We start from the raw sequence: 72089 nt of genomic DNA on the forward strand, positions 1-72089 counted from the left end.
ATTTAGATTGCAGCCTCCCATTTTGTCAAATTGGCAGACTCTTCTGACACACCCTATCAAAGATTTAAAACAACTTTTGTTTTAATCCACTTTGTCTATTTGTGCCTTCATCACTTGGTCTTTTAATATCATTAAAATATTAATGTGCCATGTAGTTTTAACTGTTTCCAAGGGCCTTAAAAAATTTTGTGAATGGATTCTTTACTTGTGACCGATAAAACACAACTATATGCTCTTCTCTCATATGTTCACAGCTAATTAAACTTTCTTTCCTTAATACTGCAATATTTCTTAATCATCTTGCTCTACATTTTTCAGAATAATGACTTTGTTGTCACCACAGTAATCTTAGGCACAGTTTGCTCTGGTGTGCATCCCAAATGTGAACCATGATCTTTATGTTGTGGCTAGCATACAGCTTTTGAAGACTTAAAAAATCAATTATTAATCATGTCCTATATTTTAAAAGTCCTATCATGACATGGATCCTTTGGAAATTTTTCTTTCAGGCCCCCTGAATTCTAGGCCTTCTTTTCGCACTCACTGCTAATCTACATTCTATCCCTGTTACTATGAACTTACTTGCAAGACTTATAACTTTTTTTGTCTTTTTTAATATCCAGAAAAATGTCAATTATTTTTTGAAAAGTTTTATTATTTTGATATAAGAAATTATTCCCCAGGTCCCTAAATAATGACAGTTATAATTTAGCTTAATGCTTAATATACTTTTTAATAATCACTTGTTTTTACATGTTCTTCTCTCCATTACATTTTTAACTAACTCGAAGAAAGAGCCTCTCTATTTTTCATTTAAGCATCACCTGAGGCCAGAGCCCAGTAAGTTTTCAATAAGTGTTTCTGAAATTTAATTTGGGCTTTTCACTTTAACATATTACTTCATTGGATAAAGTCACAGAGTTCACAATTAAGCCATTCTTTTATAAAAATTGAAATTACCCTTTATTTTTGCTTCATTTGAACATTAACTTACAGAAAATAATTATATGCTCTTTAAAATAATAAGGTTTGTTATGAAACAGGTATAAGTCCCTTGATAGATAATCTTCTGACTTAAAATATTAATGATAAAATGAAATATTCATATTTTTGGTACACAACCATTTTTCTCTATATGTCACTGTATCTTCTTTAATAATCAAATATGTTTCAGCATTTAAAAATTATTTTAGAGGATTATATTCTTGACTTTTATGTAAAACTCTTGTACCTTTTATAATAAAGTTATATAAATCAGAAATTCTAAAGCACAGATGACATGAGGCTCACAGAAATAAATAGCTTTTCAGTTTTTTTCTTAAAAAATCCCTAAAATTTGTTAAGAAATTATTACTGTCATCTTTTGTAAGTTAATAGCAAAATATTTCTTATTTCTTTTTATTTTATTTTTTTATTATACTTTAAGTTTTAGGGTACATGTGCACAACGTGCAGGTTTGTTACATATGTATACATGTGCCATGTTGGTGTGCTGCACCCATTAACTCTTCATTTAACATTAGGTATATCTGCTAATGCTATCCCTCCCCCCTCCCCCCCACCCCACAATAGGCCCCGGTGTGTGATGTTCCCCTTCCCGTGTCCATGTGTTCTCATTGTTCCATTCCCACCTATGAGTGAGAACATGCAGTGCAGTCTATCATTGTTGGACATTTGGGTTGGTTCCAAGTCTTATTTCTTTTTTAGAAGACATATATTTGTTCTTGTGAGTAGAAGAGTTGAAGACTCTGCTTTTGATGTATGTAAAATAATGGTACAGACAGATTAATTGTTAATAATTGTTAATCAGATTAACAAATTGTTAATAATCAGAACAAATTACAACTATCGTGATTCTCATCCTCCAAATAATTATTTGAAAAATAATATTAAATATAAAACATGTAATATACTTTTTGTTTTGTAAATGCTAGTGATTTCTAAAATTAAAAATCACTTGTACATATATAATATATATGCACTATTATAAAATAGTAATACATATATATAATCTCCTTTTATTTTTCATTAAAACAGCGGTGATGTCAATATATTTAAATTTATTTAAGTGATCATCTAAATACTCATTTCTTCCATATTTCATCTTAAAAATTTGCAAATAGATTTCTATAAAATGAAAATGAGATATATACATAAAATATAGAGAGAGGGCTAGAAGATTAAAATAACTCCTAATTTAAAATTGATTATTTTACTGTATAGGAAGGAAAAATTATACTATGTAAAGACTACTGATTTATTTTCATTCTACTATAATTTGTTTACTGTCTTTTGTGAAATTTTCACCAAGTAACTCTGCTAATAATATCCATTACCGAGGCTATGTTCCAGTTAATACTGATACTTCCATCTATAATACAGAGACATATTATAGCAAACCAAAATCAATTCTGGTAAAATTACACTTATATTCATAATCATTTAGCTTATTGTTCCTCTAGAATTTGATTTTATTTTCTGAATACAATGTAAATCATAATACAGAATTTGAAAGAAAATACAAATGACAGATACTCTTGGTAAAAATGTGTTTGTATCCCATTAGATAAATTCAGGCGGTATTATTGACTCAACTATATCTACCTAAAGAAAATAAATCTTTTAGAGGTAAGTAACATTTTTCTATATACAAGTGTAGTTTCATAAGAGTTACTGTAGTTTTCCAGAACTTGTATGATCACACCATCGGAGGTCAGCCACACTAACTCTTCACTGTTCCTACAGGATGAATATAAACAATTTCGTGCAGTTGCTCTATTGTGACATTTTGTAAGCACATACGTGCACACACACAAGTCCATATACATATGTATTTATTTACTTATTTAGGGTAATACAACAAGTTGTTAAACATCTGAGCATAAAAGTCTATGTTTTTGTTTTTTTCTCAAGAAATCAAACCATGACTGTGAAAAACTATTCTTGGAATGCTCTATTTTTCTTTGGGGACAAAATCCATTTTCTGACAATCTTGATTCCTCATTATAATATTAAAAGGAAAAGATAATAATAGTGGTTAAAGATAACTCCTCACAAATGGAAATCAAGAAATAAGCTGTTTTATCCCCTGAATACTTTTTTCTTTAAGATTAACTCACATGGCAATTGCCAAAGTTGAAACCTAATCAGCCTGAATATTGCCTATAGTTACAATCTGCCAAATACTTTCAAAACAGTAGATTTTGTATGTAGATTAAATCTGAAACACTTGTGAGGCAAGAGAAGCTTGGCTATTTATAAAGAGTAAATATCTAATTTGGAAACAGAACACTTTTTCATTGTTCTCATTCATGTAGCAATAAACTTGCAGATAGTTGCAAGGAGTACAGTAGTTCAAGAAACACAACACATTCCCTAAAAAACTTAAATTATATTATGGTTCTAACATAGAGTGGTGAAGGGAAATCCTACCAGTGTATAACCTTGATCTGTGCACTTTATTTATTTTTAATATTTTTTAACATCTTTTACCTGAAATGAGAGATGACCTAATGGCAAATGGCTTGGCTGATCAGGGATTTGGATATCAATGGGGAAGAGTAAATATCACCCAGACACTCTGTATTATTTTCTTTATAAAAAAGGCTTTTTTACTTTATGCTAGATAGGTGTATCTTGTGGAGATATGACATAATTATTATTTATATTTGGAGATTAAGTACTATTTTAGCAGATGTGTATTTAAGGAGATGTGTATGGGTGCCAAATTGACAAGTGGTGAACTCTAATGACTTTATCAAATTGGCTAAGCTAAATTGTGTTCTTCAGAATTCATTTTCTAATGTGTCTAGATAGGATGGGTTACAAAAGATCTTCTCTTCTAAGCGTTGGTGGACAAACGGGATTCAACAGCCTAAATTCTCCCAGTTACTCAAACACACTAGTGTATCTGTTCTATAAAGGGATTTTTTTTATTTTTATTTTTTGTTGGTGGTGGTGGAAGTGAAATTAAAGTTCCCAATCAGTTATCTTTAAATTAGAGACACTCACCCTGGGTATACTTGATTTAATCAGTCGAAAATTCTTAAAAGTGAGTTTGGACTTTTTTTCGTGAGGAAGAGATTGATTTCCACTTGTTGCAGTAAGTTTGGTCCATGCTCATGTATACAGCCTAGCTATGATCTTTCAGACTTTAGACTTGTAAATAGCAAGTTCACATTTAGAATTACTGAGTAAACATCCACAGTTGCTTTAGCAGCAAATTGCTTTATATATGTAGTCTCCACTGTTTCTGTTATAGAATCCTAGTTGATAAAGATTTTGATACAAAAAGTGATTACAGAGCAACAGATTCTTTAAGGATGTATTATTTTAAATTTTCTGCGTTTTCTGGAAGTGTTTTTCTAACCTGTTTAGATTTAATGGCACTAATGAATGTTTCCAGTGGTAAAGACAGCATTGGTTCAACGAAGTTTTAAGAGGGCCTAGAACTCCAAGATGAAAGAAGTCAAGGAGATTTGAAGCAGTTTGAGGAAGTTACACTTCTGTTGGATTTGAAGAAAAAAAATTCTATATCTGGAGATGATCACATGGCAGGGAATAATTGGCAGCCTCTTAGATTTGAAGTCCTCAGTCCTCCAACCACAAAAAATGAAATTCTGCCAGAAATCTTCAGGTTTAGAGGAGAACTCCAAGCCCCAGATGAGACTGCAATTATTTCCAAAACCTTGATTTCATCCTGTTAAGATTTAGAGCAAAAGACTCACATAGTTTATGCTTCTACTCTTGACCCAAATAAATTGTGAAATTATACATCTGTATTGCTTTTGTTTTGAATTTATAAAGTTGTGTTAATTGTTATGAAACAATAGAAAACTAATACAAAAGATGATACATAAGGTTTCTGTTTGTTTGTTTGTTTGTTTTTTGAGACGGAGTTTTGCTCTTGTGTCTCCCAGGCTGGGGTGCAATGGCGCAATCTCAGCTCACTGCAACCTCCGCCTCCCATGTTGAAGGGATTCTCCTGCCTCAGCCTCCCGAGTAGCTGGGATTACAGGCGCCCGTCATCACACTTGGCTAATTTTTGTATTTTTAGTAGAAATGGGGTTTCACCATGTTGGCCAAGCTGGTCTCAAACTCCTAACCTCAGGTGATCCACCCACCTCAGCCTCCCAAAGTGCTGGGATTACATGCATGAGCCACCACGCCTGGCAAAAAGATGATATCTAGGTTTTATTAATCCAATATTATATGCATTATTAAGGCAATCATATGGTAAAATCAATATACCACATAATATGTATGTATATAATATGTGTATAGTAGCAGACAAATACTAAATATGCATTATTCACATTTTCTCCTGAACAAACAAGAAATTTTCATTCCCCAGTTTCTTGCCTTTATTCTGGGGCTGTATGACTGGGTTCTCTTCAGTATAATCTGAGCAGAAGTCATATATGCAATTTCTAGCTCTGGATACAAAAATCTCTTTGGAGTACACCAAGCTCTCGCTTGCCATGCAAAAATAGCAAATTGGAAGGACACAGGTCTCTAAGTTATCACTTCTCAGAGAACTCTCTGTGATACATTCTGTGCTTTAAAGGACTGGGTTTTAGGGCAAGGTATAGATTTTAGTCATGTTAAAGACTAATATTTGGGCTGTCTTTGTAACAGCTATTACTCATTTACCCAATCTACTACAGTGTATGTATGCTTCTCTGGAATGCAATATAGTACCTTGTAAAGAATCTGACTCTGACACTTGATTGTATAAAATTTGAGTTTGAAGTTTGAAAGCCTGAATGAAATACAGCTAGCCCATTTACTATACAGTGACTTTGGCAAAATATTAGGCAATTACAAAAATGTGCATGCTAGAAAACTTTGGATATTGTCTCACAACTGTTAAGTGTTCAATTTTTTCTCCTCCTCTTCTTATTCTTCTCCTTTTCCTTCTCTTCCTCCTTACCTTCCTCTTTTTCTTTTTCTTCTTTCTCCTCCTCCTCTTCTTCCTCCTACTCCTGAATCTCTGCTCCCCTTCCTCCCCCTTCTAGTCCTTCTCCTACTTTTTTTTATTTTGCTCTATTTGCATTTCAGACTGTGTATTTTTACTGATTTATCCTAAAGTTCACTGATTTCTTTATCAGCCATGTCATGTTACAGACGGGCCCATAAAGACATCCTTTATCTGTTATTGTTTTGCTGTTTGTGGTGGCATTATTTGTAAAATGAGCATTCAATTCACTCTTATAATTTACATCTCTCTGCTGATATTTGTCTTCTAATCATGCTTGTAATCTACCTTTTCCATCAGAGCTTTAAATGTGCTATTTATTGTTATTTCAATAACAAAAATATTCTAATTTCAAAATATTGTTATCATCCAATAATAAACATATTCTTTAGCAGTCACTTCCCATTTGCTCTTTTCCCCTACCCCTGAAAATTGCTATTCTACTTTTATCCTATTCATTTGCCTCTTCTGGAAATTCCATATAACTGGATTCATATAAGATGTATCCTTTTGTGTCTGGCTTCTTTCACTCATCATATGTTTTCAAGTCTCATCCTTGTTGAAGCACCAATGAATACTTTATTCCTGTTTATAGACAAATATTTCATTGTATAGATAGACCATATTTTGCTTATCTATGGATCTATTGATAAACAATTTTGTTTTTTTTCCACTGTATAGCTAATATGAATAATGCTTCCATGAACATTTATATAAATGATTATTTGTGGAAACATGTTTTCAATTACTTTGCCAAATTTCTGGGTCTTTTGGCAACTCTATGTTTGACTTTTGAGGAACTCTTTTCCAAAGCAATTATACCATTTTATATTCCCACCAGCAGTATATGAGTGTTCCAATTTTTCCATATTCTTGCTAATACTTGTAATTGGCTGTATTTTCTAATTTTATTTATTCTAGTAGATGTTATGTGGTATTTTGCTGTGATTTTAAATGATCTTTCCTGAATGACTAAAGATGTTGAGCATCTTTCCATGTGCTTATTGGTAATTTGTAAATCTTCTTTGGAAAAAATGTCTATTCAATTCCTATGGCTACCCTTCAAATCAGTGGCTTGTCTAATCCTTATTGAGTTTTAAAAATTTTAAACATATTCTGGATGATATAGCCTTACCTTTACCAGATTTATCATTTTCAAATATTTTCATGCATCCTGTGAGTCATCTTTTCACTGTCTTGATAGTGTCTTTTGAAGTTTTTTTTCATTTTGATAAGTCAACTTCATTTTATCTTAATTGCTGTGCCATATGTATCATAATCATATGTTAAAATGTTGCAATATCAACATCACAAAATTTGTAGTTATTTTTTCTTCTATTCATGAGTTTAGCTCTCATTTAGATAATTAATCTTCAATTAATTGTTATATATGGTGTGTAATAGGTGGCCCATTTAAGCGTCAGAATAATATTTGTTGAAAGACTATTTTTCTCCATTGGATAGTATAGGCACCTCTGTAGAGAAATAATTGACTCTCAATAAATGGGTTATTTTCTTGACTCTCAATTCTCAAGACATATACATTGATATATATTTCTAACCTTATTCCATTACTACATATTCTTGATTACTGTAACTTTTTAGTAAGTTTTGAAAACAAGTTATGTTTCCCAACTTTGTATTTTTTTCTCAAGATGTTTCGTACATTCTGTATCATTTGCATTTCCAAATGACGTTTAGAAACATTTTGTCAATTTATGCAAAAAAGACAGCTTGGATTTTGTTAGAAATTGTGCTGAATCTGTAGGTCAATTTAAAGTATATTGCCATCTTACAACATTACATTTAAAAATTCAGGAACATGTGATATCTTGCCATTCATTTAAGTTTATTTTCTTTCATCAATGTTGGTAGTTTTTAGTGTACAAGAGTTGTGTTTTTGGGGTGAATTTCTTCTTAGGTATTTTATTCTTTTTGAAGCCATTGAAAATGTAATTGTTTTCTTAATTTCATGTTCAGAGGTTCATTGTTAGTGCCTAGAAATACAATCAAGTTTTGTCCATTAATCTTACAACCTGCAACCTCATTGAACTTATTTGTTTGAATTTTTTAGTGTGTATGTGGATTTTTTACTATTTTCTCTATACAAAATTATGTTGTCTGCAAATGAAGATGCTTTTACTTATTCCTCTTTTACTGGATTATATTTGGTTTATTTGTTTTGTTCCATTGTCCTGGGTAAAACATCCATTAAAATATTAAAAATAAATTATAAGAGTGGACATTCTTGCCTTGTTTCTGATTTAGAGAGGAAAATTTAAGGCTTTCATCAATAAGTTAGTTAGCATTACATAGATGCCTTTTCAGTGGTTAGAACATTCTCTTCATTTCCTAGCTTCGTAGTTTCCTATTTTTTAATCATTAAAGGGTATTTGATTTGATCAAATTATCTGTATCTGAATCTATTAGGAGATCATGTCTATTTAATTCCTATGTCTGCCTTTTAATTCAGGGACTTATTTATTTCTTATTGAGTTTTAAAAAGTTAATATATTTTTAAATATTAAAAAATTAAATATATTTTTATTTACTGTGTTTTTCATTTTTTTCAACCTTTGTTTTCTGAACAAATCCATAGTACAAAAATATTTTTCAAGCTTACACGACAAATTTGTGTTTAAATTGCCAGCCATTTTGGAAATTTTATCTTGTACCTGTTTTGTGGCAGATGCTATGCATATGTTATCTACCTAGGTGATATTTAAGCATTTAAGCAATGTCTTATTAGTGCCTCAGTAGAATTACAGTTTATAGATCACTTTGCAAGTAGATGAGATACTAAAATCCAATGTTCTTCACATGTGAAAGTCCATACTTCCTGCTTTATCATGACTTTTCTTGATCACATATTATACACATAAACACACACACACAGAAAATTTAGTGTGTGGGCAGTAGTTTCTCTATTTTTCCATTAGATAAAATATCAGTGAGATTGGGAATCAGTGGACAGACAAGTAGCACAAAACAAAGGACGCCCTTCTGATAGAAATTTTCAACTTACAAATAAACACCTTTGACGTTTTATTTAGCACTTGTCATCTGAGTGGTCATTTATATAAGTTTTTTTCCTTGCTATATGAGGTTATCTTTATGCTCAGTAATTTTACATTAAGACAATTTTCTCGGTAAACCTGGAGATCTGATGCTATTTTGTTGAAGCAAAGCTCTGTTAGACAGAGCTTTAAGTACAAAGGGCTCATAACAAACTAGTTACTTAATTTTATTATGTACTCCGTTACATTAGCAATTACAAATAGCTTTTTCAGTGTATGTGAAATCATGATTTTCATCAAAGTTTATTTCAAACACTATCAATACATTTTATTAACTTATTATTTGAGTGTAATAACAAAAACATATGAAAGAAAAATAAGGTTGTAATCAATTTTTATCTTTCCACCAAAAGAAAATTTAACTCTTCACATTTATCATAATTTATCATTTTGAACACCACAAGTTAAAAGATTGAAAAATCCTTGTAGCTATATTCTGTAAATTGAGGATCTCCCAGGATAACACAGTAAGAAACATGAAATTCTGGAGACATTTTCCACTCCATTTTACTATTCCATCTTATATAAGAGACAATTTATGATTTTCTGAATGAGGTAATGAAAATAAGAAGCAATCACCCAGGCAGGTGTGTTTTAAAATTGCACATTTTTTTTTTCAAAAGGGATGTTCTAAAGACTTTCATTTGAAATAAGGTAAAATCACAAGATGATCAGAGACATAGAGGAGCTTAGCTAGAGAATACAGTTCAGAAAAATGTTGGCTCAGAAGCAATGAAACACATCTTGAGTTTTAATTTTGGATTGGGATTTAGACTTAGATCAGACTGCTACTGCAAAAATCACCCACTGAGTGAATACTACTTTGTGTGCTCCACAATCACCACCATCCCACAAAGTGCGGAAAGGCACTACTTTTTTTTAGATTATTGAACTTTCATTTTTTCACACCTCCTTCACATGCAGCTGGAGAGGCTTAAAGTCTCAGTAATAGGTTTGATTCATTGCTGCCTCTCTGAAGACTTGGTTTTCATATTTTTAGATTTTCACTAAGAGAGAAGAAACACATTAAGAGTTCATATATTTCAGAAGGCATTTTCTATTATTGAATCATTTAAATTTTTTTTAGTTAAAAATGTCCTTATCTCGAAAGTAATGACCAAATAATATAAACATCACACATGCACAATTAACATTTTCATAATAATCTCAATGGTACAAATTAATAATTCATACTATCCTGAAATAATAAATATTTTCTAGATGTCCTCAAATTAATACATAAAAAAGAATAAATTTATGTGCAAAACTAAGCATATATTGTACACATTATTTAACTATGCAGATATATATACACTCAGACAGATTGTATATATACACACAGATATACACACACACACACACACACACACACACACACACCAGTAACCATTCTAAACTTGATATGAAGCAAACACATATATAATTTGATGTTACATTGTATATATAATGCATATATACATACATATATTCAATAATGTCTTATTCATGTGTGTTAGAATAATTTAAATTTCCATGTTATGCAATAAATTTGAATTTAAATATAATTGCGAATAAATATTAATTCATTATATTAATTCCCACCCTAGTCAGCTACTAATCAACGTCTACATAGGCAGGTAGAAACATATGATTAACACAATGTTAAACAAAAATAATATACTTTCTTTTGTATTAACACTTATCAATCCTACAACCTGTAAATATTTGTCAAAATTAAGATTGAATAGTAATACCAAGGTAAAAAAATAGTGATTGAATTTCTCTTTTTCCCCAAATGTACTTATTCTTAATATGCAGATTTTGTGTCTTCAGGAGGCATTCATAATTTATCTTCCACAAATCATTGTGGCTGCAAACTTTGCTAGCTAAAAATTTCATTTAAACACTAAATTTTCATTCCTGTTTTAATATCTACTTACAAAATTGAAAATAAAACTACTGGGAGAGTGGTGCTTTTTACTATTTCATCTAGGGAAGGATTAACTTAATGGCATATTAAAACTAAAATAAAATGTTTTATTAGATTCACATGTGTGAGCTAAATTACACAAAAATATTTTCTACAATCTATATCTTCTACCATATAAATTTTATGTAAATTATCTTACACATATATTCATCTATTGAAGTGTGTTATTGTCACCCTGCAAAGGGGAGATGAACCCCTGTTCCACCTCCCAAAATTTGATTTAAATGTCACAACTGATGACATCACATGTGCATCAAGCGGGTGCGAGTAAATTTACTTCTCATAGATGAGGCTTTCTGGGGAGGGCAGGGTAGGTTCTCAAGCAGTCCAAAAAAAGGAAAGGCAACTGGATTTGGTTTTTATTATGGTCATAAAGCAGGGCTTACCTGAGGGTTGCCATGTGGGCAGGGTCTTACATGATTTTAATTGCTCACTAGTGCCCAAGGAGGGAACACCTGGGCTCTCTTACCAGTTTACCTAAATGTTGAGGAGAAGGGAAGGAGGAGTAGCAGGGCTTGCAATCTGTCAGAAATCAAATATCAAAAATAGAGTGAGACTACTACAACTTGACAGAAATAAACTACCTGTATTAAAGTACCATTTATGAAAAACAGAACGCTTATTTTTATTTAACTAGGAACAGTATTCTTTGAAATGATTATTGATTCAAAATATGTAGCTATACTCTTTATAATGAGTAATAAAGACTAATTTATGGATCTCATGCATCACATTTTAAGCAAATTTAGTTGAAGAACTCTGTTTATCACTGTAAGACTCTGTTTTTAACACAGACAATATGTCTGTCTTGTTTGCTGCCAGTCTGCTTGGCATTTTCCAATTTTCTTAAGCATCTCTGAGTTTTGTCTTTAAGAAATAAAATTTCATTATTCCAGTTTCTTACAGGGTATCGCCATCAAATGGATTTTCAGTCTTATCTATCTGGCTTTCTTTCAAAGCAGATGGTAACACCATGTACATTTTCTCCTCAACTTAAAATTATTTTTCCTGTCTTTTCATGTCTTTGATAGACCTCCTAATAGGATAAAAAATTGCTTTACCTGATGGATATTCAGTGATGTTTCTGCTTCTTCAAGATATGCCAAACATATCTTCTGGGCAGTGCAAGAAAAAAAAGAAACAAAAAGCATAAATGTTATATAGGATACTTGAGTTGTTTTTCCATGACTTAAATTTTCAAAATACACGTGATGTGATTTCTTAAAACCTCCCCCATTAATTAGGCTGTTGAAATATAGGTCACAGAATTGGTATTTTCATAAAACCATGAAAAAACTATAATACTTATAAATTTAATATATCTGAACAAATATTTCATAGTAGCATTAACTGTTAAATAAGTTAAATCTAGCAAAAGACATACTAAAAGATAATTATACTAAACTTTTATTTTTAGGATGTTACCATTTCTAAGACACTTCTTTCAAAGCTTATATACTCATACATTTCAGGAAAAAGCCAAGGAGCTATTAATATTTTTGGATCCTATATTATTCATAATAATAATTCTAAAATTTTCCTTATCGTGTCTCCCTCTGAATTGTCTTTAATCAGCATGAGAGAACTAATAGAAACAATTTTTGAAGTGGGAGAAGGTATCATTGAATGATCTTTTGTTCCTTATTTCAGGGAGTAAAATAACGTACTAGAAATAAAAGAGACTAACGTAAGCCAGTGAATGCTTATGATTTTGTAAACAGAATAACTCCAGGACAATATTCTACTCAAATCCCTGGGGAAGGATAACACTAGAGGAAGACTCCTAAAACAATTCAGATGTGGTGGAAGTGAAGTTCTTCCAAAACAAGGGCAGTTGTCTGTGGAAGATGTAACCACAATGGTGCTGTGTACACCCAAACTGTGTACCCTTAAAATCTCTGCCTCTGTAAAAACTAGAGAAAATGCATGAAGCAGCATGGGATACAATTTGCCAACAAGAAATGGCAGAAAAGGAATAATGGCAAATACCCCCACTGAATGATAACTTAGCACTTTAGGGAAACAACCTGACTACAACCTGAAGGTTTGTAGAGTGTGGTTCTTCAGTAGGTTGCATGCCTACTTGAGACTGCATAGAGAAAGGTCGCTGGTTCAGATTCTTAAGAAGATAGATCCTGCCAAACAACATATTATATCAACCTACTGCACATCAAATTTTAGTAATCAGAATCACATTAGGAAAACTCTTATTATCAAATATGACAAATTGAAGGATCCACAGTCATCTTTCTTATTTCACTCCAATCCTTAGAGTGCCTCTAACACGTAGAATGTGTGAAATTGATCTGGTATTGAATTAAACCTAAATCCTACTCTAATTTGGTAGATTCTATCACCATTGTGAGAGAGGATAATTTTAAAAGTGTAATAATTTAGTGGAAGAAATGAAGACAGTACACATCTTATTGTTCTCTCTCTCTCTCTCTTCATTAATAGAACAAAACTTTAAATAGGAAGGTTTGGAGAATTTTAATTTTAAAGCCATAGTGCCTTCTGCCTAAAAAGAGATCATTAAAAAATAGCAATTTTTTTCTTCAAGAACATTTTTTCTTCCTCTTCAACTTATCCTCTATATCTATGTATTTTTCAAGGAGCTATTGGCTTCATATATGCTACCCATTCTGAAGGTTAAGTTGATTGGTCAGTGTCAAGAGAGCTAGGATATTATTTCTTTTCACTGGAATTTTTGGGATAAGAGTTTGATAGTATCTTTTTCAGTGTCCTTCTGGGGTATAAAATTTATATAAAATAGTGGTTGCAAACTATTTTTTCTGATATGAGATTAAAGTCCAAGGTAAAATGAATAAAAGAAGGGATGAGTTCAGAAGTATGCAAATAATATAATAAGATAGAGATATGTGTTAAGAAGAGACAACTCTTTTTGGTGGGGTGGATGTCTCGTACATTATAGGATGTTTAGCGGCATTTCTGCCTTCAGCTCACTAAATGGCAATAGCACCCTCCCTTCCTGTTGTAACAACCAAAAATGTCTGCAGACATTTCCAAATGTCTCTTCAGTAGAGGAACGAAATCATCCCTGGTTGAGAACTACTGGGCTAGAGTAACAACATAATTCATGGGCATATGGAAAATTGCCATCCGTTGACTCTACAACAGGAAGAGAATAAAACAAAGAACGTAACTCTGAAAAGAATAATACTAAATGGTGAACAGAAAAAAAAGAATGTGAAAGGTGATTTGAAAAGAGCAAATAGACACTATAAAGAAGATTTAAGACTAAGTGAAAACACAAATACCAAAGGCAAAGGGAGTCTGACAGAGACCAAAAAGAGGATTATATAAGTGTTAAGTTAGACGAGACCTTTTAAAAAAGCCATTTTAACATAAGTGTAATTTAAAAGTGCTATGTTCATGACTCGCAGTCTCTAGACATGGTAACAGGACTTCATATGAGGAGGTAATCAGTGTTGCATGGGATCAAGTATTTTCAAGAGTACTATGATTGTTTTTGCAGCATTGTAATTCTTAATTTACAATGTTTAGCTACTCTTTGTGACATCAAGTCCTAAAATATGTCTTCCATATAAAAGAATAATGAAATTTAATATAATCAGACATAAGAGGAAAGAAATCACAAATATCTTCAGTGAATATTTAGGTTGTATATAAAAATGAATGAATTAAAATTTTTTATGTATTGAATTAATTTTTAAAGGAGAAGGTAATTACAATTGAATCATATAAGGTAGAAATATTTTATATATCGATCTTATATTTAAAGGTATGTCTTTAAACATTTATATTTCGTTTTGTAGAATTAATACAAGCAGGTCTTAGTAAAACAAGTAAGTCTCAGTGTAACAAAAGCATTAAGTGACACTTAAATGTGTGTTTTTATCCTATATTTCATCAGAATCTATTTGATTGTTATAATGACAGAAGAAAACATTTCTGCATGAGCAAACGGGAAAAAAAAGACAGCTATACATCTTTAGCATCTCTGTTTATAGCAGCCAGTGAAGCAAGGTGAAAACATGAGAACTTGTGTGAACATGAGAGCTTTCCATAAAACAATTTTGGCTGATTTTTAACAGGAATCACCAGCCGGGCGTGGTGGCTCATGCCTGTAATCCCAGCACCTTGGGAGGACTAGACAGGTGGATCATGAGGTCAGGAGATTGAGACCATCCTGGCTAACACCCTGAAACTTCATCTCTACTAAAAACACAAAAAATTAGCCGGGTGTGGTGGCGGGTGCCTGTAGTCCCAGCTATTAGGGAGGCTGAGGCATGAGAATGGCGTGAACCTGGGAGGTAGAGTTTGCAGTGAGCTGAGATGGCGCCACCGCACTCCAGCCTGGGCAATAGAGCGAGACTCCATCTCAAAAAAAAAAAAAAAAAAAAAAGGAATCGCCAATACCATTCAGGACATAGGTATTGGCAAAGACTTCATGACTAAAATACCGAAATCAATTGCAACTAAAGCCAAAATTGAGAAATAAGATCTAATCAAACTAAAGAGCTTCTGCACAGCAAAAGAAACTATCATCAGAGTGAACAGGCAACCTACAGAATGGGAGAAAATTTTTGCAAGATACCCATCTTCCAAGGTCTAATATCCAGAATCTACAAGGAACTTAAACAAATTTACAAGAAAAAAACAAACAATCCCATCCAAAAGTGAGTAAAGAATAGGAACAGACACTTCTCAGAAGAAGACATTTATGCAGCCCACTAACATATGGAAAAAAGCTCATCATCACTGGTCATTAGAGAAATGCAAATCAAAATCACAATGAGATACCATCTCACTCTAGTTAGAATAGCGATTATTAAAAAGTCAGGAAACAATAGATGCTGGCGAGGCTGTGGAGAAATAGGAATGCTTTTACATTGTGGGTGGCAATGTAAATTAGTTCAACCATTATGGAAGACAGTGTGGTGATTCCTCTAGGATCCAAAACCAGAAATGCCATTTGACCCAGCAATTCCATTACTGCAGATACACACAAAGGATTATAAATCATTCTGCTATAAGGACATATGCACACATATGTTTATTGCAGCATTATTTACAATAGCAAAGACTTGGAACCAACCCAAATGCCCATCAATTATAGACTGGATAAAGAAAAGGTGACACATATATACCATGGAATACTATGCAGCCATAAAAAAGAATGAGTTCTTGTCCTTTGCAGGGACATGAATGAAGCTGGAAGCCATCATTCTCTGCAAACTAACACAGGAACAGAAAACCAAATACCACATGTTCTCACTCACAAGTGGGAACTGAACAATGAAAGCACATGGACACAGGGAGTGGAACATCACACACTGGGGCCTGTCGGGGGGTGCGGGGCAAGGGGAGGGAGAGCATTAGGACAAATACTTAATGCATGCGGGGCTTAAAACCTAGATGACAGGTTAATAGGTGCAGCAAACCACCATGACACATGTATATCTATGTAACAAACCTGCATGTTCTGCACATGTATCCCAGAACTTAAAGTAAAATTTTTAAAAAAGAGAAAATATTAAAAATACTTTTTTAAAAAAGGAGTGGCCAATGAAGGGCTTGAAATCTGTCTGCTTATTTGGCATCATGCAGGGTATGAGTCAAAATTTTCTTCTTAGCCCCTTTAATCGTACTTAGAATTTTCACATATATATTAAAATGTATTTCTATTTCAAATAATCTAGTTTTCCTCAATAATTTCGACTTAACTATGCTGTTAGAAAAGAGATGAGTGGGAAAAATATATATCATGTACAACTGTGTATCTATGAATAAAATATGTGATTATCTCATATGAAAATACATTTGATTTCTTAAGTTTGTGGCAAGTAAACTATAATTTTAATTATACTTTGCTTTGGGAGGAAAGAAGTTTACCCTTTTAGTTTAATTTATAAGTATTACTTATTGAATATGCTTCTACCATTATTTAAATTCCATGTAGAAAAATTAATATAAAAGTTAGTTTCTGTAAGAAAGAAACTAAATTATGGTATAAAATGAAGGACTAAACATGGTACAGTATGAAATTTTTCCATATTTTGTTGGACATGTAATGGCCTTGAAGACCAAATGAGAATTACTGTCAAACAGTCAGTTTTCCTGTTCTAACATTATACAGATACTGCTTTATCTTAATAGCTGAAGGAATTTCTAGGATTGTACTAATTTATTACATCATGACAGGTATAAAAAGTTTAAATCATGAAAAAGCCCAAAGAAGTCAAAATCAGGGTATTAATTAACCTGGATAAGTACAATAAATTCAGGCACGAAAGAGATTATGACAACTTTTTAATTAGTAAAGTGATGTAATGGAGAAAATGAATGTTGATGTGTGGAAATGATTATTTCACTGCAACAAATGAAATCTTAGGTATATAAAGTGATTACAGAAATAGATTTTATATTCTTTTTAAATTTTCATATTGACTGTGGGTTATATGGAACAATTTTACATGTCAGTTAAGCATTTTATGAATTTTCTCACAACATTTTTGCCTATTTTTTTTCCTTTGGAAATGTGGATATTTCCATTAATTTTTCTGAAAGTAAGTAATTTAGATAGCCAAATCAAGGGAAAAATGTTTTTAAATGAGAATAATTTATGTAAGCAAAGAAACAGCATTAGGAATGGTCATTATATATTAATTGGATAGCGAAGACATTGTCTAATTAAAGAATGTGCATTGATGGAGAAAGAAATTGGTTGGATCAGGAGGGTGAAATCTAGAGTTTTAAAAACAGGAAAAAAAATTCAGATAGTCAGTGGATATTTGAGCTATAATATATTTGAGAATAGGCAATTAACCTAAGCAAGGCAGCCTTCTGATAAGCAAAGTGGTTTAAAAAAGAAGAAATTGTAGACAGCAACTTCAGTTAAATAACACTATTATAGTTCAAGTTCAAGGTGACTAAAAGATAGACTCGTGTGTAGGCTGAGTACCATAATTCCCCCTTATCTGAGAGGGATACATTTCAAAATCCCCAGTGGATGCTGGAAGCCATGGATAGTATGCAACTCTATATATACTATGTTTTTTTTCCTGTACATACATACTGATGATAGAGTTTAATTTATAAATTAGGCACAGTAAGAGATTATCAGCTACTCTTTGGCATATATTTTGATTCTCTTTGACGTAAATGAATTGCCAGCATCTCTAATCTTGTGCACTGGAACTACCATTAAGTACAATAAAGATTACTTAAACACAAGTGCTGTGATATTGCAACAGTCAATGTGATAATTTAGATGGCTACTCAGTGGCTAATGGGCAGATGGTGTCTACGGTCTCAATATGATGGACAAAGGGGTGAATAAAGTCCCAGGCTGGACTGAGCAGATGAAGTGAGATTATCACACTACTCAGAAGGATGCTCAATTTAAAATGTATGGATTATTTCTAAAATTTTTCATTTAATATTTTTGGACGACCATTACTTTCAGGTAACTGAAACCACGGAAAGCAAAAGCACAAATAAGGGAGTACTACTGTAATGGGCCACTCAAAATATATCCTCATCCTTATCCCTGGAAACAGTGAGTGAATTGTACCTTATTTTTTAAAAATAATAAAATTAAAAATAAAATAAAGACACCACAGATATTAAGAATCTTGAGATGGGAAGATAATTCTGGATTATCTGGCTGGACCCTAAATGCACTTACATACATTTTCCTGGGGAAAGTAGAGAAGTACTTGACATCTATAAGAGGAGAAAGCAATGTGACCACAGAGACAGAGATGGGAGTTATATGATCACAAACCAAGAAATGCCAGTAGCCACTGGAATCTAAAAGAAGCATGAAATAATTCTCCCTGAGAGCCCGTGGAGAGACGATGAAGACGATGACCCCATCATACCTTGATTCAGCCAGTTGAAACTATTTTTGCCTTCTGGCACCCACAACTGTGCAAATAAATACCTGATGTTGAAGCAACAGTGTGCATGGAAATTTATTAGGCATTGTTGAAAACCAGTGCAGAGGAAATGTTATTTAATTGCTTATGCAGACATAATATTCACAACATCTTATGGCATACATAGTATTAAGGTAATATTAAAACATGTAAGAGCAGACATTTTGATATAAGCCAGATATTGTCAAATCTCAACATACAACATATCTTTGAAATTTTGGTTGAGTTACTTAACTTTCTAAACATTAGTTTTCTCCCCAGTAAAATGAAAATGCTGATCCTTAGCTCATAAAATTATCATGAAAACTAAATAAGAAAGCATATGTAAAATACTTTGTAGAGAATAAAGTTCTCCAAATGTTAATATAATTATGATATTACTTTTATATCTATTTGTACTTCTAGACTCTAAATTTCATATACACAAACCTTTGTCATACTTACCCCTTTATTCCACGTACTTATCACATAGCTTATGTTCAATGGATTCTTTTTAAGTAAGCAGATGGCTGGATGGATGAATGAATAAGGAGAATGAATAATCATAAATTAAAAAAAATAATTTGGCTACTAAAATATCCAGTGGAAGGGGAATATTTAACTTTTCCCATTTGGTTTTACTTTGATATATCATTTTCTAATGGTAATTTTTTAAAAAGCTTTAAGTAACTACACATAAATAAACGTATAATTTAATTGTTGGGATTTACTTAGTTTTTGTGAATGGTGAAAATCTAAAGTGAGGATATAATAACACCAAAATAGGGGATCTGATACCAGATTTAAATAGACTGATTTTGTTATGTAGGAAATACAAGAAACAGTAGTAAAAACTGCATACCAAAATCATGCTGCCTTTAGTGCCACTTCAAATAATATTTTGCTGTGTTTATAAGGATGCGATTTGTTTCTGGAAAATTACCAGATGCTCACAACATTAAGGTCAGTTCAATATTTATTCTGTGTTGAAGAGGGCATGCATCAATTTCAATGTTCTGTATTCCTTCTTTAGGGTTTTGCTTGCACTTGATAAAATGTATATCTATGGTTAGATGTTTAACTAAGAAAAGTTTTGCCAACAGTGTACATAACATGGCTTTACACAGTTCAAATTTCTTGGTGGCTCTTTTAAACAACTCCCAACATGTAATGCTGCAGGCTGCTTCAGGCTTCAAACGTGTATATGTTCTCTGTTATCAGGTACTTGCTTGTTTAGGTTATTTTATCTTAGATTTTTGGTAATGTTATGAAGTACTGCTTTGTATTTTTCTATCATCTGTCCACATCATACTGTGAAGTAAGTGTTATTTTATCATCTGGGTGAAAATGTTGTTAAGATAGAATGCAACAGTTTCAAACTGTGTTATAAGCAACAACCAATATCTATCAGTAGCTGAAGTGAAGTGGACGAAGAAGGTGACAGCACAGCTATCTTTCAAACAATTCAGATAGTTATTTGATAACTACCTTCATTGTTACCATATTTATTTGCTTTATTTCCATACCTGATTTTTCACATGTATTCTAGCATGTGTCACTGCTTTGAAGGGGCCAAGCTGGATAGAAATAAATATCTAAAAACGGAATGCTATTTTTTAAGTTGTTGCATTACACTCAAATATAACAGATTAGAATTATTTCTAAATTAGACTAGCCTTTCCGAAAAAGGACAATTACATGCAGTCCTGTAACATATGTAAGTCTATACAAAAGAATATAGTCCATATATATATTTAATTCTAAATTCTAGATTATATAAAATTTATAATCAACAGTGTCCACAATAAGAACTCATTGCAGCCTTATTAAAACCTATTGAAATATTGTGAAAGAAACTGCAGCCAGGCATTAATACTAGGTGATTATCAGAAGAAAATAGTTTAGAGACTTGATTGCAGTTATAAACTGTTTAATTCACAAAGCATGCATTACATTCTATTATTTAGAGTGTTTGTAACCTATGTCTATTAGAGAAATTGCATACTAAACCATTTCTCTCAGCTAGTCAAAATAGGCACTTTCATAACACCAATGTAGATTTCTTTATGTGGCTTCAACTTCATTTTAAAATCTGCTTGAGTCATTTATTGGAACAGAAATAAAGTCATTTCAAAGGAATGTTGTCACAAGATCAATATCTTTGAAACTATGCTTTGGCTGTGACTGAGCATTTTTGTAGACTTAGAGCCTGTTATATAGTGATAGAATTCCAGATCAGCTGACATTAACTTTCACTTTTTAGCATCACCATAATATTGTCTGCTGTTGTTGCTCATTAAATAGTGCCTTAATACTTTTGACATGTGAAAAATTATATATCTTCATTCAATTATTTATAGAAATGTGCATCCTCAATATGATTTTCCTGTGCTATTTCATATCATTGAATGCATTAAAATTTTTGAGTCATAGAATGAAAGAATTATTAGTATCAAATATTTCTAAGCATCAATTAGGAGTTTATAAATTGAATGGGAAGAAAAAGTATGGGGCAGTTGATCCCTTGATATCACCACCTGGACACCAAAGTGATGAATCTGATGTGCCTCTTAACTAAATATCATGATCTTCAAATCTACTTTGTGAAAGCCTTTCTTTTTATTATTACTTGGCTCTCCTTAAAAGTGCTCAGTGGAGTGTCAATGGGGTGTGTCTCGACACCTGTATCTCCATACTATGTATGTGCCTGCAATCCTTAGCTTAACTCTGGTCTTAGACCAAAATAATATTGATACAGGGTTGGTGATTTTCATCGTTGAAGGAAATGGAGGCCCCTTAGGTCTTTCTTTTATTTACTTCTTGGTTTTTTTTTTTTTTCCTTTCCTTGGGCATATCCTTCCAAATCACATTTAGTCTTCTCACTTATACCCTCCTTCCCTCTGCATCATCTGAAACTTTTGCTCCTTAATAAACCAACATTCCACACTCATTTACTTCATAGAAAAGTTATTCTCCACTACAGCTAAATTAAAACCTAGGTATTTTCCACTGATGTTTTCCTGCAGACTTGTCAACTAGAAGCTGTGCCTACCCTGATACTCTACTCACTAAAGGGCTGAGAGGTAGAAGAATGATTTACAATAATTTCCAGACCACTACTTCTCAATTCACATAGAACAAAAACCCTCTGCTCCTTGTGAATTTTCTGCAGTCCCATTCCATCACTTTTCACTATGCATTGCACTTGACATCTTTTAACTTCCAAAGTCAGTTATCTATATTCAATGAGGAGATAGGTAAAAAAAAAAAAAAAAAAAAAAAAAAAAATTGGTTTTATTCCTTATCGCTGAATATGTAATTGCTCAGGTCTATTTTTAAATTCACATATAATAAGAATTAAAATATAAAGAGAGCTGCTCCTAGTCTTCATTAAATTTAGTCGTTTTACTATAGTCTACAGCCATGATCTTACTCTATACTTTTTCAACACAAACTGTGATACCACTCTGAGCACACTCAAATCTGTTATCTAAACATTTAGTATAATTTCTTATCTCTTAGTGGTTTTTTCTTCACTCCTGAAAACAACTATTTCTGTTCTTTATTTCTTTTATGTCAATATCTAACATCCTCTTCTTGTAGTTACATCAGCCTAAGTATCATAGACAGAATATTCAAACATATAGTTTTGCATAGGCATTACCAACACCATGGACTATTTGTATTTTTACTGTCATATCCCTAGCATATCATAATTGCTGACTTAGTTAACAATTCAGTATTTCAACATTTCTTTGAACAAGTGGGGTATCAGCCCCAGCTGGAGAAAATATACATTAAAAATTGGTACCATTAATAATAGAAAGGCATTGGGGTAGTTGCAACTTTAAAATTTTTCTTTTATCTTTTGCTGTATTAGTTCAGCATATCTTGTAATTTTTCCTGATACCTATCTGAAAGGTTCTTATTAACTCAAATTCCATCCCCCTTTCCTAAGCACATAGTTTTACTTCCAATTTGCCAAATGAGATAGGTGTTACCGGGAAGGGACTTTTCAAATCTCTAAATATAATGTTGATTATTTTTCAATTTGATCTTTATTCGTTTATTTTTCTTAATCAGTCAGGTAAGATTCTTTCACATCATTGCTCAATCCTATTCATTCTTAATAACTTGTGAAGCTTTCTCTATTTATAAATCCTTCTTTTCTACATTTTCGAGAATTTATCTTTCCTTGTTTCCTACTCAGCTTTTAAAATACATGCAAAACTTTGTCTCTCCCTATTTAACACACCATTCCTCAATTTGCCTTCAAAGCAAAATTAACTATTACCACTTCATCAAAATTCATTAACACTTCATCCTACTGCAAAATGGATACAGAAATGCCTCCTCAGTCAATCAAGAGGAACAAAGGTACCAAAATGCTTCGAATGATTTATATTCCTTAAAAGAGAATAAAACAACTCCTGAATATTCCTTCTTAGCTTAAATAATCCCTTTTCCTTTCTACTCTTTAGAGCCAACATTGAACAATGATGCAGTCTTTACTTAGTGAAAAATGAGACACTAGGATAAATACCATCATCCCTATTTAGAAGACAACAGGTGGTCATAAGTTCTCTCAAACTCTTTTTTTTCTTATTTGATGAACACCTTTTTTATTCTGTATGACTTCTTGAATTCTACTTGAACTGGTTGGGGATAAATAGTATTAATGGAGAAATCTATAGATTAAACACTACTTTGTACCAAATAATCAATACAGAAAAATAGACCAGGGCCCTGGAGAGAAAAAACAGCATATTGGTAATGAGAAAGTTAAATTGAGTGCGTTTTGAAGAATGGGATAATAAAATAAAGCAGCTGGTAGAAATCAACAACATTTTAGCAAGGAGGATGAGAGAAACAAAGTCAAGAAAAAAAGAAGACCCATAACATGGCCAGGAGATCATGTACAGTTTGGGGAAGAATAGTTTCTTGATAAGTAAATTGATAAAGTATGTGGATATCTGTGTTAGCCTGGGTAGAGTAACAAAACAGAAAAATACTTCAGAAATAAGAAAGGAAGTCAGTTGAGAAGTTTATGAAGGGCTAAAAGAGCAAAAATACTATGGTGGATGTCAAAGGAGCAGACAAGAGGAGTGAGGAGTAATGTTACCAAATTGAGGGTAGCTTGAACCTCTGGAGTCAATGTGCACTGCAGCCTACATTAACTACTTCACCAGGAACAACACTGACCGCTTAAGGAAATGTTGCTTGTTTTGGCCATTGATTTATGGCTTTTCCTTTATTCAGTTCCTTTTGTTTAAGTATAAAGACATAATTTATGATTCATACAGATGCCTAAAATATTTTGGCTTTGATTGTTTGTTTTATATACCTAAAAGTGGTTAGTGAGCCTCCTAGAACTTTGACATTCTACAGGGTTTCTTTCTGAGATCTTTAATGTCAACAACTTGGCTATCTCTATTAAAAAATAATTTCCTCATCTCTGAAATACGGAAAAAAGTCCTAATATACTCTCTATGTAATTATTTTAGTTATCAAGTTACTACCTCAACAATTGAAAACAAACTGAAGCAAATGATAATCTCGTACACTGGTTAATTATCTCACTTACCGTAAGCCTAGAAATATGAAGTATTTGTCCTACATCTTTTCATGACCTACATCATTCAAATATTTATGAATAATTCAAATAAAAAAATCAAATTCATAAACTTGAATGGTATAGATTTTTAGTGTACTCATCATATAAATCAATATAAACCAGAATATAAACACTTTTCAGAAATGTGGCACTAAGTTTAATATTCAAGTAAACTTCATAAACAGTGATGAGGGAGATTATATAGACTGCAACTACCAGTAATTTATTTAGGAAGTGGAACATCTATGAGATATTTTCATGTGAAGAAGAAGTAACAGGGCTATCTACATGTGTTGTATTGGAAGTAGAGTCAAAAATATGCATATTTTATTTTGAAGAGGAAAGGCTGGGTATCTTTCTATTAGGATGTTCCTTTCTGCATCATGTAGAAAGGAAATGAGTTGAGGTGCCCATGGGGAAATCTGCTTATTATTTTCCTTTTGTGTTATAAACAACGAGTTAGTGAAAATAAAACTTGGCTTCATCTATTCCTAGCTTCCCTCCCTGTCTGCTAGCAGAAATCAAGGGCAAACTTTTGAACTAACTATAAATGATAAATAAGGGTGCGGTAAGCATTCATTAGAAATACAAAAGAAGCAAATGGAAGAAGATGAATGGTTCTATGTTTGGGAGGCTCAGGTTCTTTCTGAGAAGTACCAGGAGGTAAAATTAGATGTCAAAATTGTTAGTTCCCATATCAATGACAATAGTTGCCTTAAAACCTGGAAAGTATATCTGTTGCTTTTTTATTCCTTGTTGCTTGATGACACTTTCTAGAATAATGAGAATGTCTGCTTTATTACAGAACAGTTTCTCTCATCACCAGTAAATATTTCAAACAGAATATTGAGTAGTTTTATCAAATATCTGATTGGTTGTAGATATTAGGTGCACTTAAATAAATTAAATATTTTTATTGTATATTTTGAGCATTTACCCAGTGTAAAAAGTTTCTAAGTTCTGGGTTATTGTCACAGATTAATCAGAACAAAATAATCAAAAAAATAAATAAGTATACTGTAATATAAAAACAAGTAATGATAAATGTTATAAAGACAACTAAAGTATATTAGGGAACAGCAAGTACTGTGAGTAGGTTACATATTAAGATCAAGTGATCAAGGAAATTTCTGAAAACATTAAATTTGTACATGAATTTAAATGAAAATAGTTGAATATCCTCAATGAGAAGATTAAATAAAGTTGCTCACTAAGTTTTTCCTGTCTTTATTAGTTTACAATAAGAAAAAACATATTGAAAATGACAAAAAGGACCAATTTCTTGTCGTGCTCCATGATGGTACTTAGCTAATCCAACTGCCAACCTCCCATTGATTTCAAAGAATTGCTATGCTCAAATCAGCTCTGCAAAGATGCAGAGCAAATGAGAAATCGACTTAGAGATACCCGACATCCAATATGCTTGCTTCAGCTTTTCTAACATAGATGAATACAACATTTTCTCAGGTTAAAAAAAAAAGCCCATTCTGCACGGCTTTATTGAAATTAAAAAGTTATTTTTTGCAAATATTTTTTCTAATAATTTTTTTAATAAATAATTAAGTCATTCTTATTTTTAGTCTAACAAAGTATTAGTGAAAACTTTCATGGAAAATATAAGACTCAACATTCCATACTTTGAGAAAAAATTTTCATCTACTAAGAAAATAAATTATTGACTTAACTGGTCTAAGGTATATAATTGTGGTAATTTTATATTAGTATGCAGTACAAGAAAACTATGTAGATACTTAGATATATTTTGGAAATTCTTTATTTTTTCTGTGTGCTTTTTAGGTAAGTCTACTGACAGTGACAGGTATCTGACTGAAGAAATATTATCTGCCAGATTACATAAATATTATAGAAAAACGCAACTTTAACCCAAACATTATCAAAATATCAGCATATGCCCTACATTAAAAGAAATTAAATTTTAGTCTTCATCTTTATTCTTTGCAACACTGCCGAGACCTTCCTTAAAAAAATGTAACAGTATTCATACATACATAAATATCATGTTTCAATGTCTTCTGTGAGAGGTATACAATCCTCATAGATGGAGAGATTCAAAAAATGACAAACCAGGTGCTGCTTTTTCTTTTTACTCATAATTATTGTCATATACTATATTTGTTTCCATAAATTATCCTGGTATTATTATAATTCAGAGTTTTAAAATGGATTTGTGACTCCATAGCCTCATTGCCTTATTCTGTTTGTAAATGGACCGTGATAAAACTTTTCACAATAAGGATTCTCACAGTTTTGGACATGGACTATCAGAAACATGTCATCAGCCACCATTTACTCACTACATTAATAGAGGAATAAATTTTAATTTTTAGTAATTCAGAGTTAAGTCCAAGATATATAATTGGTGATTAATAAAAAATACAAAAAGAATCAGTACCATATTTTACCATTATGAAAATATAAATATGATTTTATTGATATATAATTGTAGTATAATAGGCATACACACACTTAATGTATATTTATGTGATAGGTGTATTAGTTGTTAAGCATTCTTCCAATCACGTCTTTCATATGACTTATTACAACCTTTTCATTTCAAGTTAGGTAGACTCCCAATATAATAGTTCATATTTTAAAAAATTAGTAGATTGTTGTGTATCAGAAGAAAATTTATTCTTCTCAAAAATGAAGAAGATGTTTTCTGTCTTGATCTAACTTTTGAACATAGAAATCCTACTGGTTTTATGATGAGCTTCAAGGCACACAGAGCGAGATAAAACAAGCCTAGTGCTACTGAGATCCGCCAGTCAGCAGGCATGATTTTGTATATCACTGTGGTCTCTTAAAAGACAGCAAAAATATATAGTGTTTGGGAAACTAATACTAAGTGTTTCTCTCTGTTTATGGTCACTGTAATATATTTCATGAATTTTCATCAAGGAGAACTTTTTTTTCTGAAATAAAATTGATCATGGTTTGCAAAATTTTTAAAATAAAACTCCCTTTGTGAGTTAGTATAAGGAAGAAAACTAAAAGTTATCTGTTGATTAAAAATTCATTGAATTATGTAGGGTAATTATTTTTCTGGCATGGAATTGTGTTTTCATTCATTCACCCCAAAATCTATTCATTCAACAACGTTTTCTGTAAAATCTTATAGGTTTTCTATAATAGAATAAAAATTTATCATATGAAGATGATTAGGACAGATTTTATTCTCTATGGAAGTTCAAAACCTAACAGAAAACAAAAAGAAGAAATAGAGGAAATAAGGCTGGTTGATAGAACTTTCTCCAATAATGAAGTTATTCAATATTGGTGCTTTCCACTATGGTAGCCACTAGACCTGTGTGGCTATTGACCACTTGAAATGTGGCTAGTATAACCGAGAAACTGATATTTAAAGAATATTTACTATTAACTAATTTAAAATAAATTGTCACATATAGCTGGTGACTATTATTACACAGTGCAGATCTATAAGACACTGTGTTAGAATATACTTGGGAATAAATATACCTTTTTAGTTTAAAAAAAGCCTTCTAATTTTTGAACACCTTTCTTCTTTGGGCCTAGCACATTTTTAGAAGGTGGAGCTATATCTGAGAATAAGACAGAGAATACCTGTATTAAGAGAGTTTAAATCTAGAGGGGTGAAACAAAATAAATATCTCTAGCTAGTAATAATAACTACCACAAAAAAAAAGAAAAAAAGGCAGAAAGCAACGTAAGTTACCAAAAACTGCCTGCGGAGTACTCTTCATATGTAGGGATAAGTATGCCTTTTCTGATAAATTGACATTTGAATACAAACTTCGACAAAATGTGAGGAGAAAGCCTGGTTGATATCTGAAGAAACATCTTTCAGGGCAAATAGAAAACTAACAGGTGGAAAGACCGCATTACATACACACTCTAAAGAGGATCTCATGATACCCAGCTCCTGAAATTTATGTTCTCCTGTGATCTTGTGTGTGGGCAAAACAGTAACTTGCTTTATGAATAGAATAATGCAAAGATAATTGGATGTCACTTATCCAATTAGGCTGCAAAAAGTTCTAATACCTGTCCTCCTAGAAGACGCTCTCCCTGGCTGGCTTTGATGAAATAAGTAGCCATTTTGGAAAGGCCCATGTCACAAGAAACTGAGAACAGCCTCCAGGAAACAACCAGCTAGGAATTGAGGGAAACCTCTGGGTTGTAGCTGGGAAGAAACTTGTCCACTGGCCAACAGTATGCAAGGAGCTAATTTCTGCCAACAACAACTTGAGTTTAAAGGGGATCCTTTCAAAATCAAGCCTCAGAAAAAACTGCAATCCCAGCTGACGCCTTTTTGCAGCCTTGTGAGGCCCTAAAGAAGAGGACCCTGTAGATCAAGCTTGGGATCCTGAACTACAGAGACTGTGAAGTATTAGATGGGTGTGCTTTGAAATACTATCTGTGTTAAAATGCTGCAAAAGATAATTAATACGGTCCTTAGGGAGGAGCATATTTTGCATGTTCTAAAGCAAAATGATAGTGAATGGGTTCAGAGAGGAAGGGAAAACTCATTTAGAGAATAAGAATTAAATCAAAATTTGAAAAACTTTCATTAAGAGTAAGGCATAGACATTTGGAGTGTTTTATTTACAAGATAGTCATGCTGTGCATTTAGAAGTATCTGCATAGATACTGGATGAAGAAAGGACCACAGGGAGCCATACACAGTAGGAAGGAGGCCTGTTAGGTGGCTATTGGGATAAAATGAATACAAAATGAAGATGTCCTTGAACAGAGTGATAGCACTGAAAGATCTGGGAAAGGGTAGAGTTCTAGATATGTTTGGAAACTGGCACAAAGAATTTGTTGTCACTAATGAATTGGGATATGGATTATGAAAGAAAAAAAAGAGATCATAATAAGCATAACAGTTTTGGCATTCCAGATTCGTGTAATGATTTTCTCCCTTCCCTTCCCTTCCCTTTCCTTCCCCTTCCCCTCCCCTTCCCTTCCCCTCCCTTCCCTCTCCTTCCCTTCTCTTTTGACGGAGTCTTGCTCTTGTCGCCCAGGCTGGAGTGCAATGGTACGATATCAGCTCACTGCAACATCTGCCTCCCGGGTTCAAGCGATTCTCCTGCCTCGGCCTCCCGAGTAGCTGGGATTACAGGCATCCGCTCGACGTATTTTTAGCAGAGACGGGATTTCACCATGTCGGCCAGGCTGTTCTCCAACTACTGACCTCTGGTGATCCATCCGCCTCGGCGTCCCAAAGTGCTGGGATTACAGGCATGAGCCATTACGCGCGGCCCGTGTAATGATTTTCATTGAGCACATCTGTTTGTTTTTTTAATGGTATAATTAGCCAAAAGTATATTTTGATTCTTTTAATTCAATTGAATCAATATTTAACTGCCTGCTGTATGTCTGAGTAAGGTAAATGACTCCTGTATATAAAAATGAACACAGATTGGGCAGGTCTACTAAAATCTATTATCAACCTGCATGTTTATATGTTTTGCTTTTCATTGTTTTAATGAAGTTTACGACCATGAATTCAATGGATTTAAGCCATAAATAAAATAAATGTGAACATTCCATGTAGTTCATCACTGAGAAAGAAAAATACAACAATAACATTGGGTTTTATTTGGTTAATTCATTATATTTTCCAGAGAAATTACAAAATTTATTTAATTTATGTTAATATGTAAATTGCTCTTTACACTTTATATTTTAAAACCAAATAAATGCAAAATCTAAAATGAAATAATGGCCTCATGATTCTCTTTTTGGGGAAAAATAAAATACTGATTATGTACATACATATTCAAATATATGAGAACAAAAAAGTATTTTTAAAGTGCATACCACCAAAATATATAATGGATTGATATTTTTGGCTTGATTTACATGATCTTCTGTGTTATTATTTTTCATCTTTCCATTTTCTTCCAAACACAGAGCATGTACAAAATTTTCAGTAATACAAAATTAGATAACTAGAGAATTTAAAAAATACTTAAAATAGTTTTAACATAAATAAAATCATGTCCTCCTAAATAGGAATATTTGAAACCAATCTTCCAATTCTCATTTCAGTTCAATGACCTCAAAAGGATAAATTATAATGCTACCTTAATGATAACTTATAAATAGCATTGGCAAGGACTAGTCTTTTCATCATATAAGACACATATCTTTTATGAATTTCTACCTGGACCACTTTGCTTTAGTATTTCTTCTTGAGAAATTTTCAGTAAAATACAACTCTCCAATTACAGTATCTATAAATAATTATAGTTCTATATGGAATATGTTTTCATAAATTTTTTTCTTGAATTAATATATAATACCCTTCCATGTTAAATATCTTGAACACAATAAAGGCTTTAAATAAATCACAAATGAATGTCACAGAACTTTTTTTATTTATTTAGTAATTATTAAGTACATTGAAAACCAAACACAAAATTGTTTGTAGTACATACTTTTGAAGATTAGTTACTTTATTTTTTTTTGACACAGAATCTCCCTCTGTCTCCTGGCTGGAGTGCAGTGGTGCAATCTCAGCTCACTGAAACCTCCGCCTCCGTGTTACAAGAGATTCTCCTGCCTCAGCCTCCCAAGTGGCTGGGATTACAGGCTTGCGCCACCACACTCAGCTAACTTTTGTATTTTTAGTAGAGAGGGGGTTTGGCCATGTTGGCCAGGCTGGTCTTGAACTCCTGACCTCAGGGGATCTGCCCACCTCACCCTCTCAAAGTGCTGGGATTACAATTGTGAGCCATCGCACCCAGGCGAAGATTAGTTACTCTTAAATAAGCTAAGATATTGAGAAAATTGGAGTAACTTTTCTATCAATAGTATCTAAAGCTGAGTGTATTAATTTGTCTAGAAACGTTATGACTGTGTGTGGTGGCTCACGCCTGTAATCCCAGCACTTTGGGAGGCAGAGGTGGGCAGATCACTTGAGGTCAGGAGTTCAAGACCAGCCTGGCCAACATGGTGAAACCTCGTCTCTACTAAAAATAAAAAAAAAAAAAAAAAAAAAAAAATGCCAGTCATGATGGCAGGCGCCTGCAGTCCCAGCTACTTGGGAGGCTGAGTCAAGGGAATAGCTTGAACCTGGGAGGAGGTTGCAGTGAGCCGGATTATGCCACTGCACTCCAGCCTGAGTGACAGAAATAGATTCTGTCTCAAAATAAAAAAAGAAGAATAAAAAAAAAGAAATGTTATGTTCATAGATTTCTTCCTAAATCAGTTGACTATGGACATAAATATATTATTGATTATTCTGAAGGCTTTACACAATGAGAGGGAAGATATTAGTGTAATATGCTGTATGAGGCTGTGATGGGAGGGATGAATTAGCCAAGATCAGAAATGTGCATGTTTTCTTTTTGGATGGATTAAAAAAGTAATAGACTAAATAACTTTTGAAACATATTTTGTGGTAACATAAAGTCATTTCAAAAATAATTATTTTAGTTTCACAGAAATAATTCAAATGACATCCTTCTGGGTGGGGCAAGGTAGCTCACCCCTTGGCAACATACTGAGAACAAGTCTCTACAAAAAAAAAAAAAAAAATTAGTTGGGTATAGTATGATACACTCCTATAGTCTCAACTATTTAGGAAGCTCAGGTGGGAGCACTGACTGAGCCTTGGAGGTCAAGGCTACAGTGAACCATAATGGAGCCACTGCACTCCAGGCTGGGCAACAGAGCAAGACCTTGTCTTAAAAAATAATAATTTAAAAATTCCTTCTAAAATTAATTTTTAAAGGGTAACATGCTGTGCCTGTTTTTATATTTTGAGATCTCCTAAATAAATGTTCCAGTGTAAATTATTTATCATATTTCCTTTCTCTAGCAACATATGGAATAATTCCCAACTATTATTTGTACGTAGTGTTTTTTCTTTACATCTATTTTGTTTTTATTTTGAAATGTTATTGTACATGTTGCTAACAATAATCAGGAATTATAGATACTTAATCTAGAATACTAGCCCCATTACTATTTCTTCTTCCATCATGACCTGCAGGGAGACAACATAGGAACACCCACTGGGGATATGACTGCCACATGTTAGACTATAAATTCAGTACATTGCATTGTATTCTCACTTGAAGTTTATAAAATAAAGTGAAAGTGTGAGTTGGGAAAAAAAGACAGTTGACAGAAAAGAACGACAATGAAGAAATGATGATGACTTTAATCAGTCTTTCTCTAAATGTGTCTATGAAACTTCTAATGTAGAACCATCTGTGATGGTTGTTAAAAATGCAGATCCAGAGTACCTACGAAATTATTATTTCTGGGCATGAAGTTTGGGCATCTGCATTTTAAATAAAAATACACCCTTGTTATGCACAATTACATTGAAGATGCACTGAGCTGTGCTGTCTAGGAATAGAGAATATTTGTAAATCTGATTTTATAATCTTTTAATAGTACCTTCCTAGACTTTCTTGTTGCTTATTGTTTTATGATTAGCTTGAAATATGAAGTCTCATAAATGGGAAATGAGGGAACTAACGAGGATTTTAGAAATGTACTAGCTTCTACCAAAATCTCATGAATCTGAAATACTTTTAACAATCATCTTGTTTTGTTATGTAAATATCATGTAATTATAGACAGCATGCAAACAATTATCATCTTTATCTGTTAAAATCAAGAACAAGACAAAAAAAGTGTGCTATTTAGAGCAGCTGACTTCTTGGAAGAAAAGGTTGGCTCTGACTGTCTTTCTTTTCAAATAAGATTTGTCCCTATCAGATAGAAGGAAAAAAAAAAAAAAACCAAAGTGTTCTATGTAGAAAGAGGTTATCAAATATTTATTTAGCAGTTAAAATCAGGCCAGTCAAGGTGGCTCTTGCCTGTAATCCCAGCACTTTGGGAGTCCAAGGTGGGAGGATACCTTGAGGCCAGAAGTTTGAGACCAGCCTGGGAAATATAATGAGACCTTATCTCTACTAAAAACAGAAAAATTAGCTGGGCATGGTGGCATGCACCTGTAGTCCCAACTATTCAGGAGGTTGAGGGGGCAAGATCCCTTAAATTCATGAGTTTGAAGCTGCAGTGAGCTGACTGTGCTACTGCACTCTAAGCCTGGGTGACAGAGCAAGAAACTGTATCACATACACACACACAAAAGTTAAAATATTTCTTCAAGTAAACTTACACTTTTTTAAAGCCTAGTATAGAACGCAGATAAAACCAAGCAGCCATTCTCGCCTTTTCCTGTAGCCTCCCTTAAATCACTTTGTGGAATCCCCCAGGCCTTACAGAAAATAGTTATAAACCATTCCTCTAACCACGTAAGTAAATTAAAATTCCTTCAGTACACACACACACACACACACACACACACACGATTACTGAAAACATGTTATATGGCAAAGGTATAAGAAATGTAATGTTGTTTATACTGCCTTTAAACTACTGTACCAGAAGCCAAAAAGTATGCATCTCGGGGAATTCATGGCTTTTGCTACCAGTTTTTTCTATATTCCGGAGGGTGTATAATATCTGAAATTTCAATGTATTCAACTGTTATATAATAGTGATTGCTATTGGTAAATTTCTCACAAGTGTTTAATCTAAAACTTATATTAACTTTGCTTCTCCAAAATATTATGACCTGGAAATATTATTTGAAATATCATTTATTTATTCACACTCAATTACAAATAATTTTATTTATCTAAGAGTCTGCAGAAAAATTGTCCTCAGGGTGAAATTAAAGTATAAATATCAGCTAATTATGTGATTTCAAAACATTGTAAATATTTCCATGATGTCACTATTATGTAGTAACTAAACTATCATTATTCAATCTTTTCCATTTGCAGAAAATATCTCTCAATTCTGTTGGTTACACCCAAGGCAAGTTGAGACACCAATAGCACATTTATATATTTGCTTGGAAACTTTTTCAGAAAAACATATTCTCTTATGTATTCTAAGTGAAATTATACATCTCTTTGAGGAACGATTTTTCCTCAAAGCACAGCTTCAGGAGAAATTAAGGATGCAGGTATTTTTTAAAAAATATATCTTGAAAGGTTGTCAACTGGGTATACAGACACTGTAGCCTAATTAGTATCTTGCTGAAATATTTTTTTAAAACAAAGTTATAATCATCATAGGTAAAAACCTCCACATTATTGAATAAAAGAGTAATAATTAATATAACCTTTTAAAAATATACTTTCCAAACAAAATTGTGATCTATGTTATAGGTGAATGTACATAAGGATTTTTTAATATATCATAGAGTATCAAATATTGATTTTTTTAATATATGTGACTACATTTTTGCAGATTTGTAAACTTTATAAATAAAATTAACATAAAAGCTTAATTAGAAAATATTCTAATGTAACCTCTTAGACCAAGTAATTACTATGGGATGCAACATATTTTAAAGACAGAAGTATTGTTTAATAATCACAAGTGTACCTCATCTGATACCAAAAATGAAAACGGAATTACATACTCAGTAAGATGCCGTAAGACAGGATATGCATTTGCCAATTAGTATTATAATGGACTTAAATTATACTTACAATAGCCACTGAAAGAAGAAAGCATATGATTGCCACCTACCACTCTAACTCTGAAAAAATACAGACACTATGATTAACAGCTACCAATGTCCCCCCTGCAAAACAAGGGTGTTTAAAAAAAATCATCACTTACAGGACAATAGAGCTGACTTATTTGTAATGACTGTGATCGTCAGGTATTAAAAATATATAAAGAACAAACAACAAAAACAGCACTGTCTCTTTAGTGACTTTATGGCCATTTTCACTGTTTTTAAAAAACTGCCTTCTTAGCTGAGTCTAACCAGGGCAGTCATTTTCCAACTGGTGTATAAACTTCTTTCCCCAAATGTGATTATAAGGCTCCTCTCTGGGTAAAAGAGAGCTAATCTCACCATTTCTCTTGTTTGATTGTTGAAGCCTGCTTTAAAGCCCAAAATAGGAGACAAAAACTAAGTATTATTTGATAGTTCCATTTGTAGATGCAGGTATAGTAAGGGAATAAATTAGGATTTGGTCATTATCACAGAGAATAAGAGAGAGTCTCCACATTGGACTTAGAAGCTGAGAGTCACATTTTAATACAAAACAGTACAACATTTTGAACAACTGCACTATGGGACTTAGAATAGTATAGTTGCAGGATATTAATAATTGCAATTGTACTCACAAAAGAAAAGATGGTTTTATCACTGTGAGTTGAAAAATAAATTTATTCTAACTTGTTCAGCTAGCCATAAATAATCTCTTTAGATGATGGTGTGATATATTAAGGTGCTTCTCTTAGCATAATAAAGAAAATGGTGCAGAAAAGAAATTATCATAAAGAAACCATATTATCTATAAAGGAGGATCTACATTAGACATATTTTCCAGATCCCTGAATATGTCATGCTTTAAGGGTAACTCATTTTTAAAAATCTTGTTTCAGGAAATGAGGCTAGCTTGGGTTATTTTTTCCTTTATCCATACAATGTTTAATAATCTGAAAATTAGTTTCATACTACATATAATATCACATTTCATATAGTTATATGGTTGAAGACAGAGTATTCTTCTATCTTATATATTTTGTCTACAAAAGAAACAAGAGATGTATGAATAACAAGCTTGATGAATATGACCTTTTATAAAGACAGCTCTGATGGGTTTCCTGCATTTACCCGATTTCTATCTGAGGAATGAAGTTTATCATATTAGTTCCCTTTTCAATTTGAATTCATTTTTTCCCGTTAAAAGTAAATTAATCTTAAAAAACAACAAAAACTCTAGCATATTCTTTTGTTCTAAAGTATTTTACAGGATTTTACTCTACATAAAACATGTTTTAAAATAATAAAATTGTTTTGCTTCTCTCACTCTAGTTATTTTGAAACACTATATAATGTCAAATCTACTGACAGGCCAAAAACTATAAACATTGAATTTTATGAGATTTCATTTCTATCTGTTTCTCTGCTTGTTCTTTATTGTATTACATCATTTAATTCTGGAAAAGCAGATCATAGACCAATCCCGTGCACTAAACCAAATATCTGGGGTTTAGTCCTTAGTATACCCATGACTCTCTTCTGCAATATTCTAAAACGTATCACCTGCAGATATTTTTGTTTTCTTTGTTGCTGTTGTTATCTACTTTTTATTCAGAGATAATATTAGACTCACTGAAAGTTGCAAAGATAGTACGGAAGAGTCCCATGTACCCTTCACCCAGTTTTCCCCAATAGTTATATTTTATATAAATAGAATATAAAAATCAGGAAATTGACATCTGTAAAATATGCGTGCTGAATTCTATATAGCTAATGATGTGCACAGACTGTCATCAGCACTACCACGAGCAAGATGTGTAACTACTCCTTCACCACAAAGATTTCTCTCTTACTTCTACTTTATATACATCCCCTCTTACCATCCCCAATATCTCTTATTTATTATCCCCAACATATTAATTTATTCTCCTTCTCTATAATTGTGCCATTTTGAGAATGTCATATAAATGGAATCATACAGGGTGTGATCTTTTTAGATTGGCTTTTTGCACTCAGCATAATGCTCTTCAGATCCATCTAAGTTGCTATGTACAATAATAGTTCATTCCTATTTTGGGCTCATGGAATGAACATAGCACAGATTGTACAATCATTCACCTATTGCAGGGCATTTGGGTTGTTTCCTGTGTTCAGCTGTTATGAACAAGGCTGCTGTAAAGATAAGCGTATAGGATTTTGTGAGAATATAAGGTGTCTTTGCTTCAGGATAATTGTCAATAGTATAATTGTTGGGTTGAATGTAAATGTAACTTTTTCAGACTGCCAAACTGTTTTCCATAGTGCTGTACCTATTTTATGTTCCCATCAGTAATGTATGAAATGTATATAGTTACTCTGTTTCTTGACAGCATTTGGTGTTATATTTTTTTGGCGGTTCTAATCAGTGTGTAGTGATACCTCATTGTGGTCTTAGTTTGCATTTCTCTATTAGCAAATGACGTTCAACATCTCTTCATGCATGTTTCAACTTATCCTTTTAGTGAATTGGTGAATTGTTCCTTCTTTTGCCAGTTTTCTCCTTGGATTTTTTTTAAGAGTTCTTTATATTTACAGATATTAGTCGTCTGTCAGCTCTGTGGCTTAAAAATGTGTTTTGCTGTCTGTAGCTTGTATTTTTATCCTAACAGATAAAAACTTAGCAGAGATAAATGTTTTATTTTGATAAAACAGAATTTATCAATTTACTTTTTGTGATTATTCTTCTAGTGTCATGCCTAAGAATTCATCAGCCTCTGAATTCCACAGATTTTCTCCTATCCTGTTTTAAAGTTTTACTTCTTTCTTTTTATAGTAAATTCTGTGCTCTATTTAAATTTTTGTGTAAGATGTGAGGTTTAGGTTGAAGTTCACTTTGTCTACAAATATCCAATTTTTCTAGCTTTTTGCATTCAATTGCTTTTGAACCTTTTCAAAATCATCTTGGTGTACTGTGTATTCCCTTGATCTATGTGTTTATTTTTCTACCAATATCACATAGGCTTGATAATTGTAGCTATATAATAAGTCTTGAAGACTAAGGAAATGGTTCTTTCCACTGTATTCTTGTTTTATAGAATTGGTTTTGCTATCTTGTTTTCTTTGTCATTCATGTTAAATTTTAGAATGAATGTGTATCTACAAAAATATTGCAATTTGGTAAGGATTTTGATAAAACTGTATAACAGTTTGAGGACACTTGACATCTTTACTATGTTCAGATTTCCAATTTATAAGCTTGGTATATGTTACACATATTCAGATATTATTTTAAATATATTTCATTAGTATTTTATAGTTTTCAGTGTATATTTTTTATATATGTTGTATATATTTATTCTTAAATATTTTAATTATTGAGTGATCATAAATGGTATTGCTTTTAACTTCAGTTTCCTGTGTCTGTTGTTAATATACGGAAATTCAATTGATTTTTATTTGTTGACCTTATAGCATGTGAATTTGCTGAACTCACTTATTAGGTATATGAAATATTTTGGTAGAGTCCTTAGTATTTTCTATATAGACTACATGTTAACTATGAATATGGACATTTTATTTACTCCTTTACAATCTGTATGGTTTTTATCTTATTTTATTTTTCTAATAGTCTTCTGGCTAGAATTTCTAGAACTATGTTAAATAGTGGTGGAGCCATTGGATATATTTAACTTATTCTTTATTTTGTCTTAATCACTATATCAATGGCGAAAATAGCCATTTTAAAAATCATTAAATATGATTTTAATTGCAAGTTTTTGTAGATGGGTTCATCAGTTTGAATAACTTCCCCTCTATTCCTAATTTCCTAAAAGTTTTAACAAAACTGAGTTGTAAATTTTGTCAAATGCTTTTCTTCTCCATTTAAATGAAAGTATCATGTGATTTTTCTTTTTTTGTCTGTTAATATGGGAACACTAATAGACTTTCAAATGTTGAACCAGATTTGCATTTGTTGAATAGATCCCAATGGTAAAGGTATGCAATTCTTTTTATGTATGGCTAAACTTATTTGCTAATATTTTGTTAAGAATTTTTGTCTCTCTATGAGATAGATTTGTACACAGTTTTCTTTTTTGTACTTTTCTGTCTGATTTTATTATGAGGATAATTCTGGGCTCATAAACCACAGGATTTGTCAGAGCGTAACTTTTTGAATGAAATAGTTTACAAAATAACACACGATTTTCAGATATTATTATCTTTCCCTTTTATTTTTGCAAATTTGTGTAAATTAAATATTTTTTAAAATAATTTTATTGTAGCCATCCAAATTAGTAAAAAAAAACTTAGCAAACAAGAGTATGTAACATTTATAACTGAATATACAATATATTTTAAAATTTTAAGTAAAAATATATTTTAAAGTATGACATAAATTTATATATAGATAAGGAGTTCTCTCATATGTCACCCAGAGTATATAATCATATGGAAGAATAATTACTTATGCATGTATCCACATATAGCTGGAAATCATTTATTAAATACTTTAAGTTAAAATACTTATTGTGTTGTTTTAAATTACTGTCAGTGTAGAAAAATCCAATGCTATATGTAGATGCGGTAAACTTTTTGTGCTTATAGCAAAAAAAAAATTATATTTAGCATTGGCACACAATGATAGCTAAAATTAAAGCACTGTGTATACTTAAAGAACTTTGCTTCTAAAATTATTTCCACTCTCTGCTGTCACAAAATTGTTGAATGATGAATTATTACTATTAACATAAAGTTATACTCTAAAGTCCCCTATATTAATATGGAACAATCACCCATGAAGAAAATCTTATACCCACATTTCTTCTAAAACCTCATACCTCCTAAAACCTATGGACCTCATCCTTCATAGCAACAATTCTGGAGAGCTGTCCATAGTTTTTCTCTTTACTCTTCTGCCTTTATTTATTTATCTACTTTTTGTCAAATATTGCTATGATTTGAATATAGTTGAAAATTAATTACCAATTGGATAGTATTAAAGAGGTAGGGCCTTCAGAAGACTACTCATAAGTGGGATTAGCATCTTTATAAAAGGACTGGAAGGAATTTACCAGGTCCTTTTGCCCTTCCTTCATCCTTTATACCATGTGAGGACACTTAGATGGTAACAGCTATGAGGAAGGCACCTTCATCAGATAATGAATTTGCCAGTGCCTTGATCTTGGACTTTGCACCCTCCAGAATAATTTCTGTTGTTATAAATTATCCAGTCTCAAGTATTTTGTTATAGCATCACAAATGACCAAAAATAAATACTATAAAAGCACTCCAGTTCCCTCTCCTCCACTGAATTGTGTTTATCAGGTTGATTAACAGCCCGTTGCTCAGTCCAATGTCTATTCTTATTTTCTTCTTATATTTAATTTCTCATATGCCAAATTAGTTTGATACATTTGCCCAGCTATTCCTTCATGAAACATTATTTTTCTCTTGTCGTTCTTGATAATATGTTTTTCTTGCCTGCCTTCCTTTATTTTACTCACTGTATGTGCTTTAACAGTATTTGATAGCTCTTTTGCTAATATTCTAATAGTTGAAGGTCCAAGAATTTTTCTTTGGTCTATTTTACCTGCACATTAATGCTTATAGAAGTTTTATTCATAATTGCCACAAAACTGGAGGGAACCAAGATGTCCTTAGGCGGGTCAAGAGAAAAATAAATGGTGGTACATATGTACAATGAAATATTATTCAGCGACTTTTTAAAATGAGCTATTAAGCCACAAAAAAATAAACAGATGAATCTTAAATGCACATTGCTAAATGAAAGAAAGGAATCTGTATCACTCTATTGACCCAAATGGAAAGTCTTTATGAAGAAGATTAGTGATAAGGTTTGACTGTCTCCCCACCCAAATCTCATCTTGAAATATCACGTGTTGTGGGAAGTACCAAGTGAGAGGTAATTGAATCATGGGGATAGGTCTTTCCTGTGCTGTTCTTGTACTAGTGAATAAGTCTCACAAGATCTGATGGTTTTGTAAAGAGGAGTTGCCCTGCACATATTCTCTCTCTCTTTGCCTGCTGCAATCCATGTAAGATGTGACTTGCTCCTCCTTGCCTCCCTCCATGATAATGAGACCTCCCCAGCCACGTGGAACTGTAAGTCCATTTAACCACTTTCTTTTATAAATTTCCCAGTCTTGGGTATGTCTTTATCAGTAGCATAAAATACACTAATACAGTAAATTGGTACCAGTTGAGTGGGGCACTGCTGTAAAGATACCAGAAAATCTGGAAGCGACTTTGGAACTGGGTAACAGGCAGAGGTTAGAACAGTTTGGGGGGTTCAGAAGAAGATAAGAGAATGTGCAAAACTGTGGAACTTCCTAGAGACTTGTTGAATGGCTTTGCCAAAAATACCAGTAGTGACATGGACAATAAAGTCCAGGCTGAGGTGGTCTCAGATGGAAATGAGGAACTTTTTGTGGGAACTGGGGCAAAGGTGATTCTTATTATGTTTTAGTAGGAGACGGGCAGCATTTTGCCCTTGGCCTAGAGATTTGTGGAACTTGGAAATTGAGAGAGATGATTTAGGGGATCCAGTGGAAAAAATTTCTGACCAGCAAAGCATTCAAGTGGTGACTTGGGTGCTCTTAAAGGCATTCAATTTTATAAAGGAAACAGAACATAAAAATTCAGAAAATTTGCAGCCTGACAATGTGATAGAAAAGAAAATCCTATTTTCTAAAGAGAAGTTCAAGCTGGCTTCAGAAATTTGCATAATTAATGAAGACCTGAATGTTAATTCCCAAGACAATGAGGAAAATGTCTCCAGGGCATGTCAGAGATCTTCACAACAGCCCCTCCTATCACAGGCCCAGAAGCCTAGGAGAAAAAAATGGTGTGCTGTGTGCAGCCTGGGGACTTGGTGCTCTGCATCCCAGCTGCTCCAGTCATGGCTGAAAGGCACCAATGCAGAGCCTAGGCCGTGGCTTCAGAGGGTGCAAGCCCCAAGCTTTGGCAGCTTCCATGTGGTGTTGAGCCTGCCAGGGCACAGAAGTCAAAATTGGGGTTTGAGAACCTCTGCCTGATTTCAGAGGATGTATGGAAATGCCTAGATGCCCAGGCAGAAGTTTGCTACAGGGGAGGGGGCCTCATGGAGAGCTCCTGCTAGGGTAGTGCAGAAGGAAAATGTTGGGTCAGAGCCCCCACACAGAGTCTCTACTGGGGTACTGCTTAGTGGAGCTGTGAGAAGAGGGCCACTGTCTTCCAGACACCAGAATGATGGATCCACCAACAGCTTGTACTGTGTGCCTGGAAAAGCTGCAGACACTCAACACCAGCCCATGAAAGCAGCCATGAGGGAGGACTTATCCTGCAAAGCCACAGGGGCAGAGATGCCCAAGACCATGGGAACCCACCACTTGTATCAGCGTGAACTAGATGTAAGACATAGAGTCAGAGGAGGTAATTTTGGAGCTTTAGGATTTGACTGCCCCACTGGATTTTGGATTTGCATAGAGCCTGTAGCCCCTTTGTTTCAGCCATTTATCCCATTTGAACAGTTGTATTTACCCAATACCTTTACTCCATTTTATCTAGGAAGTAACTAACTTGCTTAAATATTTCTTAAATCCTCTGTAGTTTTCATGCTCTACATCTAATCCAATTGCAAGTTATTTTTTGACTACCTTCAAAATACAATATGAATCCAGAGTCTCATCTTCACCACATATGCTAATACCTGGATAATCTTTCACTCCAATTATTTCAACAGCATCCCTAACTGTTTATGCATTCCTAACTGTTATGCATTCCCCCAAACTCCATTTTTCAGAAAAAGAGCCAGCTCTACCCATCTAAGTTATGTCACTTATTTGTTCATAGCTCTATAATGGTATCCAATCACACTCAAAGTGGAAGACAAAATTTTTATATTGCCTCTCATCACTGGTCCCATCTCCTGTCTCTGAATCCCTTTGTTATTCTTCTCAAGGTACTTAATCAGGCTTTCTTGTTGATCCTGCTTTGCACCAATTCTTCCTCCAATTCGTGGTGCTCTTCAGACAAATGTTTGGCTTGCATCTCAAATTCTAACATGGCACTCTTTCTAGACTCTCTGATTGCTTTACATAAAAGAGCACTGCCCCAATCTCTGATACTTTCTAGTTCTCTTAATCATAAGTTCTTCACTACAAAACTTCTTATCAATTGATGTATAATACATATATTTGCTTATATCCTTGTCTATGTCCACAAAAATATATGCTCTAACAAGGAAGGGATTGTAATGGTTCCTTGCTATATCCTCAAGACCTAAAATAGCACATGGCATGTAGTAGGAACTCATTAAATATTTGTTGGTTGAATAAGTTAATTCCTTTGGCTATAATATGAAATTAAGAATTCTAAATTACAGGTTGTCAATGAAATTTAAATTACACTCTTATTGAATGAAAGATGATAAGTAGATATTAATTTCTTTAATTCTTTTTGAATTGCTTTACATTCATGTTTTATGAATAATGTTCACACACACATATCTATAGCAGTATTTACCACTATTACAAATTATTAGAACAAGAATTCAGAAAATGTTGAATTACAGGGAAATTCTGTCTTGAATATTCTGAAAAATGTCTAATCCCTTTGCCTATTCCTTTCATTTGGCATCTTTCTGATTCATCTGGGCAGTGGCCATAATGAAATTTTGCTCTCAATTTACTCTCTTTTTTGGGGGAGGGGAGGTGCAGGACAGAGTCTCACTCTGTTGCCCAGGCTGGAGTATAGTGGAACGATCTTGGCCCACTGCAACTTCTGTCATCTGGGCTCAAGCCATCCTCCCACCTCAGCCTCCTGAGTAGCTAGGACTACAAGGGTGCAGCACCACACCCGGTTAATTTTTGTATTTTTAGTAGAGACGAGGTTTTACCATGTTGGCCAGGCTGGTCTCAAACTTCTGGCTTCAAGTGATCCACCCACCTTGGCCTACCAAAGTGCAGGGATTACAGGCATGAGCCACCACACCTGGCCAGATTTTACTTAAATATTGACTCAATTTTATCAGGAGAAAAAAAAAAATAAAAGTTTTAAAATTATTAAAAAAATATATTTAGCTGTGTTTGGTTTATTGTTGTTATTTGTTTTCAGTGATCATCTGTCAAACATTTTCTGTGGTGATTGAAATCTGGAGATTGTTTAAATATGTTACACATACTGTAGAGTAAACTAATCTTTTAGCAGTTCTCAAGTCCCACATATAACTGTTTTGAATGTAGACTGAGACTGCATGCCTAAGTGGGAAAACTTGCTATTTTAAATATCTGTGTAAGGCCTATTCTGCCCTTTGTCATGTGTGATGAGCCCAGTCTTTTTTCCTCATTTATTTGCCCTATAGTTTTATTAATGCAAATATCGCAATTACTTTTGCACCAACCTAATACCTACTGGAAATGTGAAAAATGTCTTCATTTTAAAAGCAATAACATTAAGTTCGTATATTTATTTAACAGCAGAGACTTACACTGGAGGGTTGAAAAGAACAATCTATTGAGTCGTGATAAGAAAACATTATAAATTATATATAATATACTTTCATATATTCCCTAATAATTTTCTATTGAGGCTAACATATTAATATGTAATTTACAGAAATAATATACCTGTCTCTGATATCTATCATGATTATTTAAAATATTATTTATTTGTTTGTATGTTATTGCTAAGAGTACAAGATGAATACATTTGAAGACCACTATTTCAAATGAGCTATCTAGAACAATGCCTGACATACACAAAACATCCAATAAATGTTTGTTGAACTAAATTGAGAGCTTGTTTGGAGGTTCTAGCAGGGGAATGCAGCTACTCGTATACCCTTGACTGAAGACCAGTCCTCCTCTATCAGTGATGGTCATCCTTTTTGACTGAACACACAGCTTCGGGAGGGATGCACACGGGACGGAGAGGGAGGAAGGGGACACCGGCCTAGCCAGCCAGATTAGCCAAATCAACCCTGGTGATCAATGGGGTGACAGATGTTGCAGCCAAATAGCCCTCATATTTGTGCTGGACTAAATTGAAATCCAATATTTTTGCTTTTTTTCTTCCGTTTTATACTCTAAAACACTGTGGTTACTCAGCTAAGTAATAACTTATCATAGTCTCTTGTATTTATATATTATCCTTTAATTGATTAGACAAATATTTGTTTTCTGATCCCACCCTATGCTAGAAATTTAGAGTGCTAAACTGAATAAACACTGTCTTGCCTTTAAACACTTTATGTTCTGTTGGAAAGAAAAGAAAATTAGTCAATTACTACAACACAAAAGAATGACTTGCAACAACTTGCACAATACCATATTCATATGGAAAACTGAGTAAGATTAGAATTATTTAATATAACCAGAGTTGTATTAAAATGGGATTTGTTTTCTTTCGTCTAATGGGTGACATTTGTGTTCAGCAGATTTAAATTTCAAAGGAATCAATAATAGTTAATGATATGGACAGGAGGCAGGGAAATACTGGGTAGAAGATGGTGGAGTCCCCTACAAGGGCTTCACCCTCGAGCCTGGGCCTATGGCCCTAAGTGAGATCTTTACTTCTCTGTTTTCCCACCCTAATATCGTTTTTTGGTTCACCCCACTTTCCTGTCCTGTGCCCATATAAACCCCAGACCTCAGTTGGAAGAGAGACAACTGGCTGAGTGTTGTGAGAAGAAGCTACTGAGCATCAGAGACTATGGATACATGCGACTTAGCTTCAGACAGCGTGATTGATTTTGAAGAGGAGCCCGGCTGGAAACTCCCCGGCTTCAGGAAAAGATGACTTTCTCCCCACTCCCTCCCTTTCCAGCTCCCCTTCCTCTGAGAGCCACTTCTACTGCTTAATAAAATCCTCCACATTCATCACCTTTCAAACTGTTCATGTAACCTGATTCTTCCTGGACGCTGGACAAGAATTCGGGATGCACTGGGTGCGGGAAACCAATAAGGCTCTCACAATGACTCTTCACCAAACTGTTTGACACTTAAGCCATCTGCAGACGGCAAAGCTAAAAGAGCATTAATTGTAACACACCCCTAGATGCCACCATGGGGCCGGAACCCAAAAGCACTTACCCTGGCCCCAGCACCCACTCACTTGCGTGCTCTGCTCCCGCAAACGGTTTGAACGTGCTGAGTGGGAGTAAATGAGCCACATTCCTGTCGCAAGTTTCACAAGGGGGTCAAGGGTACTCTTCCATCTCATTAATAGATAAACATGTCTGGAGAGAGGATTACTCCATCTAAAAGAACGAGCATACGTGCATATGTGCACACACACACAAACACATATACTTACACACTCACGGGTACACAGAAATGGGAGATCTTTTTGCAGGGTCAGACTAAAGCTATTCTATTTTGGCTAGTGTGTATGAAATAATATAGTAACAGTTAGTTGTGGTGTTCCTAAATGCTCTGTTTCCTACTCATTCTTGTAAGACAGCCAATTCTATTTGTTTGCTTAGAGTCATTAACATAAGTGGTAACTACCTTTATTATAGCATTTTAAAAAATTATTCCTGTAACTCTTAAGAATAAAGGTCACGTTTGTCACCTTATCCCTAAACAGAAATGAATGGTATATGAATATTGAAAAACATTTTTAAATTCAGCCCAAATCTTTGAAAGAGTGTTAACAATAAAGCTATGATTTCAGACTGTGGGAACTTTTTTAAGTTTAGATTTATTAGAGGAATTAGGGATTTCAGTATACATGAATTAGGATTATTTTACTTGTGTTTAAACAAGAAAAAAAGAAAGTTAATTTAGTGCAATTTAAAAAAATTACATCAGTTGAATTAAGCTGATGAGCAATTTTGTTTAGACTGGTTTCTCTTTGTTCAGTAACCCTAGGCAACTCTGTGAAGCATGCCCATTGTGCTTTGACTTGATTCTTGCTATTTTCACTTCTGGATTCCATTATCAGGGATTTGTGTTACTAAAAAAAGTATAACCTGATAATATTTATCCATTAAGTTAACAAACATTTCTTGAACAAATGTGCCAGACACATGTTTTTTGTACTTAGTGGTTAACAAAACAGACTACAGTGTGAAATATTATTATTATTATTATTATTATTATCATTTTGTTTGATATGCAGTCTCACTCTGTCACCCATGCTGGAGTGCAGTGGCATGATTTTGACTTACTGCAACCTCAGCCTCTTGAGCTCAAGCAATTTTTATGCCTCAGCCTCCCTAGTAGCTGGGACCACAGACCCATGCTAACACACCTGGCTAATTTTTGTATTTTTAATGGAGATAGAGTTTCGCCATCTGTGGTGGTAGGAGCCACTGTGCCCAGCTTGAAGCATGAATTTTAAACTTAAACACTTTTAAGACTCAAAGAAAGGCATCTCTGGTGAGGAGTCTGTAGGTTTTGAGAGAGCAGAAGAAATATTTTGAAACTGGTCTCTTTCTTTACTGTTCCAATAATGTTTTGTAGGTAATTGGCATTCTTACAATCTATTAGAATTGATTAAGTAACAATCTAATTAATTACCAACAAGATATTAACTGCTAGTGATATCTTGGTACAGTTCTTGTTTTCTGAGATATTACATTTATTTTATTAATATAATATCTATCTGAGTGAAGAAGGAATAATTTTATAGAAATAGGCTCTATTAAAAAATAAAATTAGTGTAATTCATAAAATTTTTGAAGTGCTAAATGAGGCAATAAAACTCATTCTAATGGCAACAACGTATTTATCTCAATGAATAAAATACACCTCTGTTTATCATAATAAATGTAATGACCATAGCTAGCTAAAATTTTAATTCTTATTTAATTGAAAATCCATGAAAAATGAAACTACTCCATGTTATGCACTATTCCTATTTGTAAGGTGATTATATCTCACACACAAAGTTCCTTCTTTGATTTCAATTTGACAGTTATGCCTTCTGTGATATTTATAGGCAATTAACATCTTGAATATATGGTTAAATATTTTAAAATAATAACAATAACTGATCTTGAAATAAATTTAGAAATGTTTCTCGGATCAATATTGCTGAGTCTTCAAATATATTATTGGGTTGTCCTTTAATGGCTTCAGAAACTACTAGACCTTTTCCTCGTTAGAATTTAGGATTGCAGAAGTTGTGTAAATAAACACTTTTTTCAGTTACCCGAAACGGTGAAGCATAAATATGAACGAAGGGATGGCGTATTAAGTCTCAAGAATACTAGAACCTAAATATCTGATTTGCCCCCTAAATAACCATATGACCATGATACAATGAAAATATTAGGGAAAGATTTAATTTGTTATTATATTTGTGAACTATTGTTGATTAGTTCTATTTAACACATGATTTAGTGATTTTTGTTAGTGTCTATTAAATCTAAAACTTTATTGTTTATTTAAGCACTGGTAAACTTTTTATAAACAAATTCACCCTAATTTTCTTAGCCATATACAGAAAATATTGTTGTTTCTTGTGTCTTCTGTAAGATAATAATTTTAATTGTCTATGATAGTATTTTCTCTTTTCTGTTTATTATCCTATTCTTCCCTATGATTTTAGCTAAAAATCTCTCTAAGTGGAAGTGTGTCATAAGTGTACCTAGGTGAAATTCCTCCTATGATTCTATACCTAATTTCCAATAGGATATTTGCACTTAAATGCTGCACTTATACTCCAAACTCAGGAAGTCTAAAACCAATTACCTCAGGGGTAAATTTAATAGTGGTGAAGTGTGCAGACTCAGGAGACAGGAAGCTGTTTTTAAGTTCTTATGCTGACATTTACTAAAATCAAGATCATAAGCATACTCTCCTCATAAGATTACTTAAAGACTAAATGACTTATTGTGTATATAAAGCACTTGAAATGGTGTTTCTACAGAATAAGCACTCAATTATTTCAGGCAAAATGGTAAAAGAGTGTTGTGATTAAGAATTCAGGAATTAGTCTGACAGTCCAGGTTAATTTCTGTTTCTGACAGTAGCTTTGGGACAATGCACAAAATACTTGAACTGATTTTGCCTCAGTTTCTTTTTTGTTAAAATTAAAATAATATTAGTTGATAGTCCATATTTTGCTGTGAAGACTAAAAGATTTAGCACATTTATAAACATTTAAGATTTCTGATACATAATGTACCCTTAGAATCTCTTGATTATTATTCCAATACATATTGCACTCTTTTCCTGATTTTCCCCTTTTCCATCAATGACCCAGACATCTTTTTTGCCTTTATTTATTTGCATTACAGTAAATATTTATCTTTATGCTCTTTCATGCTGGTTAGCCATATCGGTTGCCATGTTTAATGCATTCTACTTTTCCTTCTTTTTTTCTTAATTATTTCATTGTATTCCCATTCTATCTAATAAAGTTTAGGTTATGATTACCTTTCGAATGGAAGTAGTTTCTTCACATCTTCATTCAGTTAGTTTATCTGTAGTCACTTCTACTTGTAACTGCCTGATTATCCTCTGAAGAGAACAACATATATTTTGGCTCTTATCTGTTCAAAGCTTAAGAATAGTTCCCTTAATGCCCAGTTAACTCTCATATAAAGTCAAATTTTGTAGGCTGAAACAAAAGGTTCTTTATGTAGCCCTATTACCTATTTCTCTTAAAATATTACTTTTTTTTGAGATTAAAGAAAAAAGATATTCCTGGGACTCAATATCCTTCCATATTTCCTCTCAGTCACTCTACTTCTCACTTCGTGAAGTTAATTCTTAATGTGATTTAAGGAACTATTCATTAATTGTGCTTGTTTTTAAATTTCTAATAATGAGATTATGCAGTATGTATCATTTTCTGGCCGAGGTTTTTTTTTCTTTTTTTTGGATACAGAGTCTTGCTGTCACCCAGGCTGGAGTGCAGTAGCACGATCTCGGCTCACTGCAACCTCCGCCTCCTGGGTTCAAGCAATTTTCCTGCCTCAACCTCCCAAGTAGCTGGGATAACAGGCGTGCACCACCGCACCTGGCTAATTTTTCTATTTTTAGGAGAGACAGGGTTTCACCATGTTGGCCAGGCTGGTCTCAAACTCCTGAACTCAAGTGATCCACCCGCCTCGGCCTCCCAAAGTGCTGGGATTACAGGTATGAGCCACCACACCAAGCCAAAAGATGACATTTTTTTAAAAAGTATTTTCCACTCACTTTAGACTGTTTAATTTTTTTCTTAATCAAGCAAATTTAGCCATTTTTTGTGTACTATTTAAGCCTCAGCTGAAATATCAACTTCCTCCTGAAGTTTTCTATCATGTTCTCTTATATAAAATACATTTTCCTCATGTGTATTTTATTTACTTTATTTGTACCCAATCCATATGTAACAACTTACTATGTATATGTTCTACTTCCTTAAGTATTATATGTCTCAAAATGCTTATACTGTGCATGTCCAGTACATCTTTATCATGAGAATACATGAATGAAATAAATATATTTATTCAGATTTATTTCTTAAGAACTTTTAGCTCAAGGGTAAGTAAAGTATCACATTTTTCAGCTCAAATTTTATTTAGGTTACCTGTACTTAGATCGAATATTGCAAATACATTCAAATTTAAATAGTTAAAACTATAAGAGTTGATAGCAGATATCACCTACTATTTTTATGGCAGGTTTTTATCAACATATGACAGCCAAAAGTTATGAAAATATGCCCACTAACTGTAACAAATTGCTGTGGCTACAATGTGACTACATTTTCTGTTTGCATTGTGGAAGACCTGGTGTTCTAATATTATAAGCTTGTTATATGAAATTTCCAAGGTGAGAGAATACTTATGCTTAAGGTACAAGGTATGCCTAGGCTATAGATTTTTAAACTTGTTCTGTAAAAGATTTATAGGTAGCCAATAACTGGCCATAATCATTTTTTTATTTGTCCAACTGGTTTCACCATCATACCAACTTTAACTTAATTAGGCTTTCTATATACTTATTTATGTCATCATATTTCTTTTTATTGAGGTCGTAATTTAAATGAATCTGAACCTTTGACATCTATCATCAGTATCTAAGAAAAAAGATTTGTTGTCACATTGTGACTCAATACATAGATCTGTTGAAATAAAATTTATAAATTAAGGAAAGAATTACAAATTCATTTCTATAAACATATCAAAATGTGAGGTTTCTCGAAACATCTGAATGACATAAGGGAATCTACTATTTCCCAATTCAATTTCTTTACTCTCTCTGTGTGTATATTTATACAGGAAGATTTGTTTCACTGGGTCATTATTTCAACAATTATTTATTTAGCACCCTTTTCCTCAGGAAAATTTGGCACCCTAAATGGTGCCAAAAGAGACATGTAAATTTTTAAATTTATAATACAATTGAAAACAACCTTGAAGAAGACTGCCCAGGACACAGGAAGCCCCCAAGAAAGTAGACTCATTTGATGTGCCTCAGATTTGGAAATGGGGTTAAGAGAGGTTTTGGGAAGGAAGAAAGAATATTAACTAGAAATCAAAAAATGTCATTTGGCTTATCAGAGTAAGAATAGTAACAATTTAGGAGAATGAAAGATATAGGCTTAGAAATCTGTAGCAATGTTTATTGCCCTACATATTTCTAGCAAATTTCTGAGCTGATGGGGGAAAATTAAAAAAAAAAAACGAGGAAGAAAATAACATTAATATAGTCAGACAAAGCACATCTCCTGGTCCTGTTATGTTTTCTAAAGGACTTGAAGTATCAAGGTCTTGTATACTATCCTTAAACCTCTCATTCCTCATATCTCAATATACCATGACCTCATACACAGAATTGCCAAGGTTTCTGCTATTTTCAGCATCCTTCTACATTTATTGTTTCACCTCTAATCTCCATAGAGGATGATTATAAAAGATTAAATTGTTTCATTTGAGTTTTTTCTTTTGTTGTTTTTCCCCACAGAGAACTGCATTTCCCCCAAATCTGTGTGAAATTAAGTTACACTGACACTGAAGCAGCATATACATTGACACCCCAATCCTACCAAGATATTACACCTTTAATTAAAAAATGTATAAGGACACACAGAAAGTTAAATATAACGTATCAGAACAAATAGCAGATGGAAAAATGCATAAGGTGGAAAGTTCACGAAGATTAGAGGGAACTAATACACAGTAATGCCTTTATTGTCCATTATGTGAAAGACCAACTTAGAAGGAACTCAAAGATTGGAGAGTGTTGAGCTAAGAGGAAAAAAATGAGGGAAAGAATTTTCAAAAAACTACTCAAATTGGTCCGGTTGATAACAAAGAGGTATAAAACGAAGGCTAAGGAAACAGGATTTCCATCTATTTAAAATAGTTTAAAAACAAGACATTAAGAAATGAGATTTACAAAATTGGGCAAATTAGCAGAGTGCATTTGATTAAATTCAGCCAAGGGAAAGAAAACTGTATAGAAGAGTCAGAGAATGACCTCTTTCAATGATGGTGTTACTTGAAATTTACTTAATTAGGAAACAGTATACAATATAATGATATAAATATGAGTTTTAGAGTCAGGTAAGCTCTGACCCTTTTATAAAATGTTTTTATAAGCAAATTTTTTAACAATGTGTAACCCCTAGTTCCTTCATCAATGAAGCGTAGATAATCACATTGGGCTACTGGGAATATTAAAGGAAGTAATGAATGCAACTATTAACATAATGAGAAGTCTAGCACCTGGTTAAAAACCTATGTGTAACTTTTCAGGCCAGACCTCAGGCAATGACAAAGCCTTTACCTGACAGGCCTCAGAGGGGTGAACTGCCCTCCAAACACACCAGACTTGGTGCATAGCCAGTCCATTATAGTCTTCAAGGGGAGTTACGTCCAAGGACTCCAGCTGGTCATGCCGGTCATGCATATATGCTGTCACGCCTATTTACATTATTTGCTGCTAGCCACAACACCTTTATTCCTTTAGTCCTAGGCCTCTTATATAAGGCCTTGCACCTAGGATCACTTCAGACATCTCTACAGAGGCCTTTTTGTGGGAGAAGAAGAGGGAAACCTTGATCCTTCTCTCAATCCGACTCAGTAGTTAGTACTTTTCCACTGGTAGCCCTCCCTTCCTGCTATCTCCCGAAACCTCAGGGGCCATAACGCTGCCAGAGTCTTTTATCTGGACTTCCTGAACAGCAAGATGACCTCCAGGTTTTCGCTGATCTACCTGGCCCCCACCTGTGTGTCACTGCATGGGGTAAAGACAACAGGGAGAGTTGCCCTTTACTCTAATGTTAGTCTCTTGATACTATCAACTCAACAGTTGACTAAAGGCTTAACTCTCTCATTTTGGGCTTATTGCTTTAACTGACAACATCTTGTTAGTGGTGATAGTTACCAGTATGGGTCTACAGCAACCTCAGTTCTTGCCTTCTCAGAAGAAAGGTTTCAACTGAAGGGCATAAGGCAGAAAGAGAGACCAAGGCAAGTTTTAGAGCAGAAGTGAAAGTTTATTAAAAAGCTTTAGAGCAGTAAGAAAAGGAAGGTACACTTGGAAGAGGGCCAAGCAGGCAACTTGAACTTGAGACACCAAGTGCACAGCTTTACCGCTTTACTTGGGGTTTTTTACGTTGGCCTACTTCTTGGATCTTGCATTACTTCTCCCACTCCTGCAATCTTATTGGGAAGCTGCTGATCAATTTCAGTTATTTTCTATCTATTAGGAGACCGCCTTTCCCTGGTGCCAGCTGTGACCAATTATTACTTTAGAGAAACAGTTAACGACAGCCTGACCATCACTTGATGGTCGCCTGACACTCCTGATGTGTGCTGGGGGAAGCGCTCTCCTGCCCTGCTCATGGCTTACTAGCTACCTACTGTAACAACCTGGCAGATCAGCCTGTTCTCCCCCAAGCTCACCTGAGCAGAAACATAATGTTTCACTCAGAGTAAATATTTCTCAATGGTTAAATTGAAACCCAGAAAAAAATTACAGAGGGTGAGACCCACAGAAATAAATTTGAGATGTAAGAAATATTGGTATCTATTACCTGACCATTATATCTACTGTGGAAATATGTTGAAAACTTATTGCCTACCTCAGAGTAGAAACTTAGTAGGAGATTCGGTAATGAACATGGATTTGAAATTCCATGGGATTGAGCACTTCCTCACAATTGAAATTGAAGCTCCTATATAATCTTTATTGTCAGTGTTCTATTTGCAGTGATCTAATTGCCAAGGCCTGTCCCAGGCAATCTGGCATTGAATCAAAAGACAGTGTATGTGCCTTTAAGTCAATGGTTAATGCTAAAGTGGATATGGGATGTTATATTACTGTTAGAAATATAATGCAAGTACTTCATGGATTCATTAGAATTTTGTGTTTTTCTCCTGAGAACACCTGCTTCTATTCAGAATTAGATAACTATGATTAAAATATTTTGTTTTGTTTTCATCCAACCAGTAATTTCTCCCAAAATGTTATTCAGAAATAGTAACTTTCTTTAGTCTGAGACCCACTTATGCATACAAATACAAAAGACAATTAACAAACAAAATAACGTGTTAACATATAATATGTATTGCATATAACCATAGACATACACTTACGCATCTATGAATATGAGTATACACGTATTAAAATAAGTAAGATGCCCATTCTCACATATAAATCTAAATATATTATATAGTAAGGCATATATTATGTTTTCGATACTATAAAATAGTTCTTATTATAAAACATTTCTTTTCTGATTGTATATTTAGCAACATGTTCCTCTATACTAGAGCAGTAACCCAATTGTGCTGTTGATTTGCAAGTTACAAATATAATTAAATCATACATACCATGTTGAGCACACAATGCAGTTAAGAAGTACAGGTTCAGTTTTGGAGGAGGAAGCTGTTCTTGGAGAATTTCAATTCAAATCTTCAGGGAAATGAATACAATCAGAAGGAAGCAAACTACTTACCACATTATAAATGTAAACACTAATATACATGTATATGTAGTTCACAAAGGAGTATATTTCCTTCAACTATTGAAGAGCAAACATTTTTCATATATTATCCACATCACACTATATTTATTTCAAACCACAAAATACTATATACAGTACTGTGTCATCTAATCTTAATAAATATAATATACTCAGGAACAATTTCCAATTCTGCCACGTACAAATGCCACTACCATAGGCAACGTTCAATTATGTGAATTAATTGAGCAAAGTGACCTACCTCTGAGACTTAGTAAAGGTGGTTATTCAAAGCCATAGACATTTTAATCAATCAAAGCCATTTATCTACAGTAGAAAAAAAGACATAAAAATTTTAGGTTACTCTGTATCTCCTAAAATGTGATTATATGATAGTGTCCATTGTAACTTCTAGTACTATTACACATGAAAAGGTATGTCTCTTTCAAGCTAAGTAATCATTGTGAAAAGGAAAAATATACTGAACCTAACAATGAAAGTTCAAATACTGATAATGGATATTCAACAATCAACAAATTTCAACAATTCAGTAAAATTAACATTTTTCTTCCATTATAACAGCTATTGAAATAACTTCAGTGCTCCTAATAAAAATTAAAAGTATGACATACTAGGTTTCACAAACTTGTATAGATTTATACTCGAGAATGCACCTAATACTTCTTAGCATCTTCATGGAAGATTAAAGTTTTTGAAAGAAAAGATTTGTTCTTTTAAAAACAGCAGTCCACGATGTCTTAAAGTAGAGACAGAGAATAGAATTACAACTGTTATCAAAGATTATTCTCTAAGGTAGGTTATGTCACGAGACTGGAGTTATTCATTCTTTAGAGGAACTTCCAAAAATTATATAGTATTTTAATCATTTAAATGTTGCTAAACACCATAGTAGAAAAAAGACCATATATTCATTATATATATTTTTTATCAAATTTAATTTGGCATTGCATATAGGCCAGGAAGAAAATTACAAATTGTCTGCAAATGAAAATGTAATAAGGACAAACTTCTCAAGATGTTTCAAAAGAACTCTCTCTCTCTCCCTCTCTCTCTCTCTCTATATATATATCTCCCCCATATATATATATACATATATATACACACACACAATATATATAGCTCTACATATACATTTTTCATATATATACACAATATCTTGATGCTTTAGCAAAAGCTTGTTTTTCTTTTCATTGACATAAAGTAATATGACATTTTTACTTAGCTCTGGTTATATTTTACCTTTAGTATCTTACAGTGAACCTAAATCTACCTGAATAAAAAACTAAAGCATAGTATATGGCCAGGCAACCAATTAATAAGAGTTTACCGATGGCATTTAAATTTCTTTTTAAATTTCTATATTCATTACTTCAGGAGAAGGTAAAATAAAACCTGATTTATATTCATATAAATTTCAAACTATTTGAATAGGATAAAAATCTAAGAAGTTCTAATAATTTATCAAATATAAGCATTACATAGTTATATGTTATAATATAGCACAAAAAATATTGAAGTAGAAAGAAATTACTTTGTATTCAAGTAATTGAGGAAGTACCAGTACAAGCCCTTAATTAATGAATGCCATTGGCTTTAGAAATAAAAAATTATAAATAAGAGAAGGAAGATGGAAGTGTAGTTAAGTAAGAAGGGAGTGAAAGATACAAAATGTTTTAGCCACATTTTAAGAATTAATCAATTTACAACATAAATAAAATTTTAAAAATTTTAATTAAAACACTCAAAGAATGAGAAGTCAGTATGATATGCTGCTGAAATATGTGGAGATCTGTTTCTCTGAACACTGGGGCAGGAGGAAATAAAAAACACAAATTGGATATATAAAATGGTGGCCAGAACCATATCTGTAATAATTATTTTAAACCAATAGAAAAACTAGATCAAAGTGGGCTCTTATGATATATTGGTGTACAATATAATTTTATTAAAAAACATTAAACAGGTTCCTATTGTGTTTTAATATAAAGATCATTAATATATAAGTTGTAATAACATTCTTGGCCAGGACTAAAAAATGATACACTATAGTATAATTTAAAAAAATGGAATGAAATCAGAAAGCTTGATTGTGCTTTTTACTTAGACCCTCATTTAATAACTCTTTATGTCCAAAATCTGCTACTCAAAAAGTTTTACTTTGTCTAGTTAGTTAATATCTTCGTGTTCCGGTTCTCCATCTGCAAGAGGTTTTATAAAGCTACATACTTCCTAAGGTTAGTCTGTGGAGTACATTAAATAATGCCTGTAAAGCATTCAGAATTCAGAACATGACATGTAGAAAGTACGTAATAAATATGAAGCTAATATTATTGGTATTCACATCAACTCCTTAATTTTTATTGGACTTTAAACTTTACCTCTGAATGTTATCCCATTCACTTGCCTCTTCACAGAAGTCCTTCCTCCACACCCCTTGTAAGTAAACTTCAAAGAAAAACAAACTTGCACTTGTTGACAAAGTTATGGGAAAATTGGTAGCTGTGAAAATTGGTAAAAACGTTAGGGAAAAAATTCACAGCAGTATATATCACATGCCATAAGAAAGTATGTATGTGTTGACTTTATATTACTATTTCAAAATGTAATTGAGAGCGATATATTCACAATGACACATAAATACAGTACATTACTATTGGGAGCAATTGAAATGTCCATGCAGAGGAAGGGTTAATTAAATTATAAGTTATGGTACCTATTCCTAATGACAAACTATATGCCTATTAGGGATGATAATCAGTCAAAATTATATGGCATTTTTTGAGAAAAATAAAAAGGGTATGTTAAATGAAAAAGGCATTATAATAGAATATAAATGTGCATTGTGATAATTTTGCAATGAATGTATATGCATAAAATTACTAAGCGGATGCACACAAAATAAAATATTAGCTTTAGACTGGTGGAATAAATTATTTTTTTCTATTTTCTAACATTCTGTAATGTCTACATTTTTTTCAAATAGAAAATTATAATTCTATTTTGACCTTGGTTGTTTAAAGACTTAAAACTAACTCAATATTACCCTAAAAATATTAAACTTCTTATTAGTCAAGTTATTTCGCCAGTTTGCCATAATCAACTCTCTAGGCTTACAATTTATCATACTAGTTCATGTGTATTATTCTTCTGTTACGTAGAACTTCTCATTATTTTCCTAAATGTCATACATAGAAAGTTCCGCTGTTGGAATTTCAAACATGACATTACTTAATATCTCTGCCTCATTTTGCATAGCTGTAAAATAGGGATGGGTAAAATTATGTACATAATATGTTATGGGATTACAAAACATAATTATGGACTGGGCATGGTGGCTCACACCTTTAATCCCAGCACTTTGGGAAGCCGAGGCAGGCGGATCACCTGAGGTTAGGAGTTCGAGGCCAGCCTGGCCAACATGGCAAAATCCTGTCTCTACTAAAATACAAAAATTAGCCAGGCATGGTGGTGCATGCCTGTAATCCCAGCTATTCAGAATCCTGAGACAGGAGAATCGCTTGAACCCTAGATGTAGAAGTTGCAGTGAGCCAATAACATGTCATTGCACTCCACCCTGGGCAACAGAGCAAGACTCCGTCACAAAAAAAAAAAAAAAGAAAAAAAAAGAAAGAGAAAAGAAAGAAAGAAAAAGAAAAAAATATGTACAATATATATTTGTTGTTAGGAGTGAAAGAGTTAATATAAACAAGTAATTAAAGCTATAATTACCATAAGGATCTAGGTTTCATCATAATAGCTAAACTCCTTGAGCTCTTACTCTATTGAAAGTTTGTTCATGTTTATTCTTTTTAAGCATCTCCAGTATGCTTTTATTAATCCTCTCAAAGATCCCATGATATAGATGCTATTTTTCTACTAATTTATATATCAAGGAGTCTAGTCCCTGGTAATTTGAATGATTTACCTGTGGTTAAAAAGCTAGGAAATAAAGTAAGACAAGTGACTTTTGCCTTAATGCTAGGCATTTTTGTCCTTATTTTTTGCTGTTATCCAATTAGATATCAAGGTAAGAAGGTAGTCAAATTTTCTGACTTACAGTTCAGTTTCTTTTCTATTATGTCATACTGTATTATTTAGTGGTACTGAGCAAAAATATCACGACAATATAGTTAGAAATAATGTTTATATTAAAACAGATTTATACTCAATTTTTTAAGTTTACCTGTAATAAAATTATAAGTAATTAATTTCTCATTTCAGATGATTTTTTTTTAAATTAGTTGAAGCTTCTGGTTTCCTGGGTAATGCGTGAATTTCTGTTCCACAAAAAAGAGATGTAGCACTTTGCCATATTGTTTTCAAGTGTACAATTAAATGGTATTAAGTACATTCATATTGTAGAGCAATCATCAATATCAGATATCTCCAGAACTCTTTTCATCTTACAAAAGTAAAACTCTATATCCATCCAACAATAACTCTATTTCTCCCTCCCCGTAGCACTTGGCAACCACAATTCCATTTCCTGTCTCTATGAACTCGACCACTCTACATACCTGATATAAATAAAGTCAGATAGTGTTTGTGTTTTTGTTACTGTCTTGTTTCACTTAGCATAATGTCCTCAGCATAATGCCCTCAAAGTTCATCCATGCTTGTGGCATGTGATAGACTATCATTTCTTTTTAAAGCTGAAAAATATTCTATTGTGCTTATTTTGTTTATTCATCTGCTGCTGGACACTTGAGTTGCTTTTACCTTTTGACTATTGTGAATAATGCTGCTATCAATATGGGTATAAAAATATCTCTTTGAAACCTTGTGTATATACCTAGAAGTGGAATTACTGGACCATATGTTAATGCTATTTTTAATTTATTCAGGAATTGCTATACTGTTTTCCACAGTGGCTGCACATTTTACATTACCACCAACAGTGCACAGGTGTTTTGATTTCTTTACATCCCTGCTATTGAGAGGTGACAGCATGCTGGCAGCCCTTGCTTGCTCTCCGTGCCTCCTCGGCCTCAGTGCCCATTCTGGCTGCACTTGAGGAGCTCTTTAGCCTGCCGCTGCACCGTGGGAGCCCTTCTCTAGGCTGGCCAAGGCCGGAGCTGGCTCCCTCGGCTTGCGGGGACGTGTGGAGGGAGAGGCACGGGCAGGAACTGGGGCTGCCCGCGGCGCTTGCGAGGCAGCTAGAGTTCCGGGTGGGCGTCGGCTTGGTGGGCCCGCACCCCGAGCAGCCGGCCAGCCCTGCCGGCTCCAGGCAGTGAGGGGCGTAGCACCCAGGCCAGCAGCTGTGGAGAGTGCGCCGGGTTCCCCAGCAGTGCTGGCCCAGCGACGCTGTGCTCAATTTCTCGCCGGGCCTTAGCCACCTCCCCCAGGGCAGGGCTCAGGACCTGCAGCTCGCCATGCCTGAGTCTCCCCCACGCCGCCATGGGCTCCTGCATGGCCTAAGCCTCCTCGAAAAGCACTACCCCCTGCTCCACGGTGCCCGGTCCCATCCTCCACCCAACGGCTGAGGAGTGTGGGCACATGGCACAGGACTGGCAGGCAGCTCCACCTGCAGCCCCAGTGTGAGAACCACTGGGTGAGGCCAGCTGGGCTCCTGACTCTAGTGGGGACTCAGAGAACCTTTATGTCTAGCTAAGGGATTATAAGTACACCAATCAGCACTCTGTATCTAGCTCAAGGTTTGTAAACACACCAATCAGCACCCTGTGTCTAGCTCAGGGTTTGTGGATGCACCAATCGGCACTCTGTATCTACCTAATCTGGTGGGGACTTGGAGAATCTTTATGTCTAGCTAAGGGATTGTGAATACACCAGTCAGCACTCTGTGTCTACCTCAGGGTTTGTGAATGCACCAATCAGCACTCTGTGTCTAGCTAATCTAGTGGGGACATGGAGAACTTTTGTGCCTAGCTCAGGGATTGTAAACACACCAATCAGCACCCTGTCAAAACGGACCAATCAGCTCTCTGTAAAACAGACCAATCGGCTCTCTGTAAAATGGACCAGTCAGCAGGATGTGGGTGGGGCCAGATAAGACAATAAGATCAGGCTGCAGGAGCCAGCAGTGGCAACCGGCTGGGTTCCCCTTCAACACTGTGGAAGCTTTGTTTTTTGCAGTAAATCTTGCTACTGCTCACTGTTTAGGTCCACACTGCTTTTCTGAGCTGTAACACTCACCGCTAAGGTCTGCAGCTTCACTCCTGAAGCCAGTGAGACTACGAACCCACCGGGAGAAACGAAAAACTCCAGGCTCGCCACCTTAAGAGCTGTAACACTCACCGCGCAGGTCTGCAGCTTCACTCCTGAGCCAGCAAGACCACTGACCCACCAGAAGGAAGAAAGGCCGAACACATCCGAACATCGGAAGGAACAAACTCTGGACACGCCACCTTTAAGAACTGTAACACTCACCGCGAGGATCTGCTGCTTGGTTCTTGAAGTCAGTGAGACCAAGAATCCACCAGTTCCGGACACACTATCATGTGTTTTCTATTTTCTTGAAATAGCCATCTTAACGGGTGTGAGGTTGTATATTATGGGAGTTTTGATTTATGTTTTCAAAATAATTAGAGATGTTGGGTATCTTTTCATGTGTTTTTGTTGGTGTGTCTTTTGTGAAAAAATGTCTATTCAAGTTCTTGCCCAATTTTTTTTCTTTCTTTTTTTTTTTTTTTTTGAGATGGAGTCTTACTCTGTTGCCCAGGCTGAAGTGCAGTGGCCCAATCTTGGCTCACTGCAAGCTCCGCCTCCTGGGTTTTCTCCGTTCTCCTGCATCAGCCTCCCGAGTAGCTGGGGCTGCAGGCGCCCACCACCGTGCCTGGCTAATTTTTTTTTTTTTTTTTTTGTATTTTTAGTAGAGATGGGGTTTCACTGTGGTCTGGATCTCCTGACCTTGTGATCCTCCCGCCTCAGCCTCCCAAAGTGCTGGGATTACAGGCGTGAGCCACCGTGCCCGGTCGTTCTTACCCAATTTTTGAATGGGGTCATTTGGTTTTTGTTGTTGAGTTTTGGGAATTCTCTATATATTCTGAAAACTAATTCCTCATTAGACATATAATTTGCAGGATTTTCTTCCCATTTTGGGGGATGTCTTTTTACTTGTTGATAGTATGTTTTGATGTACATTCTTAATTTTTATAAAGTCCAATTAGTCTTTATTGTTCCTTTGTTGCCTATACCTTTGGTGTCACATCCAATACATTTTCTTTTTCAACCTTAAGTATGTCTTTGGATCTGAAGAGAGCCTGTTATAAACAACATATGGTTTGATCATGTCTTTCTTTTTAATCTGTTGTGCCCAGTTATATTTCTTATACATGAAGTATAAACTTACACAAACTCTTTGTTGTTTTTAATAGTTTCTATTCTATACATGCAACAGTGAAAAGGTTTGCAAGGCCAATGATTTATTTAGGACTCAGGTAGTTCTTCATATGCTGCAGTTCACTTCTTTAGTTTCTTGAGAACATTCAAGAAAGTCCCTGTGCTGAATCAGCACAATGGTTGGACTAGAAATTTTCAGCAATCTCCTGCACTTTTGACATTCTCCAAATTAATAAATTGAGGTGGAAGAATATTTACAAAATTTCTTGCTCTAAAAGTGCATATACCTGATGTGGAAGTTGAAAGAAACATACTATAAACAAAGATAACCACCATGGTAGGTCCCAACTAAATAGCAAGGAGTTATTCAGACTCAGGATTATGGATTCAGTTAACAATAAAATTAAAATAAAAAGTAAATTAATGAATAAAACAAAAAAGTGAAAATTTCCACCAATAGATAGAACATTTCAAACAGACCCAATAGGACTGCCAGCCTGACCGGTTCACTCTATTACCCTTGATAAGCTACATAAGGAGCAAAACCCTCTTGAGATTGTTTGGTGAAGATAAAATGTTAGTAATGCAAGTCAAAGGTATATTGTCAGGCTCTGAAAACCGATGCCTTAGGTCCTAAGGTACATATCTCCACCATAGGGTTATACTTGGCAGAAACATCAGATGGTAGCATTAGTCTGGTAAGGCATTCTTTCTCCTATACAGGGTTTCATTAGATAAAACCCTTCTGACTAATTTAATATTTCTGCATAGACTCTGTCCTTGAACATTACATTAACTTATAATTGTATTCTCACTGTTTTTTTTTTTTTTTTAGTTGACAGACAAGTTATTAAGGGACAGTCCTTAATGTACCTTATACTCAAATAATATGAACTTAAATTCTCCAACCTATTTGAGTATTTTTAGATTTCTGATAGGATGTGGTGAATTGTGTCACTTATCCTTTCTGCACTTCTATGATATATTTCTAAAACAACCTGCACCCTGGGATGCTGTCATAAGTTACACATGTCATTTATCTCACTTACATAAGAAGACAGCAACAATATTGATCATTACTCAGGATAAATAAGTGTTTGAAATGTGACCCTTCCCCTGTGTGACAATATGTAATGTGGGTTCTACAAAGGTGGGGCAGAAAGAGCAATTGTTCAACCTATGGAAGGATAATTACTGGAATACAGGATGAGTCCATTATAAGACTGCAGGGACACCCACATCTTGGCTGCTGAGGGCGCCTAAAGCTTTGAGAATATCTCTGCTTTACAGAGTAGAGAATATATTATTCAGGTCAGTCAGTCTAATATGATGGACCAAATTGAGCACTTTCAATTTCAGACTTATTTACACTGACAAGACATATTAAAGTAGGGGATTACTAGTGTTTGAAGCTGCGAAAATTGGTCCCCATTTTAAAACCAGATAGCTTATCCTTGCTGTTACAGGCCTCATCCTCAAGTTGGTTTTATTTAAGCAGTTTAACATTGATAGACTTATTTGAGCAAAGGACCGTATTTGAGGTTGATGTATGCTCAGAAAAAGTCATTTCAATATCACATGGTCATGCCCACTTTGAGTATTTATTTTAATGGCTCAGAAATGAAAAAGCTACAAAATCTATTAGTAATCAAAATCTACAAAATCTATTGAGAAGTTACAGATTAATGGTCAGTCCTAATTAAAGGATGATAGGTAGATAGGTACTAAACATGCATATAGCTATACATATATACATACCTCTGATATTTGTTTCCTATATCTGATTGGTAAGATACTATTACTTGTATTACCTTATGTTAGATAATAAGCTTATACTGCCCCTTCATTTTTGAAATAATTCAGTTTATAACACGGTAATAAGTTGTAGAAGTGGTTGCTGTTAAAATTGTTATTGGCAGTTGTAGTTCTATGAACTGGTTGACAGTTTAGGTTTCTATAGAGCATAGCTACTAAAACCAATATAAAAAAATAAAAATTCTGGATAAAAAGCATAAAATTTTGCTGATATAAATTTTAGAGCTAACAGTTTATTTTTTAAAATTTTTCTTCTCTTATAGAATTTTCTAAGACATTATTTTATTTCATTGTAGATTTCTCCATTATATTTCTCAATCATTTCTTACGTTTTCTGGCACAGGTACATTTGTCCACAGTGTTGTATTTGCTTTCACAGACTTTAAGAAAAAAAAATAATTTTTGAGAAAGGATGGTAGGGATTATCACCTCAATCAACACATAATTTATTTTATTATGCACGATTTGGATATGAAAATATTTATAATGATTATAGAACTATGAAGCAGTATGCCCTGAATAAGTTTCTTCCTCTGTGTTAAAACTCCGGAATATTTTTGATCATTCTCCAATCATGACGATAAACACCATTAATTTTTGAACACTTCTTATTTCCCAGAAACCTTAAATATATTGTCCTTTATATTTCTCACATCAGCTTTGTAAACTTGATATTATTATCCTCACAGTACAGATGAGGAAACAGAGATTCAAATCAATTTTCCTAAAATTATAATTTTTAAGAGACAGTACCAGGAATCAATCTTATTAAAAATGTGATATTTTTCACCCTTGCTTTCTGGTTATTTAGTCTCAGTAGAAATTACACTGTTGAACATAATGGAAGTGGAAACTACAGAACAAAGTCCACGTAATAAACAACTACATTCTTTCTGCTCCACACATAGCATATACTTGGTAAATTCATGCCAGTTTTTTCTGTCTCACAGATACTGTGTGTCAATGTTCTCTCTCTCAGTCACTCTCAGGGTTGGTTGTCTCTGATTATTAGCAAACTTAGGTCAAGAGACAGTCATTAAGAACACGTTTCTTGGATTCAAATAGGAGTAGAGCAGTGCTTCTCAAAGAGGGCAATTGTGTATATTGGGGGCATTAGACAATGTCCCAAGGTATTTTTTGTTGTTGTTCCAGTGTCAGAGTGTGCTACTTGCATCTAGTGGATAGAGGAAAAGGATGCTGCTAAACATGCCACATATCATGTAACAGTCTCTGACAACAAAAAGTTATCAGGTCTAACATATCAATAGTGCTCAGGTTGAGAAACCCTGGTGGATTGCAATATTGGGTCTGCCTTTCCTAACCTAGATTATTAGCCTGCTTCAAAGGTTTTCTGATCCTTGCTTTTATAAATTTTCAAAAAGGGGTATTTTCCATGATTATAAGGTAGTTGGAAAGATTACGTGGGGTATTGTGTGCTATGCATTTAATACCATGCCAGAAACAAAGTTTAGAAAATCATTATTATTGATATGGGCAACTAATCAATCCCTGACATATTTAATGTAAATTATTTTACTATCTCAATGAAATTGACAGTATATTAAATATTTTCAAAATCAGTTATGTTTTAATTAGCTTTATACGTAATATCCTTATTAGTGCAAATAATAACTTGTGAATTATTTTTATTTTTCAAAATATTAGGTAAATATATTTTAATATTTAAAAATTTAATAAATATATAGGAGCTCTATTTGATGATCAGAACCAATAATAGGAAAATTAAAATTATGCTTATGTTTATAATTTTTCTATGCATCAGTACACACAAGCATGTTTGTGCGCATGTTTGTGTGTATATAAATATATGTGCATATATAATAACTATATTAATTTATCTCTTCATCTGAGACAATATATCGTTTTTATTGCATGTGTTATTTAATAAAAATCAAATTTTCTACCTTGTCTTTAATATGCAAAAGTTAATTATCTCTGAAGTTGTCTGTGCCTCCTACACTATCCCCAGAAATTTAGATGTTTTCTTTTAAAAGGGAAATAAGTTGAAATTGTAAATTGAAAAATCTATACTGTTTCTATATACGTGGCTGGGTATGTTTGCATGTGTGTGTGTTTGTGTGTGTGTCTGGATATATACATATACGTAGGGCTGAGAATATCTTAATTCTGACAGTAGAAATAAAGCAATAGATATAGTAGGTGTTTAAAGGCCTGATTTCAATAAGGTGTTTTAACTTTATACACACTGCTAGGCATGGAAATAGACATTCAGTTTTTCTTTCTCTCTTCTTTCCTGCCTTTCTATCATCAGTTCTACAAAATTATATTAATTGCCTAAAGGCAAGTTTGGCCTCTGATGGCACAATTACACAGAGCTTAGTAATGTACTGTTTCCACTCTCTAAGAGGATACAATGTGGCGTGTGCCCTGACAGATCAGGCAAATGCAGCACATGAACTGAGAAAAATAGCCAGTGGATGATGATGTGACAAATAATGTCCAAATGCTACCAGAGCATCACAAAGCAACTGATTCTGCCTGTGAGGGTACAGAAAAGTTTCCAGGAAGCTGGAGAGCTAAGGAATGAAGCCTAGAAGTGTTTTAATTTAATTATACATTTAAAAATAACTAAAAGAATTTAATTTCTCACTCTTTAATTTTGGTAACTGAATTTCTAGAAAAGACCAATGTAGCCATTTTCTGAAATTGAAATCTGACTCTCACAGAAACATATTTTGGTTTGTTAATAAAAGATCTATGTATTATCAATAGGGTAGGTGCCATACCAACCCTCCCCCACAAAAACCGAGCTTCTGTTAAATATAGGGACTCTCCTACTATTAAAAAGAAAACAAACAAACTCTGCTAGAGCAAAAATCCAAGACTACACAAACTGAATTAATTACTGCTTTAGATTTACTGTTTAATAATTGAAGTTGGTGCAAGCAAATAGGACAAAATTGAGCACAAGCATATTCAAGAAGAAAAGAGTGCACTTAAGAGGGAAATACAATCTCTCAGATAGCATTCTATAGCAGCATCTGACTTCAGAAACCGAATACAGGTGAGTGCCTTAAGGTTATTGCCATGCACCTAAGGCAGATCTGAGCCAGTTGACTAGACTTACGTATATTTTTTCACAAAGGAAAGAAAATGAAAGGAAAATTTTTTTAAAAGTCAGAAAACCTCTATTGTTAAAGCATTCTTTTCCTATGACCACGTATTTCTCCTAATTTGTAGTAGGTCCTGGCTTTTAAGGTTTCTAAACTATGCTTTTTGCCTCTGCATCACTTGCCAATGAAATCATCTAATTTAATTTCCTCTCAGGGCATTCTGACAAGGCTGGGGTCTATTATGAAAGACATAAAGTAGAAATATTTGTTATGTGACTTGTTCTCTTTTCCTGTTAAACCTGCTCTAATGGGCTAACTGAAACTAATACCTGTACAAGCATCCCCTGGGCACAATTGCACCTTTTCTTTCTTCAAACCCACTAGTTTCTTGTTAGCTTCATGCATTTCTTTGTCTGGGTTCTCTTTTTATTTTTCTGTGACTTACTCATTGTTATAGTACTTCTTTGCCTCCTTTCTCTATTTTTTTCTTATATGCTCACCATGTTTTGCCCTTCATGGCTATTGTTTCCTTCAAAAACAAAACAAAACAAAAACTTCTTTAATGTCTTTATTTTCTTTTTCCCTTCTAACCCATTTTTGTCTTTTAAAATTGTTTCTGTAACTCTCTTTCCATTCTGTCACTTAATCCTGTTTTCATATTCTATAATTCATTCTTTTTAACACCCCTACTTTATTTTCACTTATAGTGTAGGCACTAAACAATGGGTACACGCTGATATTAAGATGCAAACAATAGATAGTGGAGACTCCAAAAGCGAGGAGGAAAGGGGAAGACAAGGGTTGAAAATCTACCTGTTAGGTACTATGTTCATCATTTGAGTGATGGGTTCACTAGAAGCCCAAACCTAGGCATTAGATAATATATCCATGCAACATATCTGCACATATATCCCCTGAATCAAAAATTAAAAAAATAAATACTTTATAATATTCTCCACCTTTGATGTTTCCATTATTTTTATGTTTGTTATTACATTGCTTTACCTATACTGCTCTTTTATTTTGTGTAGCCCTGTCCATTGTTTATTGCTATCAATAAAGAAGGCAAAATGAATTATAATTTGTTGACTGATATTTATTTGCTTCCACTACCCTATCATCTTGACCACTGCTCCCCTATGTTTTGAATAGAATGATCATAAGCTGCTAAGGTTTCTTGGACTCAGATAATGTGAGTGATGGTTTAATCCATGATCATAATAAATATAATAAATTCCCTTTGTTCCTAAGAAAGAAAACATTCCACATAATAGTTAAGTTGTTAAATCAAACATGTTTAACACTCATATATAGATCAGAACATTTTAGTTACAGTATAGATACAAAAAATTTAAATCTGGATTGGGCCTATTAAAATATATACTATTGCCTCTTGCAATAGTATAAGACTTTCTCTGAAGGTCTAGAATTATGATTACCACTTTTATTTTAAATAATTGCTTGATAATGTTAAGGCTTCATTTTGTAACATGCCATTGTGCTATCAGATTTACAAGTACATATAAATGTAAATATTTATGTATATATATGATAGCAGCAGGAGGCAGACAAATTCCTAGGCAGATAGAGGCGGGTCCCCAGTGAAACCTGACCTTCAAGCCTAACACAGCTTGAAGCCTGAAAACAGGGCTTCCAGTTCCAGGTAGAATTCACAATCCAGAATAAGAACTTCCTGATGCCTTTCAGTCAATCAAATGCTGCTATTTCCAGGCCCACCCATGGACCAAGCAGCATGCACTTTCTCCATTCTGAGCCCATAAAAGCCCTGATGGACTCAGCCACACCTCAGGACTATTGCCCCAGGGTAGGAGCTACCCACTTTGGGTCTCCTCTCTACTGAGAGCTGTTCTGTCATTTAATAAAACTCTTTCTGCCTTGCTCACCCTCCAGTTGTCCCTGTAACCTCGTTCTTTCTGGATGTGGGACGAGAACTCAGGACCCGCCAAGTTGTGGGCACAAAAAGGGTTGTAACCCCTTCCGGGCTGGCTTGCCACACTGTGGTGACGGCAAAAGGGTTGTAACATATTCCTGGCCAGCTCGCCAAGCTGCAGGCAGTGACGTGAAGAGCAATGACCCTTCTGGGATCCCAGATCTTGGGATATCCAGAGTCAAAGATGTAACATTATACTCTTCTACCGTTTGCCGGCCATGGGCAGCCACTCCACGTGATAGGAAGTGGGGGTGGGGCTGGGCCAGCCCAGGAGCCATGAGCCTGAGTGAGGCAGCAGCACTGAACGAGCTAAAGCAGGCACCCCCGCCCCCGCCTCCCTGGCAAAGTTGTGAGCAGCCGGAAGGAAAGAGCTGTAGTATACCACCATCCCCCAACCCGGCCCCCACCGCTAACAAAGCTGCCGGCTGCAGGAATGAGAGAGTGGTAGAACGGCACCCCTGTCTCACTCCTTGGGACTCCTCAGTTGCTGGTGGCTCCAAGTTTTCAGGAGCCACGGTGTTCCCCTCTTCCAGATGCTAGTGCCAACAGTGGAAGCAGCTTGCGATATACCTAGTCCAGCTACAGCCTCTCACCGAACTGGCACCTGTATCGGCGCCTGGAGCTGTCGGGCCCCCCCGGAGGCAGCTGGTGCACCTGGCTGTGCACAGTGGCTGGACTTTGCACTCACTCACTCACACACCCCTCGCTGCTCCACGCCTGGCTCAGCCTCCACCGAAATGGGATCCGGGCCAGAAGCACGAGCCTAGCGCATCCTGATGAGCTGAGTGGACGAAATTAGCACAGCAAGTGCAAGCAAGACTCAAGCAGAGGTGCTGCCAGCCACAGAGGTTTCCAGCTGGCTAAGTGACACCCAAGGGATCCTATGACATATACATATATATATGATATGTACATATAGAGATATATAAGTTAAATATGTATATGTGTATATATACATATATACAGCAGAGAGAAAGTCATAGTGGAAGGAAAGCTTGGACATATGAGCAGGAGCAATATTACGATAAACTCTCCAAGCCAGAGAATAAATAAATAAATAAACAATCAGTTATATTGTGGTATACCTGACCTTACTCACTGTACTTTGGAAGCAGCCATCTTGGAAGGGTGGAATGGAAGGAGCTGTAAACTCTCTGCTAGAGATCCCTACATTTGCACAATAGCTCTAGTTCCCCTAGAGACCACTGTTTTGGGGATAGTTATATGGTGATGTACCTTAAAAGAATGCCTGCTTTTTTGTTTATTCCCTAAGAAAAGTCTTTTTTTTCAAGTTCTCAGAAACCACCTTGTATTTACCAGCATTTGAAGTATGTAGGCAAAATGAGTTACCAAAAAATGTACTGATAAATTTTGGGCAAGAAATTAAATATCTGCACTTCTTTTCTAACAGATTTTGAAAGTATTTTTAAAGTTATTTTGTTGTAAAGTCATACTGTGTTGATGTAAATATAGTATAGGTTATGATAAAATCCTGTAGTAAAGCATAAGTTTGGTATAACCATTGATATTATACTAGCACTGAAAAAATAATTTAAGGCTACATAGTCAGAAATAATACATGTATTTGTATACTGGCAAATACTAGGCTACAAAACTCTGTATAAGCAAATACTGTAATTTATTTGAGTAATGATGGTAAGTAGAAAGCAGGACATAATGTACAATAAATTTTAATGAATTCCTGTGGCACATGCGGACAAGGTAAATATGAGTAAAATTTTATACAAAGCAGGCAGGAAAGCAGAATAAATTTCAACAAATTCCTATACAGTTAACCTCAGTACATGTAAACAAACAAATATTTCAGTAAAAAGTGTTCTAATGCGGGGCCGGGTGCAGTAACTCATGCCTGTAATCTCAGCACTTTGGGAGGCCGAGGCAGGCGGATCACAAGGTCAGGAGATTGAAACCATCCTGGCCAACATGGTGAAACCCTGTCTCTACTAAAAATACAAAAATTAGCTGGGCGTGGTGGCTGACACCTGTAGTCTTAGCTAGTAGGGAGGCTGAGGCAGGAGAATGGCTTGAACCAGGAGGTTGGAGGTTGCAGTGAGCCAAGATCATACCACTGCACTCCAGCCTGGTGACAGAGTGAGACTCCGTCTCAAAAAAAGAAAAAAAAAATTCTAATGCATTAAAAATAGTGTATTGAAAGGAATTCTAATGACATAACTAAGTATTCAGTAAAAGTAAATATTATGAATTATTAGTTTACTAGCAGAAATAAAAATACATACATTAATGTTTATTAATGACAGGTATTAAGGAAGGTCATAGCTTTACAATAATCAGCTATAAGATCCATTCCAAAACTATTTCAAAGATTTCAGTCTTCATTTTAAAATCAAATAAATAATTTCAGCAAAGCCAACTCACCATACAATTAAAGTCAAAAACCAAAGTTGTACAGCAGCCTTTCTAGTCAATTAATTTTATAGCAGAAGGGGATTCTGCCCACTCTTAGAAAGGTCTCACAGAACGACCTGCAGTCCAGCTTTCTCAGAACTGCTACTCCACCTTAAACTCCTTCTGTCAGCATCCAGGACTGTGGAACTAGTTAGTAGGGAGGGAGTATGCATGATTGATCAGACTCAGCATAGATGTTTGCATTCATAACAAAAAGCCATTTGATGTGACATACTTTGTGCCTCTTTTCTCCTAAGTAGGAAGTTTTCTTAGTCTGTTTTGTGCTGCTATGAAGGAACATCTGAGACTGGATAATTTATAAAGATAAAAGGTTTATTTGGCTCATGATTCTGGTGGCTGAAACGTTGAAGATTGGGACTCTGTATCTCATGGGAGAAGGCAAATGGGAGTTGGTGTATACAAAGCTCACATGGGAGAGAGGAAGTAAGAGAGAATGGGGAGGTGCCAGGCTCTTTTTAACAATCTTCTTTCATGGGAACTAGTAGAG

The sequence above is a fragment of the Pongo abelii genome, chromosome 14 (genome assembly GCF_028885655.2).
Source record: "Pongo abelii isolate AG06213 chromosome 14, NHGRI_mPonAbe1-v2.0_pri, whole genome shotgun sequence".
Lineage (NCBI taxonomy): Eukaryota > Metazoa > Chordata > Mammalia > Primates > Hominidae > Pongo > Pongo abelii.